Source organism: Lepeophtheirus salmonis, chromosome 1, assembly GCF_016086655.4.
Source record: "Lepeophtheirus salmonis chromosome 1, UVic_Lsal_1.4, whole genome shotgun sequence".
Classification (NCBI taxonomy): Eukaryota; Metazoa; Arthropoda; class Copepoda; order Siphonostomatoida; family Caligidae; genus Lepeophtheirus; species Lepeophtheirus salmonis.
In genome coordinates, this window is record NC_052131.2 from 26661501 (window position 1) to 26733589 (window position 72089).

General features: G+C 30.3%; 2 protein-coding genes and 2 long non-coding RNA genes across 8 annotated transcripts; 3 read left to right on the forward strand and 1 right to left on the reverse strand.

Annotated features, from left to right (window-relative positions):
* Nucleotides 1-4396: 4396 nt before the first annotated feature.
* LOC139907611 (uncharacterized) lies at nt 4397-5677 on the forward strand. Its single transcript, XR_011784326.1, has 2 exons — nt 4397-4717; nt 4787-5677. It is a non-coding gene; the product is annotated as an uncharacterized lncRNA (long non-coding RNA).
* Nucleotides 5678-11373: 5696 nt separating this feature from the next.
* LOC121121592 (inactive pancreatic lipase-related protein 1) lies at nt 11374-15339 on the forward strand. 2 transcript variants are annotated; one of them, XM_071890258.1, is made up of 7 exons: nt 11374-11653; nt 11711-11750; nt 11871-12153; nt 13900-14356; nt 14414-14656; nt 14727-14853; nt 14940-15339. In XM_071890258.1, the coding sequence occupies exons 1-7, from the start codon at nt 11476-11478 to the stop codon at nt 15196-15198; spliced, it is 1587 nt and encodes a 528-aa protein (XP_071746359.1). In that variant the 5' UTR covers nt 11374-11475; the 3' UTR covers nt 15199-15339. The 2 variants fall into 2 exon arrangements, with proteins under 2 accessions (XP_071746359.1, XP_040572497.1); XM_040716563.2 differs by having other exon boundaries at nt 11377-11653; nt 11711-11771.
* A 1792-nt stretch (nt 15340-17131) lies between these two features.
* On the forward strand, nt 17132-31546 carry LOC121121608 (phosphoenolpyruvate carboxykinase [GTP]). 4 transcript variants are annotated; one of them, XM_040716573.2, is made up of 7 exons: nt 17132-17212; nt 17274-17445; nt 28926-29332; nt 29394-29826; nt 30155-30734; nt 30808-31155; nt 31241-31546. In XM_040716573.2, exons 2-7 carry the CDS (start codon nt 17285-17287, stop codon nt 31337-31339), a joined length of 2028 nt encoding a protein of 675 aa, XP_040572507.1. In that variant the 5' UTR covers nt 17132-17212; nt 17274-17284; the 3' UTR covers nt 31340-31546. The 4 variants fall into 4 exon arrangements, with proteins under 4 accessions (XP_040572507.1, XP_040572514.1, XP_040572522.1 ...); XM_040716580.2 differs by having other exon boundaries at nt 17150-17207; XM_040716588.2 differs by lacking the exons at nt 17132-17212; nt 17274-17445 and adding an exon at nt 28321-28871.
* Nucleotides 31547-36992: 5446 nt separating this feature from the next.
* LOC121125949 (uncharacterized) lies at nt 36993-42651 on the reverse strand. Its single transcript, XR_005866788.2, has 2 exons — nt 37627-42651; nt 36993-37572 (listed from the first exon to the last, which is right to left on the reverse strand). It is a non-coding gene; the product is annotated as an uncharacterized lncRNA (long non-coding RNA).
* Between the last annotated feature and the right edge of the window lie 29438 nt (nt 42652-72089).

Sequence of the window (72089 nt, forward strand, 5' to 3'; positions counted from 1 at the left end):
TTTTCAAAAAAAAAAAATCTCAATTTTTTAAGGAAGGCCAAAATTTTTTTTTGCCCAAAAAAAACAAACTTTGTTTTCTAAGAAATAGTAATCTTATGTTGGAGTTGGGAAAAAGGGACGTTAGTCAGAAAATTTTAAAAAGGAAAAAAATTCTAGTGCCTCTAGCAGTCAAGATAATGTATCTAACTTCTATGGGTTTTTACTTGCAATGACTACTTTGAGTCTCAATTATCATGGACTAGCGGTAGTATCCGGTATTGCAGACAAACTTTGCTTAAAAATATAGAAATAACTCCCGAAGAAATTATCAGTCTTGCTCTCCGTTTTTCAAATTAAAACTCACGCATAGTTTCTCAATACTTAGATTTTCTCTCCTCAGGGATAAAAAAAAATAGTACCAACAGATTGAAGAAACAAATTGTATAGGGTTTGATGTCCCAGGGAGTAATTTATCTCATTGTTAAACTTCTTTTTAATATGAGTTGTACGAACGCCTTTAAAGGACTGACTTTTAACATAAAAATAAACTTTGCTTTACATAGATATTTAAATTTAGAAACAAAATGGGGGATAGATTAATTATATTGATAACTCAATTTAGAAATTATATTATTTGAGGTGCTGATAATAATACCAGCTCGTTTTTTGGCTAGAGCGAATATCCGCTTATACTTTGAAAATCTTCCAAGTAACTAATGATTTTTTTAGAAAAATATAAAACTGCTAAACTTATAAGCTCTTTAAGGATGCAATTTTGTAGGCGAAAACACTATTTAGCGATTAGAAAAGAAAAAAAAGGTTTGTGTGTGTGCTCTTTTTTATTTTTAGATAATGACTTAATAGGTTGTCGGGGCGTTAACATCTCCCTCTGAAAGAAGAAATATCGTTTATCTCTGGATGTAAACTGTTTTAAACATGCATGATCAAATAAAACTATATATATTTATACAAAAATTCCCTGCACTCATGCTAATTTAAATGTAGAGCTTCCCCATATTATAGAAGTAATGAATTTTCTACTTCCCACCGATAAAAAAACAACATTATCATAGAACAGAACGTAATTCAGAAAATAAAACATAGGATTTGGAGAAAGAAAATAAATTACTTCCCTTAAAAGTAGACCCTTCCTTATTTAAAAAAAAAAAAAAAACATTATTGCAAGGGAAATATTATAATTATATTTAAATTCATATATATTGATTTTAATATGGATTTTTAAATCAATTTACACAAAAGATAGATGATAATACTTCTTTTGGAGAATGATATTAACATACACTCAATTTATTATATGATGAGCTAAAAAGAAGAAAAAGCATACGCATTAACCAGTTTTCCCTTTTTAATCGCTATACTTAGTTTTTTCTTTACATGGATCCCTTCTTTAACCCAAAGTCTACTTCCCACCTTCTCCTTGTGCACTACGAAAATGTTGTCCCATGTAGGGGATATTTCTATATGCATGGGGTATAAAAAGAAATCATGTAGAAGGAAGATTGCTATGGTAGAATTCCATCAATCAAAACATTTTGATCCTTCGATGGGCATCCTTCATCATCGATGCACATACCGAATCGCTCAGAAAGACTTGCATTAGTAAAAACTATAAACCCAGTTATTCTTCATATGTAGGATTTAACGTTTTAATTTAATGAATGATACAGTCCAACATAAATTCTCTCTGGTGGTTAAAAATATCATTTATTAGTCAATTTTAGTACGTAGAACACAAAAATGATTTGCTGTCAAAAAAGAATTAGATGTTAATTGATTTGTTTATGGAATATTTAATAAATAAGCAATGTAGGATTGCAAAAAAAATGTTTCGAAATTAACTATAATTAAGTTGATTATATGACTAATTGCTATGAGTAATTAATATTTTAGAGGCAAAGAGATTAGTATCAATTTATAGAATAGTGTTCAATAATTATTCGGTTAGTAATATGAAGGGGAGATTGTATTAACCAGTTAATTCGTCTTAATGTAATTCAAATGAACACTTATTAGAATTTAATCTCTTCAATAAAACCAAATAGTGGCATTGTATATAACTAATTTGACTTATTACTTAGGTAGTACGTATTAGGTAGTAACTATGGACATTAAGGATAGGATATTACACAGGATACTAAATTATTTAGAGGTAAAGAATTTTTAAAGTTGTTATGTAGTTGGTGTATGTATTAAGGGAGCTTTACTTTAGGTAAGTTAGGAGTTAGTTAATTTATTGACATTGGGTTGAGCAGGGTTTAATTTACAAAGGTTATTATAACAAATACTTTTTATTTGTGATTAAAAAAAACATCAACAAAAAAATCATTAATTCAAAATTTGGTTTAGATACATACTGAGAGGATTGTTACCTAGCTGCCTGTCGATTTTTCACTGTTACTGATTATTTGGTAGTTTTACAAATTTTTGAGTTGTCTTCAAAGCATGCGTAACTGTGGGAGCATTATTACTGTACACAATACCTGTAATTTTGACGAACATAACTTTTTGTATCAATCCCAGGAGGCTACACAAAAAAAAAATTACCGTTCTTGGGTTTTAGCAATCTTCTAAGAAATGGATCAAAGTAAGGAAGGGGGGAGGGGGTAAATAGCTTAGGGCCTCTTAAAATATAGTTGAATACCCTCCGTCCTTGGATTGTTTCGGGGTAGTGTGGGATTGCTAAAAAGCACTACCAATTCATCCAATAGATCCAATAAACCACTCTAATACCAAAAAATAGTTTTAGCTCTCGGTTTTAAATTGAGAATGACATTTTTTCTATGTTTTTACGACATTTAAGTCTTTTTTTCTTATGGAGGTTACGTTACATGCAAATAACATTATTTTTATTTCAATAGTCATATTAATAATTGTCTTTTCTTTAATTTTGTAACGGGTAATTTTATCTGGGACAATTTTCAGCGCACGTTATAAATGATATAGGTGGAAGTTACTCCGATGTCGATCCTCGAATCTACTCCTATTCCAACAATATTTTACACTTATAACTCCAAAATAAATCCTTAGTATTCCTCTCTGTCTTTTTGATGAGACAACAAAGGAGTTATTACATTATACTTATATGTTCTCTCTTCAAGAATAAAAGAATAATCATGAAAGGTTTGGAAAATAAAGATAAACTTTTTTTAGATTACAACTACAAAAAGACTTTTCCAATATAATATTTTCCCCATCTCAGGATATTGTTGTTGTACACGAATTAGTATTTATAGGTTATATTTTGTACGAATGTTTTGAATAACTTTGATTACTTATTTGTTGGTTAAATATAGGTGAAATTGTTTATCTTTTTCATTCAAAGTGTTAATGATAAATAAAGAGAAATACTATTTTTGCAAAATTGTATAAACAAAGAGAAATAATGTTTCTTTTTAAGCCAAGATATTTCAGGTTTTGCAGGATTATAATGGTGGGAGCAGGCTGCTTGGGTTTCGAAATTCAAAATTTCAAAATTAACTATAATTAATTTGATTATTTGACTAATTGTAATGAGTAATTAACAATTTAGAGGCCAGGAGATTAGTTTTCATTTAAACATGTTTCATATACAATATACTTGATTGTTGACTTATTCATCTAATCAACTAATTGATATTTAATTTCAGAACATTTTTCATGCTAATTTGTATTCATTATTTATTGAAAAGGTCAAACGAAAATTTTAAACTAAACTGAAAAAAATCACTCAAACTCGACCCTTTTTTTTACAGCAATTCTTTTAAACCTGTAATAAAAAGTATTTTCTTTAGTTTTATCTTTATTATAGAGCGATTGAAAAAAATATTAGCTTCTTAAAAAGATGTCTAATTTTACTCTATTTTTGTATGATTAGACAATTTTTTAGGAATTATAATTAAAATAAATTCTAAATAATTGATTTTTCATATGCTGCAATGATTTAAGAATTATTTTAACTTTTTTTAAATCTATATAGTTCTTTCACGTCGAAATATGATTCTAAATTGAAACTATACTCTAAAAACTTGATTTTTACAAGGCTCTAAAGGCCAAACCTATGTCGTTTGAAGGTGTTAATAATCATTTTTGTATTCTATGGTTTAAATAACAATAATATATATGAGTTTCAGGTAGTGCCCCTAAGATTTGAAACTATGCCCCGGAAAAACGGGATCCTAGGAGATGAAAATTTGTAACTTTTCAAAAAAAAAAAATACATTTCATAGCTCACTTTTTTAAATAAACATGAGTCAAGGTAAATATAATCAGGTATGCTCTTCTGAAATGTTTTTGATTTGTTATTGAAAAGAGCACGTGATATCTGACATCATTGGATTTAAAATAATTGATAACAGGTGAACAATTTCAAAATATAACCAATATTTACATTATCATCATTTACTTTAAAAAAAAAATATTTCCCTTCAAAGAGTCAGGTTGACCAAAAATGAATTTAAAAGAAGTGAATGTAAAGCCTATAAATGTAAATTAAGTAAAATATTTTCACCAAGTCAATGTTCTAATGAATGAGAATGACCTAAAAAATTGACGGAGGCAGATATTCAGAGGTCTCTCATTCTGAGATGAATGACTGGAGGAAAAGCCTATAAATATCTTCAGAAGAAATTCTCCCTCCCATTGCCAGTGTTATCCACATTAAGGAAATGGATTTACAAATTTAAATATGGTCCTAGAATTCAATATAAACTTTTAGACATTTTAAATAAACAAATGGATGGTAAATATAGGAATACATTAATGTTATGGTTGATTATAATTAATAATTTCGGATTGTTTTCCTTTTTAGAGCTCTCTCAAATGGATGTCCAAGACGCTTCAAGCAGATATTATCAAAACAGAAGATTGATGGTTATACGCCTTCAATAGTAGGAAGCCTTTTGACTCCAAATTAAACTTGTGTGGATTTGATAATCATATGAAGGAACAGGAAGAGGCTCTTAAAATGATGAAAGACAATTAAATGTATCCGGGGAATTGGTAAAGGATAGAAGAAGTAGAAACCTCATCAATAGATAACTTTCTTGGTTGTTTAGTTACGGAAATAGAACCGGAAAATAAAGAAACAGAAATAAATTAGGAAGAATATGAAATTGCTTCATTTTTAGCTGCCGAGTTGGCTATAAATCCGGATATGGAATTCGCAGCACCTTCAAATTCTTCCTCCTCAGCCTATGACTGTAGACTTCAAGGATTGGGTTATATCAATGGATACTTGTCAAGGAACTTTTCTTAGAAATATACTGAAATCGGTTTCAAGACTAGATACATATGATACCGTGGATATCAGCATTATCCAAAGGAGGACTGACAAAACCTACAAATTCCTTCTTTACTCAGATAAAAATATTTAATGCAATCGTTAAAGTATATCATGGACAGGAAATATGGAGCCAACCTAATGTTATTGAGACTTTAATATCAATTCTTCAAAGTTCAGTTCCAGAGTTCTATCAAGATATTATTAGAAAGTTCGTTCGTACAAGAACATTTATAAGAATTAAGACCCTGAATATTAGTATAAGTTATTAAAAAATAATCAAATTTGTAGAAAATTAAAGAAATTATCCCATGATATTTTATTTTTTTCGTCATAATAAAAACCCTTTAATTCGTAAAATTCTGTATGACTCTCTTTGTTAGGAAATGATATTAATAAAACTACTTTAATTTAACTTGATCTTTTTTTTTTTTTTTTTCAAAAATTTGAATAACTAATATTCTCGAACAACTAAGTATAAATTTATTAAGGAGATAAAAACTCATAAATTGGCCAATTATCTATATAAACTTTGATAATCTAGGCTTGGAGATCCTCAGAACTCTCAATTATCTTCCGATGAAAAAATTACTCCTTATGCTGAGCAACGGTCTGACTCGTTAAAGCTATATAAATCCTTGTCGCCACCATCGTAAATTATGATAATTATTACATCTACAAATGGATATATAAACCATTACATCCCATAATTGTTGCAGAACGTCAACCTTCTAGTAGTATACTATAATTGATATTTTAAATCCAATGACGTCACAATCCTTGCCGCCCGTATTTCTAGTGGGTACGCTTGAAAAGTTCAGAAAAACATACCTGATTATTAAGGGTGATAATTTTGGTAAGAATAGAAAAGCGTGCGAGGAGAAAAGAAGAATTACTTATGGCATCATTGATTAAATAATATACATCTTCTTCTATCAATCATGAACGTTATCATTCCCGCCTTTATTATTCAATATTAATATAATATGAGATGGTGATAGTCGATAGAGAACTGAATAAAATCCCCAAAATGACGTCGCCTTCTGTCTGGATTTATGAAAATGGAGGCCCAGGAATTTGGAAAATGCTTACCGGATGAGAAACAGATGGTTTGTCGGATTTGTCGATATAAATGTGCCTTTAGTCCCCTGTCTAGAATTACACGCCACTCATTATCCTCATCTCATAACAAGAGTATGGATATTCATCTATAAAATCAATTTGACGATGAATACATCAAGTCAGACTTTAACTTTGATCTCACAACGATGCTTATTGCATGTAATATAACCTTATCCATTGCTAATCATCTACGTTCAAAAAATTTATGGAGAAATACACGGGTAAATTCTTGCCTTCCAGAGGAACCATCATTAAATTAATGGGGGATGTTGGTACTGATGTCATATATAGAAATACATATAAAAATGTTTTGAGTCATCCCCACGAAATGATAATCAAGTTATCAGTAAAAAGTATTTACGAATATCGAAATGGAACTCTGAATTTTGTACTATCTCACAGTAAGTATTCATTTTTTTTTTAAATCTAACCATAAAATATTATTCTATTTTAGCTAAACATATCAAGAATTATGATACACAACTCAGTAAAGGGCAAAAACAACTGCTTAAATGGTCACAACAACGGGGGTAGTAGCTTTGGATGGTTTGCAACTAGTTTGTCTGAGACTACTTACTTCGCTTTAAGACTTGGGTATGATAATTAGGTTTTCCAATACTACATAGTCAATAAATATTACTTTTTCATCACTAAATGCTTAGCTATGGTTGATGGGCTCCAAGAAATGGTGTTCAGAAAACTCATAAAAGGCAAAAACAACTGTTTAAATGGTCACAACAACGAGGGTAGTTACATTGAGTGTTGCATTATAATTAACAATTGTGTATATCCATCATGATAATAGTATGTTGTTATATAAGCATACCTAAATAACGGGGAAAAATCTTTTTTGATGCTCTTAATAGGGAGTAATATCGCCGGACATTACTACATAATTAGCTTTTGCTCTAAATCTTTACGATGAATTTATTTCTAAAATTTTTTTATTAGTATATTTATTGTCTAATTTTATGATTTTGACATTTACTTTATTATTAATAATTAGTTAGATCTCATCGGTAGAGATATATCTATCCTGTGCACAATTGTATATAGCAACTTCCACATGAAGAAGAGGGGTGATTATCTTTTTGATTAAACTCCACGTCTCGCTTGTGTATTGCAACCTAAAGTTATGACATATTTAACTGAATTCCGATGTTAAAACAAGAAAAAATTATCTGGATCAATCTATTATTTCAATATTCTGTATTTATAATTTATTATTATTAATAGTTATATGGTTTTAATTGTTTAATTTTGTATTTTTAACTTAAATGTTTAATGGTTTATTTTTTAATATGTAGATTATATCTAATTAAAGCCTTCTTTTTTAAACTTTGAGCTTCAAATATATTTCAAATACTCTACTTTGTCGTTTCATTAGCTATTATTCTGAGAATAAGGTTCATAATGAATTACAATTTCATGGAGTGTGACGTTTTCAAATCTACTGTAACGGATAAAAAACGTCGAAGTCAATTATACGTAGTATATCTTCATTAAACATTTTGCTAATAAATACATTCGTTATACCCTCAAAAATCATAATAAAGCAGGCAGATGATAATCACATCAGTATTTTAAACAATGATACCATATGTCTTTTTTTCCCCCTCCTCCTTGCACGCGTTTTTCTCTACAATATTATCAACTATACTGATTATATATACATGTTTTAATTCAATTCCATAATTCAACTCTTGTATGATTTAAAGCAGCTGAGTTTGCATATTATGAACTCAAAAAAGGTAATACATATTGATTACTTAGGTATTGGAGTTTATATTAATATATATCAAACAAGAGACTTTGTTTAGAATTTGTACCTTTTCATACTCAGTCATTGATAACATTATAAATTCAATATTGAATAATTAATCACTATTCTCTAAATTTTAAACAATAGTTAACATTGGACAACAGAAAAATTGCAGAAGGCTAGCTACCATTTGTTTTTCCTACTGTTTCATTTCCTTTCTTACAGTCGAGATTGTAGTGGACAAAAAAGCTATTTTTGTTAGACATGAAAAAAAACGATATTCGAGGTTTTGTGCCTATATATAATTATTCCGTAAAAGTTCGATATAAAATGAGATTTTAAGGAAAAATGGCAAGGGAAAATATAGCAACGGAAAAAATGTCAAGGATAAAATGGCAGCGTAAAAAAATTGCCAGTAAAAAACGGAAAATTATCTAAATGGAAAAAAGGGCAAGATCCTTTTAAACTGATTTAATATCTATCACCAATATAATATATAATAAGAGAAAAGAAAAATAAAGAAACACAACAGTGGTTGCAATGGAGAGAGTGCTAATCACTTAATTCTCCGTTGTTAATTATAATGTCTATAGAGATGATGGACTATTCATATTCGACAAGACTCTTGGATTGACGGGCAAGCATTTGCAAAATCCTAGGCAAGAGCAGCGATTTCCACTTTGTTAAGAAGAGGTGGTTGGCTGTGGAGCGACAACCCACTTAGAGGATTCGGGCAGATAGTTAAAGGTCGACTCGTTGGAGAGTGTGAGGAAAACTGTAAAGCTCAGTACAGTTGGAGCAATCTGAAATTGCAATAGAAGGATGGTCTTTGTCTCTTCATAACCCTCCTTTCTTGCCCAAAGAGAACTAAACCGATTGCATTACGTAGTTATCTAAAGGACTCGAATTCTCGAAGTTGTTTATCTAGGACTGTGAATTCATACTTCCAATATATCAAGCCAAGCATTATGAGAACCACAAAAAGTGACTTAAAGGTTCTTTCAACGAATTGTTAAGTGTATCTTTCTAGTATGATACAATGACATTGAATGTATAACTAAGTTAGTAATAAATAATCAAGGTCTTCAGTGATATTTATCTTAATATATATAAATATTATAACTCTATACATTCATTCATTTCAACTTAGAATGAGAATACAGCTACAACTGTATTAAGTTGTAAAACAAATATTAATGTCAACTCCTTTGTCTATGTTTAATTCCATCAATTTATTTATTTATTGAATAAATGTAAATTCATATTTTATGACGACAGAAACGGCTCTAAAAAATAAATTCGACACTCATGTCATTATCTAATTTGGTTAATTTAGGTACGTATAGATAGAGCCAACTCTACGGGAAGGTCTCAGGTCCTCAAAGGTTTCAGGTGCCTAATATTTCTCTTATCTATATTATATTTTAAAAGTTTGGCAATTGTGAAACTGTTGTGTCTAATTAACACAGGTTTACCTTTCAATTACAGATAAATCTAATCTTTTTTATTTCTTTTGATCGTGGTGGGTATTAGTCTACTTCTGGTGATCATACATACACTAACATTTTTTCAAAGGCCATTAAAAAGTTCGTTTTATGAATAAAATATATATCATCAAATTAGTAATTTCGATCGTTATTTTCGGCTTACGGATTTTTAAAAAATGAGTAACTTTCAAGTAATTTAGATCTTATTCCATAGGGAAAAATCATTTAAGTTACATCTATCAATTCGTGATAAAATAAATATGTTTACCTAGGATTATCACAGCAAGAATATCAAATATTAGTCATTATTTTAATGTTGAAGCATATCAAACACAATAAACACAAACAATTGGATAAATGAAGCAACACATTGTTAATTAAGAAGTGTTTTTCATATGCTTAGATCGATCTTCATTAATTAAAGACAGAAATACTTCCATGTTCTCTAAGAAATAGTACAAAAGGAGGGATCTGAGATACTTTATCCTCAACAAAAGATGCTTGAATTTCAAATTCTACGGGAACTGTGATTATGAGGGTTGCTGTTCACGGGATCACCCATTTCGAAATTTGTAGTCATCATCCCCTTGCACCAAGATATCGGACGGACACATCTCCACCTTATCTTGGATTTCGTAGCTATTTGTTTCGCACTCTCTAACGACTCGACCTTTGACTACCAGCACGAATCTTCTCAGTGGTTTATTGGTCCAGAGACAACCACCTCTTCTTCTGACACATCTTGGATCATAACGAAGTGGAAATCGCTGCTCTTGCCTAGTATTTAGCAAATGCTTTTCCGTCAATCCAAGAGTCTTGTCCAATATGAATAAACCATCATCTCTATTGATATTATAATTAACAACGGATAATTAAGTGATTAGCACTCCTTCCATTGGAAAAACTGTCGTGTTTGTTTATTTATTTTTTTTTTCTCTTATTATATATTATATTGGTGATAGATATTAAATCAGTTTGAAAGAATCTTGCCTTTTTTTCCATTTAGATAATTTTCCGTTTTTTACTGGCAATTTTTCCATCTGCCATTTTATCCTGACACCATAAAATGATGTTAAAATCTTAGTTTGTAAATATTGTATTACTTCCGAGTTATATTTCACCTTAAATAATATAAATGATATAAGATGGAGATTAGTAGTAAAACAGACCTACCTACCTGTAGCCATATACTCTCATGAAAAGAAAATATACTTATTTCTATTATACGATATTTTAAAAGCACTTCTCAGATGAAATACCTAAAAACTTATATTTGAAGTTTAAAAATCTCTGGAGATGAGACTATTATCATAAATTACGAAATAGTTCTTCATGTCCCGAAGTTATCTCAAATCTGTAACTATATATCTACCTATTTTAATATTGAATGAATACTTGGGAATCTGGCCTGATATGGAAAATCAAAAATAAAACACGTGATTTATAGGCCTATTCACTACCCTTATAATCTAGTAGTGTTGAAGCTTATGGATTTAATTATGGCTGATTCATGTATGTATCTGTGACGGGAGGAGGATTTGACATTTTTGAGATTTTTTCGACATTAAAGGAATTAGTGATCTATAACTAAAACCTTTTATGTTAAGCTGTTTATAAACAGTTTTCCACAAATTGTGGTGTTAGGTTAGATAATGAGATTATTCCTTGTTACTTTTCATATTTAAATTACAAATTTTCAATTATTTTTACATAGTTTAAACTTTTGCCTAAGTAGTATTACTTTGGGACAAATTGTTACTAATACATTATAATCAAAGATAACTATTCACAAAATTCTGACTACTACGTTTCATCTGAAGAATTAAGTATTTTTAATTTGTATATTTATGTTATTAAACTTGTTCTTGTTTGCAAGAAAAGACGATAACTACTTTATTAAGTGCAAATTAAATTTTTATCCATTAAATACAAAGGCAAAAGAATATTCAATGAGTCGAATATGTTCGTATTTATTTATATCATTCGTACTATTCGGAAATCCCTTGGTAACATTTCCTAAAAGAGGTAAGTTGTATGCTATAAGTAGATTGCTTGCAATTTGGTAGTCATCTTTCATTTCAGTCTTTCATCCAACTTATCTGCAAGACCATGAACTATCAATGTAATTGTCGTATTGATATGGGTATAGAAATAGTTTTTCAGTATAGAATGGGGCTAATAATTTTGATCTTCGTATTTACATTTGAGATAAATTAATACACTTTACTCTCCATGTTCTCAGATCAAGAGGCCTTAAATGTCATGGCTCCTTTGGATGCTTCATAGGAATGAACATTTTTGGAATTGACGAATTTCCAGTTAGTCCAGATGAAATCGATCTTCAAATAAAGTTATATACTCGTCAAAATCGAGATAAACCCAATATTTTTATGTATAATGACATTTCTAACCTCAATATCTCAAATTTCAATGAATCAAGAAACACTAAAATGATTGTACATGGATTTGGAGGATCCTGTGATAAACCCTGGGTTCGTTTAATGAAGGATGCATTTTTAAACAAGGTACTTGAAAGATTGAATTCTATATATAATATACATAATTCCATACCATGGAATACAATCACAAGGGATGGAACTGCCTACAAATACATTAGTTATCATAACAAACATAGCTACACGTACAAAATAAATCCTTTTTTCTTTTTTAATTTGGATATATTGTAGTCACCCCCCTCCACTCAAATTAAAGAAATTTTTACTTTTTAATTAAACATAATTTTCCAATTATTTTTCCACAAATTTAATTTCTCAAATTTTTTTCCAAGAAATCGACTTATTTGTGAAGCTGTGGATCTTTGAAATTTTTTCAAAAAAATTTAATTTTTTTTGAATAGCTGTGCCTTTTGAAATCAGAAAAAAAATTGAACATTTTAAAATTCGTTTATAAAAAATTAATTTTCCAAATTTTTAATTTTTGAATTGTTTGGAAAAAAATTATTTAAACCAAAAAAATTAAATTTTTTCAGAATAGCAATGGATGTTTTTTTTTAAATTTCAAAAAAAAAAAAAATCTTTGTGAATAACTTTTTTTTGTAAGAATTTAGTATGTGAAATTTAATTTTTGCAAACAGCTCTGATTTTTTTCTGATTACCTTTAAATTATTTAATTTTATTTCCAAAAAAATTAATTTGTGGTGAATAACAGTAGATTTTTGTAACTTTTTACCAAAAAGTTTAATATTGAAAATTTATTTTTTGGATTTTTAAATTGAACTAAAGACACAAGGACAGGCGATACGGGCAAATGGGAAATGGTCCATATGGCAATGAGGCAATGTTCTACTTTGTCCGTTGCTCCACCAAAAATTTACCAATTATTGCTCTTATCTTTTAACATCCTGAAGAAAAAAAAAATATTTGTAATGTGCCAATCAAATTTGATAAGTAGATAAGTTGTTTCTTATCAAAGTTTTTTGGCTTACAGCTATGCTAAACATGATCCCTCATTTCTGGAAAAAAAAATGTATCATGAATGCAGAGATCATTTTCCCAGCAATTATGTTTGCTTTGTTACAAAACTATGAGGAAATCCGCATTCTCGAATCATAATTATGTGTATGAAGTTTTCCGTCTCAATAAAGCTTATTATACATATGTAACATTTCGGATGAAGCAAAAAGGCCATTCACCTCTATTACATAATTTAAGGAATTCTGCATTGAAGTTTTCTTGGTATTTGAAGGATTAGCCCAAGGGTGTCCGCAGAATTATATACATTTTTTTTTTTTTTTTGAAAAACCATAACTATTCACCAAAAATTAGAAAGTTAAATTTTTAGAAAAAAATTTCAGAAATGAAACATCATATTATATTAAATTTTTGAAAAAAAAAATCGAATATTAAAAATTTTAAAAAATACCAAGCTATTCACAAAAAAATAAATTTGTTTTTGAATAAAAAAACTCAAAATTAAATTTTGAAAATAAAAAAACTAAGGAATTTTTGAAATTTTTGGGAAAAATAATTTTAAAATTCCCATTTACTCGCAAAAAATTAAATTTTAAATATAAAATATTGTAGAAAAACAATTCAAAAATCCATTTCCGTTACAAGAAATGGAATTCTTAGGAAGAAAATTTCAAAAATCATGTTATAGAAAAGATGAAGGGAAAGTTTTGACGACTAATGTATAACATGTTGGGGAAAAAAAATATTTTCTTCCCATTCTTCTCTTGTGTATTCCATGGTCCATATATAGAATTTAACATATAACTATAATATCAAAGTAAATTGATCTCTTGATTGAAGGAGCTAAATGTATTTTGCGCCGACTGGTCCAAGGGAGCAATTCATCCTTACTATTCCCAAGCAGCTGCTAACACTCAGATAGTAGGAAAAATGGTAACCTTCTTTTTAGAACTTCTGAATGAGGAATTTGGAAGCATAAATGAAAGACTCCATCTGATAGGATTTAGCCTTGGAGCACACATTTGTGGATTTGTGGGATCCGAGCTTCAGGGTTTAAGTCGGATAACAGGTCTAGATCCTGCTGGCCCCATCTTTACCAAATTAACCGCATCAAAAAAACTAGATAAGTCTGATGCGGATTTTGTTGACATCATTCATAGTAATGGAAAGCCTTTTACACGTGGAGGTTTGGGGGATATTGAGGCATCAGGCACCTTGGACTTTTATCCTAATGGAGGTCAGACACAGTTGGGGTGCCCTGGCTTCATAGTGGCCCAGTTGAGTAATATGTTTAAATGTAGGTTGGCATTTGACTTGATTTCCTAATATTCATTTAAGAACATCACCTTTGAAGGGTTCACGGGGAAGAAAAGGAAGGATAGGACTTGTAACCATCGGCGAGCTGTTGAGATTTTCATTGAAAGCATTGAAGAAAGCTGTGAAATGAAAGCATTTCCCTGCTCGGATTGGAAAAGTTTCTCGATAGGACAATGCTTTGATACAAAGCAAGCATTGTCTATCGGATTCCCTTCCCATTCATGGTCGAATCAAAGTGGGAATTATTATTTTGGAACACGAGGTACAAAACCATTCTGTGGTGAGTATTAAATGGAATTCATAGGTATGTAGGAAGTTAGGTACATTCAAGAATGAGTATTTTGTTTCAGGAAGACAATTGAGAATAACAATCGACTATGGCACGGAGTACGGATACAACTCATTGTATAAGGGATCTGTCACCATGATATTTGAGGATGTCGCATTGAATAATATAGATAACTTTAAAATCTTAAAGTAAGTTCATACCGAAATCAACACTTACAAAACGCTTATATTCTTCATTCACGTGCTAACACTCTTGAATTAATTTCTTATTCTAGACATTTCTACGCGCCAGGAAGAGATTCCCGAGTTATTACTATAGAAAAGGATTTCCCAATAGAAGATATATATTTAAGCTATAACCAAAATGGCTACGGCTTTTTTATCAACGTTATCAAGAGTCGAAAGTATCTAAGGATTAATAGTGTTGAAATAACGGATGATATCTCAGGAAGCACGAGTATTTGGGCATTAAATACCACAAATAATGTCATTGAGAGTGGAGCTGAAGAAAAATTATTTAGAATTCCAAAGTAAATTTTACTGTTTATGAAAAGTTAATGAAAATATGGGCATGATGGTGATCCAAGTTTAGTGTGTTTACACACTTATCAAAGAGTTCTTCTAAACTGTAATTTTGCTAAATGATACTTATTTAAAATATAATAGTAAATGTAAGATTCATGTCTTTTAGCTTGCTATGCCTCGTTCAGGGGAGCACGCAGTCTTTGGAGTTATCTTGCTAAAAAATTTACAATATTAAATTTTACGGCAAAAAAATTCAAAATCCATAGAGACTTGAGTCCAGGGCTCTGTAAGAAAATTTAGAGTCTCCAGAGGTGGGGTAAAGTCATTATACTCAAATCCAAGTCAAGTCCTCTAATATTTTCATCGAGTCTAGTTAAAGTATTCAGGAAATAAATGATAGATTAAAGAGTACTACTTTATGTTATAATGAAAAAATTGAAATGTTCCCACTCCTTATAGTCTTTACAATCCCATAAATACGATTGCAAATATTACCCAAAGCGACATGTTAAAGCAGCAATTTCATTATCAGTTAGAGTTGCATGTGCCTTATCTATTTATGTATATTGAACCCCCTTGTGTACGTATGTAGCATGGCTCACTTGGTAACAATCATTAAACTTGTTTGATGAATCGTTTCTCATTCTCCAAACAGCAATACTACAGGCTTTAATACATACATATCTCATAGCTATGTATGAGAGTTGTACATATATGTTACTGCAGTGATCTAAATAACTCTTTAGATATAATGCCAATGAGTGCTTTAAATCGATACACTTGCAACAGATTATAATATTCTTTTGGCCCACGATAATGTATACATACATACATTAATTTAATTGTTGTTGTTGCTTAGAGGTAACGCTCTGTCGTCCACGATAATAGTAATTACAGAGAGACGCACTGACATTACCCCTTATTTTAGAAAACTTTGTATTGCTCACACACATACTTGAAAATGATGTCATTCAATAGCTGAAATCTTTGATAAAGCTACAGTTTGCATCCTTTATTCCACCGCGAGATGAAGAAATAAGAACTACATTGCCGATGTATAATTAATTTCCTCTAACTCCATTTGACCATTTTGCAAACGCAAATCGATTTTGTTAGGCTCAAAACAATAAAAAAAAAAACATTGGGGATCAACTCAAGAAGGTGGGAAAGAGTATAAAGGATGTTTTGGTGTGAAAAGAAAGGTATGGATCTCTCGTAAGGGAGGATTTATATTAGATAAACGCTGAGAAACGGTGCAAAAGTGAATTAGCATTTTTAGATAAGGGTAGTCCAGGAAATTGTTTACCCTGCCCTTGATAAAGAAAATTATAAAGGAATGTTTAATGTTTGGCGTAAGAATAGTGCCCATCTTATATTTCTAAGATTATCATTCCAAGATCGCCATTTTTATTTTTGTGGTATAATTGAGGGGAAGGCTGTTGAAGTACAACTTTTTTCCCCTTTGCAGAATTCACCTTGAATATTCAGTTAAAATGGTGAATTCAGGGAGGTTGTGTGATTAGTTATAGAGTAAACGCGTATAGCGGACAAAATAAATTGTTGCAAATACCCCTAACTTTGTACGAAAATTCATCCTCTGCTCTCCATTTCCCTACTTGGTTTATAGCTTTCCTCCAAACTAAATAAATGGGTAATGATCGGAGGTTCAAACTTTGAATAATATTAGCTTATTAATCAAAATACTATTTATTATGATTAATTATATTGAGTTTTTCTTTAAAAATAAAAGAGGAAAAATTCAAGGCAGAACCTTGTAGTTCTGGATAATATTTATCTTCCCTCCAAACTAGTAGACATAGTAGTACAGCACTTGGATTTTCTTCTGTCTTTTGATGACTCCTTTTCCCCTTCATTATAAAAATAATAAAAAATCGCAGTCACAGAGTTTTTTTCTTTGTTGTTTTTATTTTCTGTTTTTGCATCTTCGACATTAGGCTTTAAATCATCAACGTGTTTAAATTAATATACTATTCATTGTTGACGATAACACGTTCAATGTAAGGTAAGAGGAACTCCTATACGAAGAAAAAAACATCAATTTACTCTTTTCATTATTTAAGCAGATCCCTTGATCATGTCTCCATATTCTATACGAATTGTACGGACTCTCTTAGTCTATCCAAAGAGAGTAGTGGTCCCAACCATTCCTATCCATCATCATTACTCATCCTTCAATATATCATTGAAGACCCTTCCACGTGTTAATGAATACATTCGCTTCTTTTCAACATCCGAGTAAGTTCCTAAGTCCCTTATAAATATTAACAAACTCGGACTCGAGTGCGAGTTACGTCGTATTATTTTCTGACTCTGGATTCAAGTTCTAAGACTTCTACCTAACTCGAACTCACTGTTCAAAGACCGCACACTCAACTAGAATATGTTTATTATAGAAAAAGTCGAATAACAGTAAATCTTTTTTTTATTTTTGTGTGTGGATGTGCTATTTTATGACGTTCATGCACCATGAACATACAGATTTACCTTGTATTTTTTGGTCACAGGGGGTTTTGCCTCAAATATTTTCGCCTCGCACTCTTTTGCCAACCTCGCTGTCATTTTTTTTTTTTTGCCGTCATACATGCTCGTCTCAAACATGTTTGATGTGCTACATACTTGCCTACCAGGCATTTTCGCCGTCAAAAGCTATGTAATATATCTTATAAAGTTAACAGTCTGACTCGTCAAATTAATCCAAAATTCACATCACTAGTATTAATTTTAAAACTATACACGTGAACATTCTGCATGGTGCTAAGCCACTCGGGGATGTCTTTGTAGGAAAGTATCTTCTAGTATCTTGAAATAGTGATGGAACAGTAAAAAAAAAAGAAATTTCAAGCTTATAAAGATACTTATTTATTTTATAGGTATTATGGAAGTCAATTCATTATTGCATACCCAAGCCCTGACTTCAATTTAGAACTAAAAATTATTTATTTATTTCTTAAAATAGCAATAACATGTCAATATTTATTGTACAAGATCTATTTTATCACTTTTGACGGCGAAAGTGTTGGACGGCAAGTATGTATCGCGGTAAAAATGTTCGAGGCAAGCATGTATGACGGCAAAAAAGCTTGACAGCGAGTGCGCAAGAGGTAAGTTCTATACCATCAGGGGTGTCACCAAGATTATATATATATACATTTATTTATTTTTTTCACCTTGGTACAACTATATTTTAACTTATTATTTTATAGAAACATTAGTTTTAATTTTTTCACATATTAATGACAATATTCTACAATATTACAGTAAAATCCTTTGGCAATAGTGTTCTTGTACATCTAAAGTTATATAAGAAAACTTGTACTCTTGCAGTTATGTAATTAATCTTGCCTTGATATGGGCCTACACAAAAATCAGAAAAACTTTTATGTACATGATACAACTTAAAATTGATATATTGATTTTTTTGTGGGGGGGAGGGGAGGAGAAGGAACTTGGTTTTTAGAATTTTTTGGGAAAAAAATTCCAAAAATTTGTAGATATTTACAGAAAATTAAACTCTTTAAAAAATTTAATTTTCAAAAACTCCATCTTTTGGAAAAAGAATTTAAAAGCTTACAGCTATTCACAAAAAATTAATTTTTGGGTAAAAATTTCATTTCAAAAATTTAATTTTTTGGAAAAAAATTCAAAAATTCAGTTATTTATAAAAAATTTTATGGAAATAAAAATTCAAAATTTTTATTTCCAATATTAAGCTCTTTACTTTGCTGCATAATTTGCCCAAATGCGGAAAAAAGTTTCTAATAAAATTTGAATGTTATTTAAATTCAATAAAATATTTTTTTAAATTTTCATATTAATACAATTCATATAAGATAGACGGCACAGGGGCTTTTATTACAATGCTCACCTGCGCCGAAGAAATAACATTGACCATTATCAATATTAATTCCCGCTAAGTTATTCTATACTGATGCTCCTTTTTCTAAAGAACAGGAATACAATTTCTTGTTGATCCCTATTCAAATACATATATATTGGGTATTTTATTATTTCTATGCAGAAATTTTGGCTCTCATATACATATGTATAGCTACACTTTTAATAAAATATTACTATACAATTTTATAATTAAGAATCAAATAAAATACTACATAGGACTTTGATATTATGAAAATATGTATGTATATATGGTACTTATTTTAAAAATTGTAGAGAAATACAAACTGACAAATAAATATGACAATAATGATCTAGGATTACTAAAAAAATATGTTGGATCAGTTGTAGGATTGATCGCCTTATCAGTCTTTTTTCCTCCGCCCCTTTAAGTCTTAAATTTTTTCTATCAGTCCGATCTTTTTTACCTTTCAAAGGTCTTAAGGAATTATACATCGGTCTTTCAGTTCTAGGGTCCTAGCTATCTTTTTATTTCCTTCACTCATAGCAAGTATAGAAGAATATATTAAGTAAACAAAAAATACTAATAGCTAGAACGTATAATAATACAAATCAAATCAAGTTACAAATCTCCTACAGGTCTCATTGAAAGAGGTTATGAACTATGGTGTAACTTTAGCGACTCAAATGACGTAGATAGTAGTAACTACATAAATTCAGCTGTTTTCGTTTCGACAATAGACCGATATGGACTGGTCCTAGGACTGACATAGTTTATTAGCACTGAACTGATAGAACTGCAGTCTTTTTAGTTTATTTAGACCGATCCAACACAACTTAAGAGATAAATAGCAGTGGTGTGATTGACTTTTTTGGCTAACCACCTGATGTTCTGGTTGTTTTTTTTCTTGTTGGATGAAAAGTTGTGTGATACAATAAAGATAACAAAGCGCGTAATAGATTGCAGTCCTATCAGTTGAAATAAAGTAGTTAGTAACTATGTCATTTAAGCAGTTGAAGTTTTATGATGACCACTTTCAAAGAGACGAAGTACCTCAAGTTTAATATAGGAGCTGTGGGTCTAGTAAGTATCATACGTTCTAGGCATCATTCATTATTTCTTTCGTTTTCATGTTCTTCAATCCTAGCTAAAAGGGAAGAAATTTCAAAGTTACCAATGAAAATAGCACTGAAGAATCGACTAATCGGTCCTTAGGACCGATAAATCGTGAAAGAGACCAAACAGATTAGAAAAAAGACTGTCGTTATCAAAGTAGTTTACATAAACTTTTTGATTTACATTCACGAGGATTTAGACCATTTTCATGTGCAACACTAAAACTCTAGCCCCCAAATACCATTCCTATCAAGGGTACAAGATTCGGCTCGATAATTTCCCTGAGGAGTCATACTTGACATGGACTCGTGAAAATTTTAAAATATTACTATATTAATCATTGTAAAAGTTCCTTTGATGGTATACTTCTTTTTTAGTATAAATATCTATTTTGAAATGAATAGACGCAATCCATTCATTAAAACTTGTTACACCTTGTATGACATCCAATAAAGTATGTAAATAAATAATAACGAATTATATTCACATTTAATCGCTCTGTACTTTTGTACATATTTTGCAATGTGTTGATAAACACATAAATAAGGGTAATTTGCCTCTTCCTATCTTATTCTTTGAATTTATTGGATCAATGAGTTCCTCCATCTACCAGGGGGTCCATTGAAATCTGAACACTTACTAATTCAATAATTAATAAAGGTTGAGTTGTTTGTAATTAATTCACACTCGTATTAAAGCATAAACAATTAGTTACAATGCAAACCAAACTTGAGCTCTCTAGCATAAGTGCAAGTCGAGAAAATGATACTTGAATATGATCAACGAATTTCCATTTGCGTACTCCCAGCAGTTGAGCGTCTCCAGGACCACAGTCTATGGCGACAGAAAGTCCGAAACGTTGGAAAGGAAGAAAGTCTCTGTCAAAAATGCCAACCTGGATTCGGAGTTATAGAAAATAGCCAAGGTCAATCCCCTCAAGTCCATGAGAGCCCATGCAAGAGATCTCGGGATTTCACACCAGACTGTCCAGAAAACTATCAAAAAGTGGGTGAAGAGATCCTTGTGAGACTGGAGGGGTAACTTTTTATGCCATCAATGAAAGAAACACATTTCCTCCGTTACAAGACTCTTTTGAATGAGTGCGGTGGAGTTTTTTTTTTTTGAGCTCTTATTTGACACTTTTGCCCCCTCTCCTATAGCCCTGATGCCAACCCCTCAACTACAGAATTTGGGTGCATGTCGAGGGGAAGGCCTGCAGTGTCCATCATCCAAATATGGAGGCCCTCAAAGTCCCTATCATCCAGCACTGGGACTCCATTACAGAGGAATACATCCTTAACAGGTTTATTTCCTTCTACCACTGCCGCTTGGAAGCCACCATTGCCAATTAGAGCTCAGACACACATCCATTTATAGCACTGGTTTTGTTGAAATTATATTGTTAATTTGTAAATATTTTTTTACTTTTTTGTTCAAGTTTAAAATTCGAATTGTTCAGATTTTAATGGACCACTCGGTTCAGCACAATGTGTTGTATATTTTAAGATGGGATGTGTGTATAGGAAAAAACTAAGAATAGTGATTACAACAGGAAAAAAGATTGACACGTGTGCTCTTTCTTCTTTTTTATTCATTATTTAATATTAATGAGTGTGTAAACACTTCCGTCTAAAAGAAAAATTATCCCCTATCTTTGCTATAAATTGATTTAAAAATGAATAAAAAAATTTATCTTTATAAATTTAGATATAATTACAATATTTTTCCTCCAATGATGCTATTTTAAATGAAGGAAGTGATCCTCTTCATAGCAATTATTGATTCTCTACTCACAAAATCATATAACAGGCAGCTGATATTTAAAAAAAGTGTGGATTTAGATGTACCATATATGTCGCTTACGCCTTCTACTCGCGCTCTAATAAAAAAATATCTTTATATATGCGTAAAGTTGATAATATTGTAGAGAAAAACGCGTGCAAGGAGAAGGGGAAAAAATACATATGGTATCATTGTTTAAAATAATGAAGTGATTATCATCTGCCTGCTTTATTATGATTTTTGAGGGTATAACGAAAGTATTTATTAGCAAAATGTTTAATGAAGATATTCTACGTATAATTGACTTTTTTTATCCGTTACAGTAGATTTTTTAAAACGTCACACTCCATGAAATTGTAATTTATTGTGAGCCTTATTCTCAGTATAATAGCTAATGAAACGACAAAGTAGAGTATTTCAAAATATATTTGAAGTTCCAAGTTTAAAAAAGAAGGCTTTAATTAAATATAATCTACATAATAAAAAATATAACATCATACATTTACATATGTTAAATATACAAAATTAAACAATTGGAATCATATAACTAATAACAATAAATTATATATACAGAATATTGAAATAATAGATTGATCCAAATAATATTTTCTTGTTCTGACACCGGAATCCAGTTAAATATGTCATAACTTTAGGTTGCAAAACACAAGCCAGACGTGGAGTTTAATCAAAAAGATAATCACCCCTCTTCTTCTTATTTTAGGGTTAGATTTAAAAAAAAATTGAATACTTACTGTTAGATAGTACAAAATTCAAAGTTCCATTTCAAAATTAGTAAACATTTTATACTTTTTACTGATAACTTGATCGTCATTTGGTGTGGATGACTCAAAACATTTTTATATGTATTTCTATAAATGACATCAGTACCAACATCCTCCATTAATTTAATGATGGTTCCTTGGGAAGGGATAGGTTTACCCGTGTATTTCTCCATAAATTTTTTGAACATAGATGATTAGCAATGGATAAGGTTATATTACATGCATTAAGCATCTTTGTGAGATCAGAGTTAAAGTCTGACTTGATGTATTCATCATTAACTTGATTTTTTAGATGAATATCCATGCTCTTGATATGAGATGAGGATAATGAGTGGCGTGTAATTCTAAATAGGAGACTAAAGGCACATTTATTTCGATAAATCCGACAAACCATCTGTTTCTCATCTGGTAAGTAATTCTCAAATTCCTGGGCTTCCATTTCCAGAAATCCAGACAGAAGGCGACGTTATTTTAGGCATTTTATTCATTTCTCTATCGACTATCAGCATCTAATATTATATTAATATTGAATAATAAAGGCGGGAATGATAACGTTCTTGATTGATAGAAAAAATGTATATTATTTAATCAATGATGCCTTAAGTATTTGTTCTCTTCTCCTCGCACACTTTTCTATCCTTACCAAAATTATCACCCTTATATATACCTTACTTACATACAAATCTAAGGAGTATTTGGTTGTCGTTTGTCAATTTTTCTTCTTCTTTTCCTCTCATTACTCATTAGGGTTCTGAAAGTTTATTGGTCCAACTTGAATAAGTTCTTGTTTAGCTGTGAACCATTCAAAAAATTACAATAAAATAAGGATTTCATGGTTGGGAAGAATTGTCTAGTTTTGGAGATTTTATTCCATTTCGTTTTTTGAGGAAAGGTTGCGATATCCACTAAAGTCAATGATGTGAAAAAATTAACATTTTTAAGCTTTTTCTTGTACAACTTAAGAAGAGGAATTAATTTTTACTTCGGTATATGTTCATTATAGCTATATCTATTTCAGGTACAGCCTTAGGCTACTGTAACCTTTGCTATCGTAGTTAAAATAGGAATGATCCACATTTTCTCGGATCTGGGTAGGTTCACATCTTTCAAATTAAAATTTGGGTACCCAAACAAGGGGCATCCGCAAGAAGAGGGTTGGAGGGGTCCTTCCCCCAGACCAAGGAACTTTTTATCCTTACTAGAATTATATATATATATATAATCCTGTGTATTCCCTTGTGTCCTTTAACGTCACATAGGCACTGTAGCTATTCATATGTTTATGCGCTTTAATATACATAATACTCCTTAAATGATTCTAACTAATATAATGTTTCTTTATTAATTATATTCAGATCATATTTTTTTTCACAACAAATGTAAAAGGTCGTGTTTCATCAAAATTTAAAATGTAACATCCTCGTATTAGTTTTAATTTTGTATCTCGTTACATTTAAAAATATTTACATACGTACAAAGGGAGAGTGGGTCTAGTTGGCAAACTTTTCCTTCTATTTTTGGCACAAAGCCTTGAAATAAGTGGCAAAACGAAGATTATGTGTTCAATATTTGTCCAAATATGTGGGTTTAGCGATAACTTTTTGTACGCTAGGGGTGTGGAGTCTACTTGAATATTACTCCATATGTTAGTTATGGACCATAACTAACAATCCAACATTCATTAGTTTACCCTTTTGAAACAAGGTGAATTCTACGAAGGGAAGAAAAAGAAGCAGTAATTCACGAGGGAAAATGACAGAAAATGAAAATGACAGAATCTTGCGGCCGGGAAGATATATATGTAAGACAAGAAATTTACTAAAACACTTTCAACACTTTGCTCTAAAGCTTTAGTTTGGGATATTACTCTGGATGTAAAAGTGATATTCAGAGCTGAGACCTTTTTTAAATTTAAACGTAAATTTCAAATATTAATTTTTTTGAAAATCCAATTAAAATATTAATTTTTTTCGAAAAAAAATTCAAAATATACAGTTGTTCACAAAAAATTAAATTTTTTCGAAAAAAAATTATAAATCAATCGCTACTAACAAATAATCTAATTCTATAAAAAAATAATTCACAAATCAATGGCTGTTCAACAAAAATTTTCATAAATTGAGCATCACATATTCAATCTTTTGGAAAAAAAAATTGAAAAAGGAAATTTCAAATATTAGAAAAAAAATAAAAAATCCACAGCTATTAACAAAAAAATTAAACTTTTTTACGCCTATTTTCACATAAAAAATTTTCATTCTTACCTAAATAAAATCCAGTAAATCCAGTAAAAATCCAGTATATAGAGGGGAGATCTACAGCCTCTCCATCCCATCCCCAGCGGACGCCCTTGCTAATAATAGAAAACAGCAATTTTGATCGGGATAATTGAATCAACATTTAATTTAATCAAAAATATATATAGTGTAACGATGTTATAACATATTTTTAATACATTTTATACATATATATATCATATATAATCAGAATAATTTATGTGTGTGTGATGCATGTCTCAGCTAGTAACAAAAAAGGAAGAAGAATTATTAAATACGAATTAAAAAAGGGAATTAGGAATAGAATGAGTGAGTTAATCTCAGTATGAATCTTCAATCTTCATTATATTTATGGTTCAAGAAGGAACATGGCAAGTTATCAATGGCAATGACAATAAAAAATTCATATGTTCAAACATTTGAGAAATTGTTTTATATTTACCAAAATCAGTATTTTCACATATTGCATTTTTAAGAGGCTCAAAATAAAGTGAAGGTTTGATTATATTCAAAGCAAATAGACAGAAGCAATAAAAAAATGTTGTATGCAAGGAGGTTTTACAAAAGAAATTTACTTATTATATAATTATACTTTATAGTAAAATGTTTTACTTTAAAATGTTAACATAAATAAGCTATTTTTCATTGGCTTTCTTTAAGATAGCGTGTTCGTACTAATATATATATATAATAAAACTAGCCAATAGAGGAATACATTTTTGATAGCCTCTATTAAAGGCCTTGCTTTTTGGCATCCAATAATTCACTATTTTCCTTATTAGTAATGAAAAAGGAGTTATCATTGTTATAAAACTTGTTCGGTTAGCCCCCAAAATGAACTTGAGAAACTCTGATTGACTCTGATGGTGTATAAAAAGTTAACCCTTTATATCTTTATTTGTACCCTTAGTCAAATTTGACGTTTATTGTTGTTGCCTGAAGATTTTAATCTATTACAGTTTTACAATGAACATTGAACTTACATAATTTAAGTTATAAGTATTATCTTAAAGATTAACTCGATTGTAATTTTTTTTAAATGCATGATAAAACAATTATGCATATGTTTAAATTAATTTACAATATTTTCCCTGCACGAATACCATTCAATACATTAAAAGTTATCTTTTATGGCAGTAATCCATTTTCTCCCTTCAAAATCTTAAAACAGGCAGCTGATGTAAACAAAAGTTTCAAATTAGTTATGTCATAAATATCGCTCCTGCCTTTTCATCACACACTACAAATATCCATTATTAATAATATAATTAGTGGGACTGTAAAACGTAAGTATTTTGGGTATGTAAATAAATAAAAAAAACGAAAATCAACATGGCAATTTGAAAAATGTTTAGGAAAGCAGCTTAGTGTCATAATGTTTCATAAAATTAGTTGCGTGCACTTGTAAGATGAAGGAAATAAACACCATTCCCAAAAAAGGTACTAGGCCTGAATTACTTCATTTTCGATACTCAATTCTACTCTGAGTCCGAGTAATCTATTTACTACGTGCTGCCTTCTTATTGAGAATAAAGTAAGTGTTTTAGTCTCAAATGAGTGTCGATAACGTAATGTAATTAATTAATTTGATAAAAGTAAAAATAAATGTGGAAAAATTGGAACTTTTTATTCATTTGCAATCTCAACTGTTAAAAGGGAAATTTAAAAAAAAAACAACACATATGGCAGCTACCATTTGTATTTTGCTTGTTGCCAATTATTATCTAGATGTTAATTGTTATATATACATGTGATATTTTCATTAAGATAAACATTAACGAATAAGTGTGAAATGATACGAATTATTTCATTAATCGTTAAACATTTCAATATGAGACTGAGTAAGTTAAAAATTGAATTTAGGGTGTTCAAAATTAGTTTCTTTTTTTATATATTATTTGGTGCATCAACATAAAAACAATCTTATACAATATTTAAGAAAAGGAGGAATGTCCATTTTTTTTTTTTTGCATCATACAAACCAATATTTCATAGAACTGTTATTCCGATCAATTACAGGATTTGTATAAAAATTTCTGGGATGAATTGAAACATCCAAAAATATTAAATATCATATAAAATCTTCATTTGATTACTGAGACTGTACTTTGCCCCCCTCCTATGGTTTCTTTTAAGTAAAATCATTCAAACTCGTACTAATTTAATTGTGAGGATTAATTTTTACTTCTTAAAGTGCAATATTCAGCGTCTTTAAAGGATAAATTTCAAAAGTTTGTTTTAGAAATTGACGACGATCATTCATTGAACAATAGATAAGTAATCAAGCCTCAATTTTGATAAAAGTAATTCTAACTGTCTTTTTGGTTAACATCAAAGTTTAAGTACATATTTATTTATCAATTAAAGATATTTGTTTGAGGCAATGATTTGTAAATAAGTTTAAGAATATCAATACTTGCAAATAAATCATTAATTATCGGAAGAATGTAGGAAAACTAAATAACGCAACTTCAACGTATCAAAAATGGCTCCCGGTGAATTGAGGCAAAAGTTTTCTTAAATTAATATTTTTTATAGGTTTTATATTTTAATGGGAAATGGTTACTGTAGAATTGAATTTCATGGTTGACATTTCCTACATTGTTTGTTGAGGCAAAATATAGATATTTATTATTATTATTTGGGATAATGAAGTCAAATGTTATCTTTCAAACAAAAATCCGGTTCTTTTATTTTTTAAATATATACAAGGACTACTATCATTGTTATTACTATATATATAAGCACTTTTTTTTACGTCATAAAAACATTCAAAGTGACCAATCCAAGGTAGTTTTTATGGAGGCTCGTCTCCATTTATCGTTTTCTTTATTTCTGTCACATGATGAAATAAAAGGTTGATGGTGGCGTAGAAATGGATGATACAGGTGGATGTGGGGAATTTCTTATATTATTATGTTTAAAAACAAAATGGTGAGAATCTCGATTGTACTTTTGCGTTTTAATTCATGTCACGAGTCCTGGAAAAAGTTAAGTAAAATTACTTTGAAAAGAGGACTGATAGTAATGAACTAAATCTTGTTTTTGCTTCTGTAAGGGAGAGGAATATACCTAAGTTCTTTTCTATATGTATATGATCTGATCCTAGAACGTAGTAGACCCTAAATTACTTATTTACTAAGACTATTGTTGATAAAATCTTATGACCGTCTCGAAAAAAAACCACCCAAAACAAACAAATATAATGTTATCTCTATGTAGAAGTTTATAAAAAACAAAAAAACTCGTTCATGCCTCTTGGACCAAGGACATATTCCTAGTGTATAGCTATTGATGAGGAGTACGAAATCCCTCCTTCTCTGAATTTGACTTGTCACATGCTTCTTAAGTCATGTGATGTTTCTGGTTTACGCTTTGTTTCGTAATTTTTACATTTCCCCTCTCAACCTCTCTTTTTTTTTAATATTAAATATGTTGTAAAATCTTGAAACAATTAATTAAATATTTGTAGAAGTGGGAATAGGGTATATTCAAAATTGTTATCAGTGTTATTTACAAAATCCCATTGTGTTTGAGCATGAAATTTGAATTTGGTCTCAGACGAGTCCGCGTTGGTTGTTGTTATTGTTTTTTGTTATTGTGTGTGTAAGGAGCAGCAAGTTTTTTTTGGGGGGGGGATCCGGAAAAAGCGGGTGTTTTTGTTATTTTTATTATTTTGTAAAAAAATATATAAATATATTAATGAGTCGAATGAAAACTTCAATCATTTCTTGGTTTGAAGTAATGTACTAACCCCTGTTCTAATTTGTTCTTGGTCTTTTCGTAACAAGAGTGAGTTAAACTTAATTATACCATGCCTATTGTCTCTGATTTATTGGTAACTCCATCGTAAGTAATAAGATAAATAATTAACTATAATTTATTCATTTTTTAAACTGACAGGGTTCCAACGGGTGGTAAAATATCACAAATGAAGGTCCAAATCCAGAATGGAGACTGGGGAAATCTTCCCTCCAACGTATCCGAATGGATAAAGGAAAAGGTGTCTCTTTGCACTCCAGACGCTATCCATATTATGGATGGTTCTGATCGGGAAGATCAAGCTCTCAAAAAACAATTGGTTGAGAGTGGTGTTATGGTGGCTCTTTCTAAATACGAGGACTGTTATTATACGCGCACAGATCCTGCAGATGTTGCACGAGTGGAGTCTAAAACATTCATTGCCACTGAAAATAAATTAGAAACCGTCCCTCCAGTGGCCCAGGGTGTCAAAGGAACACTGGGGAACTGGATTTCCCCTGCAGATCTGGATAAGAAAATCAGTACACTCTTTCCTGGATGTATGAAAGGTATTATTCATGTTCATCCTTGTTTGGAATTATCATATAAATGTATATCTAATTTTAATAGGACGCACAATGTATGTTATTCCATTCAGCATGGGCCCAGTGGGTGGTCCACTCTCTAAAATTGGTATCGAGTTGACGGATTCAGCATATGTGGCTGTGTCAATGAGAGTGATGACTCGCATTGGAACACCCGTGGTTGATGTTCTTAGGACAAAACCTTATGAATATGTCAAATGTTTACATTCAGTCGGTCAACCTCTTGCACCCGGTCAAAAGAGCGCAACATGGCCGTGCAATCCCGAAAATACCATCATTGCCCATAAACCTGCGTCATCAGAGATCCTTTCCTTTGGATCTGGTTATGGAGGAAATTCCTTACTTGGTAAAAAATGCTTTGCTCTTCGGATTGGATCCGCTTTAGCTGAAAAACAGGGTTGGTTTGCAGAGCACATGCTCATTACGGGCATTAAAATTCCTGGAAGTAACCGTCGAAAGTAAGTACCCATGTTTTGTCTTCATTTTCTTTATATTTCTTCCTTTATTGGTGTTGTTTTTGGTTTTTTTTTGGAGGGGGGTGGGGAGATGGTTAAGACGTAAATGAAGGTCCATTTACTTTTGATCATATGACTTGGAAAAACAAGTTTATATTTTTCTAGATACAATAAAAGGCTTCATATATTGTGTTTTTTTTTTTGTTTTTTTTAATTGACATATTACTACGATTTATTTTTGTATTTTGTTTGATATCCAATTTTGATTCAAACTTATTCTGAATAACTAACGAGGAGGTTAATGTCGTTTTTCTTGCTTTACATTATATAGGTACGTTTGTGCCGCTTTTCCATCAGCATGTGGCAAGACAAACTTGGCCATGTTGCAGCCCACTGTCCCTGGCTATGAAGTGACATGCGTTGGAGATGACATTGCATGGCTTCGTTTTGATGAGGAGGGTACATTGAGAGCTATTAACCCTGAGAATGGATTCTTTGGTGTGGCTCCTGGAACCTCCATGGACTCTAACCCAATGGCCATGAAATCAGTTCAACGCAATACTCTATTCACTAACGTAGCATTGACAGATGATGGAGGAGTTTGGTGGGAAGGGATGACCAAAGAACCCCCAGCACATCTCATTGATTGGAAGGGACAAGATTGGACCCCAGGGTGTGGTCGACCTGCAGCTCATCCCAACTCACGTTTTTGTGCCCCAGCTAAAAATTGTCCCATCATTGATCCTGACTGGGAATCTCCCAATGGTGTCCCAATAGAAGCAATTTTGTTTGGTGGAAGAAGACCTGAAGGTGTTCCTTTGGTAGTAGAATCATTTGACTGGAAACATGGTGTTTTCCTCGGAGCAGGTCTCAAATCCGAGACAACAGCTGCAGCAGAATATAAGGGCAAGGCAAGTTAATTAAATCCGGTGCTCTCTCTTGCTCTTTCAATTGTCATACTCTTCCCCTTTTTTTTTAATCTAGGCCATAATGCACGATCCCTTCTCAATGCGTCCCTTCTTTGGATATAATTTTGGAAATTATTTGAAGCATTGGCTATCATTTTACGATAAGCCAGGCAATAGACTCCCTCGCATCTACATGGTAAATTGGTTTAGGAAATCAAGTAAGAATGGAGGGTTCTTATGGCCAGGCTTTGGCGAGAATATACGAGTCTTGGACTGGATTATAAGACGTATCGATAACAAAGGTCAAGGAATCAGCTCACCTATTGGAGTTCTTCCAAATCCTAGTGATATTTGTTTAAGTGGTCTTAGCCCCATTGACATGGACGAATTATTTTCAATCCCCATTCCATTTTGGAAGGAAGAGGTAGATACTTCTATACTTATATCTATCCATCATGATTTATTATTTATAATTATCTTCTTTTTCTCCTGTTTTTTGTTATTATTAGGTCAAAGAACTAAAGCAATACTTTGCTGACCAAGTTGGAGCAAGCCTTCCAAATGAAATCAACCAACAGCTCTCTGATCTTGAAAACAGACTGAAATGAACTTCTTCTTCTCATATTATTATTATCCATCAATATTCTTAAACATCTAGTCTTTTTTCGTGTTTTTTTTATAAATGTTGTTTATTAAACTGCTTTCCCCACACATTCTTACTGTTAATCTCTCAATATTTGAGAGAAATTCGATTTTTTTAGTTTGAAAAATAAATACTGCATTTTCCTATCCCAATAAAAAATCAATCTACATTCGCTTACATTCAAACCTAAGAGTTTTTTCTTTAAATAATAATTTTGGTGTTACGTTTTAGTATATTATTAAACCTATATATTAATTACAATTTTGTTTCCAGACAATTATATTGTCTTTTTTTTCATATTTATTTCTTCAGAAGCATGTTTTAAGTATTCCCATTCATCAACAAAATTTACATCAATGAAGGAATGCAAACATTTTAATTTATGTGCATATGACTATCCATTCGTATACTCCATATTTTGTAACATTCTTTCATTGAAGTTATAGTCTAGTTTAGTAGTAGTTTCGTAAATCACTTATATATTTTAAATAAAAAGTCGGCTCCAATAATTCCATTTATTTTAAGTCATTTACAGTAAGCACCACCAGAGGTACAATAAAGCATTTAAACCCATGTGAGTCTCAAGTCTTCGTTTACAAGTCCAAGCTCATTAATTTTTCATCAAGTCCAGTTCGAGTCCTTGAATTTATTTTGATCTCATTTCAATCCCATAATTATTACATAGAAACCATAGTATTTCAGTTTTTGTATATATCAATATATACTAACTTTCGATACTTAATCGAGTCACGAGACCTAGTCATGTTGCAAGTCTTTGATACTGAGATCAAGTCGAGTAACAAGTACTCCAAATATGCAGTCCATTCCAGTGGCATGTAGTCTCGAGTCCAAGTCCCGCATTTCTTGTAGGTACTGAAAACTCCTTATCTACTTGTATTTAAATTTGATAATTACAGAGAGTGAATAATTTTCTGTGTTACCTATGAGATATTATTTTCATAAATAGCGGCAGGAAATGTTCATTCTTTTTCATCAAGCTACAGTGATTAACGCCTTATTATATATATATATTTACTTTAAATATTCCGTGACTAATTCCAAAGTTTTTTGCATCTTTACGATACTATAAGTAATATTTAAAGTCTAGAAGGAGCAGTCCACACAATAGTATTACATTGCACGGAAGACCAGGGCCCATTTTTCTTGAGCATCAATAAAGCTAAGCCCATAAAATTTACATCATAATTTATAATATAAAGCAAATTACTGTGGAAGATGAATCAATAATTTTTGGCAACTTTTGTCAAAGATATTTTTATAAAAACTAATTGTGAAGAGTACTAGTAATTTTTTGAAGGAATAACAATGTAATAATGAAGTTATGTATATTTTTTGTTTGCTGTAAACTATATCTATAGATGTAAAAAAAACATTGCCTTTTATCTATATGACAATATCCTATGAAGTATTCATTATTTTACTATCAGTTGATATAATTTTATCAAAATTATTTAGAAGAAATTTGAGATATTGCACCGTTAAGTAAAAGAGATCAATAGCAGCAATAATGTTGGAATTTATTTTTTTCTTATATAAAACTACGCTTTATGTCAAAGAGGCCACAGAGTTTGGATTTTTCATATATATAGACTAAAATACAAATCTTATTATTTATTAATCCATTATAAAAGTCTACCATTAGTATTAAATAATTCAACATCTTAAAAAGTATCTACATATATTTATCTATCAATCAAAAAGATTATTTTTTTTTAATAAAATAAATGAAATTTGATTTTTTAAATGTTACAAATGCAGTCAAGGTGACAAATTTTGAGGCGTAACATTTAAATGCAATTTATGAAAAAACTAATAAGTTATTGAATCTTTAAGTCAATGCAAAAATTAGTAAATATATCTATGTATGCTGTTTTAAAATTTGGTTCTTTAAGTTAAACTGTCTCTGAGTATTTGATGCAATAACAAAACTGATGTAACTCTACCCGGTCTTTCCAGATATATTATAATAATTTTTGTAAACGGAACAATTTAATTGAGTCACACAACTTTTTAGATATTTATTTGGGTTAAATTATATTAATATTATAGCAGCATGAACACGCTATCTTAAAGATAGCCAATAAAAGTTAAAAAGACTTAGATTATAAACTAAAACAATCGACTATAAACTTTAATTATATAATCGGTAAATTTCTATGATAAAATCCCCTTAAATAAAGCATTTTTTGCTGTTTTCTGTCTATTTAATGTAAATACAATCAAACCTGTACTCCCTTATGACACTCTTGAAAATGCAACATATAATTGACAATGAGAAAATACTGATTTTGGTAAATATAAAGCAATTTTTTCAAATGTTTGTACTTGTGGTTTATTTATTGAAATTGCCATTGCTAACTTAATTGGAAACTGTCTTTTATAAGTGAAAATGGAAACTCATCACCACCAGAACTAAGGGTGATTCTTGTGACAAATACAATGATTATATAAGATGTTCCTTCTTTACCCATAATAAAGATACATGCTATGACTAACTCACTAATCCTCTTCCTATTTCCTTCATATTTAATTTACTCTGTTAGTCCAATAATTCGTTTATTTTTTATTTTTTGATGCATTTTCGAATCGACAACCAATACCTTTAAAAAAATTAAGTCACGGGGAATTAATCTTGTTCCATGAACAAAAAATCAATTTATTAGAGCAAAAACAAACTTGCCGTCCAAAGACCAGGAATCTGGTCTCCTCAAAATAAAGCATAGCCTTAAGTACGAAACTCAGAATTCTGAACAACTTTTATTATACAAGTCTGTATCGATCTTCTTTTTTGAAATAAATGCACTCTTATCGTTGTTTTTCTATGTAGGACGTACATCACACACATAAATTATTTGAATACTATGTTGGATTATGTAGATTGTATCGTATGTTGAAAACAAATTGATTTATTGTATGATGTAGGTCATGTAACAATTTAGTACCGGAAATTCTCAGTAGCCTAGGTCTATACTTATTACAAATGCATTAAGTAGGTATTAGATATAATAATTTATCACTTTTTTAAGTTATAAAAAAAATAACTACCCTCCCAAATTAAGGATTTTTAGCTTTTTACTAGAAAATTAAATGTTAGAAATTCAATTTTTTTTTGCAAAAAAAAATTTTTAAATTTTTCCTTGTTATTTTTTTAAATAATTTAATTTTTCAATTTATTTTTTCAAAAAATTTAATTTTCTGTAAATAACTATGTATTTTTGAAATTTTCTACAAAAAATTTAAGTTATAAATTTAAGTTTTTTTAAATCTTAATTGGGATTTTGGAACTATTTCGTGAATAGTTGAGGATTTTGGAAAAAAATTCAAATATCAATTTGTATGTTTGATTTTTTTTTTAAATTTAATTTTTCAAATTTTTTTCAAAAAATATTTAATATTGGGATTTTTTTCAAAAAAAAATCCAAAAACCAAGCCCCCAAAAATAGCATACTGTGGATCCCTTCATTGCAAAAGGGTAGTATTTAAATATTATTTTAAATATTAAAGAATCGGCATATGAATTTTTTTTTTGGAATTGTCCCATCACAAAACTACATAGAGTTAGGAAAGACATATTTGTAGGGATACATTCAGAGCGGGATTTGGGCAGAAATAAATTTCTTTCCTTTTTTACAATTCGATTTTGGAAAATGATATTTTTGTTTTTTTAGAAAATAAAATCCAGGGTTCATTTCCAAATTACAAAAATATATATTTTAATTTTGTCTACTTTTTAATACATTTAAAAAAAAAAAGAATGTTTTATTTTATTACTTGAAAAACATTTAACCTTCTTATAAAATATAAAGCCTTATTACATGCTTATTCAATAAAATTGGTCTATATTTCATTAAATGACTCTTTTTGATAATATTTTGGTTCAAGGACAAATGACAAAAACATCCTTGCCGAAGGAAAATTTACCAAACGACATTTCGCTGAAGGACAATTTGCCAAATACATATTTAGCCAAAGTCGAGCTTTGCCGAACGGAAATTTCGCCGAAGGACCAGTTAAGAAATTTTCCCGAAAAATTTAATTTATTGCTATATAAAAGGCCGCGTATTTTCACATTTTAGAAAAGGAAAGAAATATATTTTTGTCCACCCATACTCAAACCCGCTCTGAATTTACCCCTTACAAATTTCCATTCTATGTAGTTTATTGAAAATTCTGCAAATATTTTAACGGAACAATATAAGCGAGTCACGCAACTTTTGAGATATTTTTTTTGTATTGAATTATATTAATAATAAATTCTGTAGAATGTATTGTATATACGAAACGAATTAAATTATTGTACAATGTAGGTAATGTAACAATCATTAAATTTAGTACCGGAAATTATCAGTGGCCTAGGCATATATATATAAAAGGATATATATTACAAAGGCATTAAGTAGGTCTTAAATTTAAACGATGTAGATTTTTGAAATTTATGGAGTTAATAGCATATTTGAAGGGCTCCTGGAAGCTTAAAAACGCTTTGAGGCAAAGTACTTCTACTGCACAAACTAAGGACAGGGCTGTATTTTTGGACACCAAAAGAGTTGTTTGATTCTTATACTAGAGTTATATCTATGGATCTATTGAAAAATTGACGTCACATATTCTATTGAATTTTATGTTTACATAGGCCGATGCAAAATCCTAAACTCAGCCTCATCTATTTACATTTATTTGAATATTTATATTCTAACGCAACCTTTCATTAAATTACAAGGTTATAATTCAAATTATAATAACAAGGGCGTTCGTAGGGGGTGGAATGAAGAGGCTGTATCCCTCCCCTCACCTTACCCTCCTCTATTAAGAATTTTTATTCTTTTTCATTGGACAAATAATTTATTTTTTTTCAAAAAATTTAATATTTGAAATTTAATTAAATTTGTCTTTAGAAGAAATTTAATCTTATAAATTTTTTGGAAAAAAATTTACTTTTCTGTGCATAGCTATAGATTTTTGATATTTCTCCCCCAAAAATTTACTATTTGAAATTTTTATTTAAAAAATTTTGTAGTTGAAATTTAATTTTTGAAATTCTTATTCGAAAAATTTTATAGTTGAAATTTAATTTTTGATATTTTTTTTCCCAAAAAATTAAATTTTTTTACGAATTATCCTGACGCCCATGGATAAATATATATAAATACAGTTGGCAATATCAATTTTAAATTATAATTTATAAAAAATTACATACGATAATACTTCGATATAGAATGACATCGCACATTACAAATGCTCTCTTATACCATGAGCTCCCAAAATATGATCATGATGTGACTGTGTCTTAATATAAATCCCAAATAAATTCATGAAATAGTGATGAACGAGATATCCAATTTAATAAAAACTAAATGAACACAACATTAATGGAAACCCACTTTTGAAATAAGTAAAATTTCCTATTGTCAATATAATGTTTCAATTATTTCTTATATAAATAATTGGAGACTTATGAATTTTACATCATGTACATATGTAGTAGGCGGACTCTTCATTAGACGATCATCTCCCATAGTATGTGTGAATTGAGTATCTTCCCAAAAATGAATCTAATAAAGCTTTACTCCAAACAAGTTGGAAAGAAGGAACACACATTCAAGAATAATTTATATACTTTATTTCTATTAATTTATTACGGAATATATGTATATGTATCCTTCATCGGAGATCATCTCTATTAACTTAATAAATCCCCAATTGAATGAAGATCTCTTCTATAACCTCCTCTTTGAGGTCCCATCAGTCTCTGCAGTCTGTAGTCCATGGCTGTTATTTGCCCTCTTTTCTGTCTGATAAAAAAATGAGCATTCCCTTTGCAGATCAGTGTAGAGCTGTCCCAACTTCCGATTTAATTCCATCAATTTATCCACCTCCGAAGCGTCCCCAATCAATTCTTTCATGAAGGATTTAAAGATGATGTTTGACACCGAATGAGAGGCGGTTCTCTTCTTAATAAAACCAAGGTCTTTTCCGAGAAAGAAAAAGCCAGTTCTTGGCCCCCAATAGAATGGAAAGAACCTTGTGAAGGATTTTGTTTCTTACGAGTAGGAGAGCGACAAGATCCCTACAATTCATTTTGGGCGTAAACGAGACAACCTCATTCCTCAACTTGATTGTCTAAACAAAATTTATCTTCCTCTAGAATCTCCTGGTGATTTTTAGAATGATACTATTCTAAAAATGAGAATGAACCATTAAATCATTCGATAGTGGGCAGCAATGCCATACAGTCCTTACAGGGGTCAGTTGAGTAGCAGAATTGCAAGACATTTCCTTCTCTTTAAATTCTAAGCTGTCAAAGCTAACCATTCTTGGAAGATTCTGGACATAATTTTAATTTTCACTCCAATACCACATCTCTAGATTAATATTTATTGATATAAAAATAGGTTCTACTTGGTTTCTAGCTAGTAACTACACTTGCCATTCTCTTGAAGATAAAAAAAATAACTAAATAGTACATCTAGCGGACAAAAAAGTAAGTTTTAACAAATACATTTATCTGCTATTGATCACATGGGCCCTCGTTTAGCTAATTAGTTTAAAGCTTTAACGCACATTAAGTTCAAAAAATTTCCTTCCTCTGACAGCTGTTTGCAGCTAATGTAACAAGACGTTAAGCTTTTTTCCTCGTAAGCATTTTTCAAATTGTCATGGTTTCTTTTCTTTTTTTTTCACACCAAAAATGCTTATAATTTATTATCCTAGTAATAACAGTTGTCAACAAGTCCGTTTGGATTCACAGTAATTTATATAATATGAGATTTTAGTAGAGAGTGAGAGAGATTCATAGTAGGGCTAGGATAAGAGTCCATGGAGAGCAAAGGATGTTCCTAGTTTGCTCCGGATATAAGTCATTTGTTAAAAACAGGACTTTACCGGTCAAGGTCAGACTAATTCAATAGATAAATGTATAAAGCTATTGAATGCGCCACTATGCATATTGTGTATATAAATATAAGCAAGTCAATGGATAATATGTAATCATGCAGACAATATACATATTAACGGTAGATATGGAATTGAATGGGGATGGGAGGTACCATTTTGTATGTTTCAATGTTGGTTAGACATTTATTAAAATACATAAGTATACCTTAATACAAAATCCAGGAATGGATAGACATTATAGTATGTACAAGATACGGGTGAATGAAAGAATTTCTTTCTTTATTCATTGCATGAAAGAGGCCCACGCCTTACTTGCTTATCACGCTAGTACAGAACACACTTAGATATGGATTTCGTATCTATAGGGTTGTAAATCTTAAGCATTTTCAGTATGAAAACCCCCCCGAAAAGTAACGTTATTACCCTGACAATTTGAAGATACTCTTTTATAGTGTACAGATTTTTTTGTGTCCTTCGAAATCCGGCTTAAAAAGGTAGCACTCTACACCTAATGAACTTAAAAAAATTTAATGTCAGTTTCAATTTGACAAAATTTTTAATGCGGTGTTATTCAACACAATCCAATAAATTAAATCAATCTAATATATTTGATCCCAAATTACAAACCCAATTTTTGAAGTATATTAGCTTACTATCTATACTTTCTAATGGTATCAAAATTCCTGGCCAATGTGGTAAAAGATTGAAAAAACATACGATAGTGTTCTGACAAGTTTCTGATCTTAACGTAAAGATGGCATCAATCGTAAATAAAAGCTAGTCACAACTATCTAGCATCTGTTGACAGTTACTACCCAAAATTTCAGCTATTTAGGACGAGCATGTGTTATCTAAAAGTCTTTTGAGTGAGTTGATGTGAGTATTTACGTGGAAAAAAATATGAATGTCTATTTTTCAAGATAGTCTCCATGTAACTCTACACTCTTCTCGCAGTGATGTTCCCATCTCTGTAACTTCGCTGAGAGAAGTGCGTAAAGCTATAATAAATAAAAGCTATATAAAGCTATAAAGAGACAGATGTGACTAGCTTTAATATACGAGAGACACCATCTTCACTTTGAGGTTGGAAACTTTTCAGACCTGTTCGTACAATAATTACAGTATATTTAGATAAATATAAGCAGTTTTGTAAAAGGAAATCAAAATTGAACGGCGTTCAATGAACAGAACGGATTTTTTTAACGGTGAATGCTAAAAATGAGATTTAAGCGTTCTGTTTAAATAGTACTTACAATAAATTTAAGAAATCAAAGCTTATATTTTTTAACTTATTTAAATATAATATGAAGGGCTGATAAAGCAAAGATGAACGAATGGGAGGCCTATTTTATAGCAGTGATTCAGGGGGGAGGGCTGAAGGGGCACTTTTTGAAGGCTCTTATCGAATATGAAAGTATGTATTACTCTACCTTAGCTCGAACATATGAACTTGACAAGCTCAATAATTCTGATTGATGGGGTAAAGACTCGTCATTTGACCGTGAATGTAAGCTTCGTCAAGAACAACATAGGGCTGAATAAATGGGCTATATATTATTCAAAAGAACAATAATTACAAAGTTGTTTCTTAGAATGGCCGACCTCTGCTCCCACCATTGTCTCGATCGAGGGACTGAAGGCTGTGCAGACCTTGACGACGTGGCCCTCAGATATGACAGCCCTTTAACTCTCGCGGAGGTATTTGGCGTGCCGACACTAGAATGGGGACAGCATAGTCCCTATTTTTGATATAGCCCCAGATACCGTGGTCGAGAGGATTCAAGTCGGTCGAGGAAAGAGGGCACAATTTGTGTTTCCAGAAACGGATAAATTCTTTTCAAGACATTTCTAGGTGGGCCTGGCCCTGTGCCCGAGGCAGAGTCCTGCTGGAATACATAGTTTGCCTCCGGATAGTTGGACTTTCCCCAAGGGAAGATCACATCCTTGGAAACGTCTGGGTACTTATTACCCTTGATTTTAAGGCTCATCGACCGTATAGGAAAGGTAACGGTCGTTCCCAGAGTTTTTCGACTAGTCCACGGTCCAGTTTTTCAGCAGACAGCAGACGGTAAAAGTCGTTTACAAAACTGGTGTCACTATATCACTATAACGACTATATCTTCTTAACTAACGATCATAATACAATAAAATGTTGATACGTACTATTTGAAGGTTAGTACTAACTGGAAATTATGTGGGTTTGTCAACAATGTAGCTAAATATGGGTCAGACCGTGACTTATTAAGTGCTGTATTATATAATTTGAAATATGTAACGTATTGTCCAGGAATCAATGTATTGAGTCGAAATGAGAATCTTAATTAAACTCTAATAGTAACAGGCTCCTCAGCATGGCAAAATCTTATTTTTTGTTAAATGTTTCCTTTTCCTTTGAAAGTCGAGGTTGCAATTGAACATAGAAGCCCATCACTAATTTAATATTGATTATGTACAGTGTGTCTAACCGAAATCTGAGCAAATGTTAGAAAACAATATTTGATCATATATCTTAGGAACAATAAAAGATAAAAATTTGAAATTTTGTTTAATAAATCATTATCTAATTATTCAACATGATTCCCATTGGCCACCTCAACAGGCACCAAACGGGTCCTAAAGCTAGAGCAAGTCTTTCTGATGTAGATATAATCCATTTCGTACCAAGCTGCAATGATGGAACCCTTAACATAGGGAAACATGGATGCAGGCCAAAAATCATATAAATTTGACTCAATCCAAACTTTTGACTTTAAGCCTTCAAATTAACCCAGATCCCTTTGAAAATCTGTCTCTAACTTCATAAAAAGTGGTACGGAGCAGTGGTACGGAACTGGTTGACAATGTTCCTGGGCATTGTTTCCGTGTGTAGCAAATATAGTTGTTTTGTTTTGTCTGTTTTATTATTTAAATAATGACAAAATACTCAAAAAGTTACTTGTAAATGTTCTTCATAAAAACATAAAAGCTCGGTAGAAATTTCAAACTTGCAACTCTAATCCTTACTCTCCATTTGAAACCTTTTAGGCTTTGTCTGATTTCGGTTACACACACTGTAGATTGCATAATTGTTCTTCACCTTTAACAGGGTCCTCTACTACTTTCTTCTCAGGAAATGAATCATTATAATCGTTCTTTTTTCATTTCAAAACTATTATTAATCATTAATTAAGGGTATTAAAAGATTTAGTAATTATTTACGTAATAAAAAGACGAAGAATGAGGAGATATCATTCTCTGTAGGCATGTGTACTCAGTACCCTGTATGACTATGAGTACTGTTTTAATGTATGTAAATATTATGTATATAGTAGACACAAGGGATTCGAAACATTTTGAAATTCATCCATACTACATAGATATGAATAAAGGATTGTGTTTGATTAATGATAAGGAAACGTGATTAAGCTCTTTTTTATTAGAGGAACGTAAGAAAACTCAGTATCCCCTCACCATGAAACACTTTAAAGAAAAACTAAGATCCAACGTATTTTCCTTTTGAGCTTTTTTAAAGCAGCTACCTTTATGTATTATGAACTTCAAAGAATGAAATTATGAACTACATATGGTAGGATTAATACCACGTCTTCATTTGTATTATATCACGCAACCTTTCTTTCAAAAACAAACTGAAACAAGGCTCCAAATTATCTGGTAGTTTATCAAACAAGTAAATCACACCAATGGCTATATATTTCTTAAGTACTCCTAATACAAAGAATATCCTTGAAAACTCATTAGAGTTGTACCTATTAATTGCCTTTTTTTTTAAGGTAAACCTATAATGAATTAAGGTTTAATTATCTTGTAAAGATAACGAGAGGCTTTTGCTTTCCTTGAGAACTAAGTAGTTATAATAATAGTACAATTAAAACACAGTTAGAATCACATGATTTAAAAGAGATTAAGGTATAAACAAAAAATTACATTTGTAAATATAAATACAAATAATATATAAATTTACTTATTATTATATATCGGGGTTTTCTCAGAAGAAGAGGACTTGAAGAGTAGTTTTCATTCAAGACCGTGGCCCTCAAAACTGTGGTATATTACTTCCCATATTTTTGCTCAGGAATTTAATGACCTTATTTATTAAAAGTAGTGATGGTACGGTTTAAAAAAAAACGATCCCAAGTAAAAACTACAATTTTGTGGCTTGTTTTTTGTTTTTCCTTTGAAAAAAATCCAAAGATTAAACTTTTTGGATTTTTTTTTTTCAAAAATCCACAACTTTTTACAAAAACAATCAAAAAATCCTCAGCCATTCACAGAAAATAAAATTATTTTGAAAAAAATTAAAAAAATCTATTTGCAAAAAATTACACTTTTTGATGAAATTTTTTCAAAATTCACTGCTGCTCACAAAAATGAAAATTTTGGGAAACAATTATAAATATAGAACTTTTTTGAAAGAAATTTCAAAAATCCATTTTTTTTTTTAAATTGAATTATTAAATTTTTTGGGGAAAAATTTCAAAAATACATAATTATTCACAGAAAAATATTAATCGTCCCATCACTAATTAAAAGTAAATTAATAGGGCATCATCAAATTTTAAACAACAAATCAACGGTCACAAGATGTACCTTATGTACTTAGTTATAATTTATAAACAAATGAGTTTACAAACTACTATAAGCAATATTAAACTCAAGGCGGTGCTGATATCCTTACCTTTATAATAAATCATTCATAACTTTAAAAAAACCGCTCATGTCCATTAAGGAACATTTTTAACAAATATTAGGTTGAGTCATAAATCATTTGAGAGCACTTTCCCCGAAACGATAGAAAAAAATTAGATCATCATCGCCCTGAAGTGTAAGAAAGGATCGTTTCTTTTATTTGGGTATTAAGTGTCAAGGTAATGTATTATTTAGTCATTTCATCGCTGCGCAAATGAAGAAACTTTGTTTTCGTAGCTTTGTCTACCTGAAAGATGGGAAAATCAGGCACCGAACCCGGAAACTCCCCTTCTCAGCAGACTGCTTTAAACTGGACTAGAGCCATGGAGTGTTCTGATTGACGTCAACTCTAGGCTGAGTTCTTGAAAAGTTGCAGCAGACGTTTGTGTACCAAAAGAAAACATTCATAGGATCATGGAAGACGATCTAGGGTACAAATGGCTCTTGAGTATCCGGCTATCCTAGAAGCTCTTAATATTTCCTCAACAGTAGAGGCATCTGGAGCGTTAGCCAACCCCCTGCAGCTCCAACCAAAACCAGAATTACTGTTTCGTATTCAAAAATATCAAATTTCTACTCCGCGAGGAGGATTCTGACGGTCCAGAAGAGGTTATGTCTGGCACGCAGTGGGCGATGAAGAAAGTAACCAACTTGAAAAGTTACCAGACTACTTAAACGACGTACTAGTATCCGAAGGAGACTAAGAAATATGATTGTACAGTTATTTTAGGGATTTTAAGGGAGGTTCCCAGATCGTAGGCATTGTGAAAAGTTTGAAAACCACAGATAAAGGGTTCATGAATTTGACAAATGACGATACTTTGTCAAATAGGTAAGCCGTATACAATACTATACAAAAGAACTCCATCTTCAGCGAAAACATTAATCCCTCATTGCTTACCTTCCTATGACGTCATATATGAAACGTTTTATGCGATTATATCAAAAAATTATTAAATAACATTCATAGTTATGTAAGACAGGGTTTATTTATGGTTTAATCTTATAAGTATATTCGAATAGGCATATTCGAAACGTGATTGGTTACATTAATGTTTTTATAAAAAATCGCTATAGATTGAAAGTTTTTGGATCTCAAACCAGAAGCTTACTATCACTATCTACACAACCTCTATGAATTCACCCTTTTAATTGAATTCACATGGTTAACACAAGGTTTCTAGAAAGGAACAGGCTCCATCCATCCTTTGTGTTTTTTAGAGTGCTCTGTTACATAATTTCGCCAACTCTTCCCGTTGAGAGGAGATAACCCACAACTCGAAGTCATTATAAAGTTTGCTGTAGCAGACTCAAAATGCCTTCTTCTTTACTCTGACTCCCTTCTCATTGCGTTTGATAACACCCCATCATTTTCATAAATATCATAAATAATTGCCTAAGTCATGAGGAAAAAGTGACGTTATCTGTTTAACCTCAAAAGAGACATCTTGCACATGATTTGGTCATTTTCCCTTGGTTTGAAAGATGATTTGTGTTTCAATCAGATTTGCACACGTTGGAAGGATTGTCTAAAGTTTTAAAAATAGAAGAGCACGAGAAAGTGTTTTTATTTTTTATTTTCGAATGTTGTTATAATTATTGTATCATTGACATTGTTGAGGAGAGGGCAAAGTATACAATAACTAAGTGTTCTCATGAAAAAAAGAGAGTAACACTGATGATTTGTGCTGGAGTAGAAATAAGAATTGACATCGGAGTACTTCTTTGCATACATAAGTCCTTACTTAATACAGTGTGAAAATTATGTTTATTTCCTTCCTCACCTTCTCATAGATGTCTGTAGCTTAGAGTGCATCAGACCCCCTACTCTAAAAAATATTCCCTTGGCGGTATGATACAAATGTTCTACCTATAGTAAAAACACACTGTGTGAAATATTTTTAAATTCGAATAAATTTTACTGTTGCAGGATTTAGCATTTTGAAATGAGAATATTTTAGTATATGGCTATATTACTCTGGCAAGCAAGCCTAAACATTCATTTTTTCATTTTCCAGAATTGTGTCATGTGTTTAATAATATTATTTCCTCGTAAATATGTTGTTTTAATTTTTTAAACATTATAGTTGAGAAAAGCATATAAATTCTGAAACTATGTAAATGTGAAAAATCAGTTGTATCGAGGGTGTTTGAGACAATTTCTTCTAACACAGGCCGTGTTACTGTTGCTTGTATTTGTATTCAAAAGTCCTTTGGACAGCTGTTACTCTGAGAAGCATGTCGTCATCCCATTGGTGAGGTGATGATGACTACGATATTATAAGACCGGAAATAGAAGCGTCGAAATCACCAAAAGTATCCATCTTCAAAATATTTCTTGACATTTTTGAAAGTGCCTCCGCAAAAAAAAGCTTACACTTGTTGATCTAAGTTCATTAATGAAATTAAGAATGGAGAAATGAAGCACTTCAGTGTGTCAAAAGTCTCTACACAACATCAGCGTTATGATTATAAGGAATAATCTGAACTATGAGTGTTATATTTTGATCCCTCAGCAACTAGGATTTTTGCCTCAAACTTCCTCATGCAGTGCACAAGGCCCGCTGGATGTTTGAAATTCCTGTTTTCAATCAAAATTGTTTTTTACAACACAATATTATTATTGTCAACTTAAATCAGTCCAAATATCAGGTTGAGAAGTTATAAATATTAGTCAATTTTGTATGTTTCTTTAAAGCTCATAGCGGAATTCATGTACCACAGCTGAGGATATTCATTGGAATGATTTGTGTCTGTACAAGAAATCCCACAAATATATGGTAATCAATCTAAGAGCGCAATATCTTCTCTATCTCGTTATCTGTGGTATTTAACCGCAGAAATGATACCACTTGCCCTCATCAGTGATTTAACTCTATCAAATGGAGTTACACTCTATGGCTAAGAGGCTTATAGTAATGAAAATGAGCTCGGTAACAGACAGGACATACATATATACCGCTTTGGTACAGGCTTTGGGAAATCAAGTTTTCCGATTGACATAACATAGCTTAGAGACTAATTTCTTCACCAAAAAAGTTACAGAGTGAAGAATTTTGTCGTCTTATATGTCTTCCAAATCAAAGATCAATTCCATAATGACTTTGCAGAAAGAGACGGAAAACTAATCTCAGACTTTAGTGGTGTTGTTAAATTAGAAAAAACATTTTCAAAATATTTTACATGTAGTATAAACAGATAGGACTACGCAAGATAAAGCTAATGTAATGGTGAGTAACTATGAGTAGCTGTGAAGATTATCACATTTACCTTTGATTTTTTTTTTTTTCGGAATTTGGCTATCACATAACGAAATTTCTTGTATTTTTTAATGAACATCCAAACCAATAATACTATTTGATGTCTTATATATTCTGCAAGAAAGTATAAATAGGAAATATATTTCTTATGATTTAAATTACTTTTATCTCATTTATTGAGTTAACAGACATAAATCTCGTAATATTCCCATTTTTTAATCTTGATGTTGGCCCGGTAAATGTTAACCAAAATTATGAAAGTTCTACAAGATTATTTTTTATCAAGTAAAAACGTTTTGCTATGCCACCATAACTAAATAAAAACATTTTTAAAATCATGGGAGGTTTGGTGGATCACAGTACCAATAAGTTTTGTATCCCACTGAAGTGATGCAATTTCTTTCACTTGTCTCTCTTAAGCAGTTAAAGCCATATTTTTCGATAGGTAACCATGTATTTCTTATTATCTAAACTTAATACAACAAATTTTTGATGAAATGCAGGTTAACAATAATATTATTAAACACACAATTCTGGAAAATGAGAAAAATGAATGTTTAGGCTTGCTTGCCAGAGTAATATAACCATATACTAAAATATTCTCATTTCAAAATGCTAAATGCTGCAACAGTAAAATTTATTCGAATTTAAAAATATTTTATACAGTGTGTTTTTACTATAGGTAGAACATTTGTATCATACCGCCAAAGCACCCTACTTTAGCTAATTAAATAAAATCGTAACAGTTAAGCTGTCTTCCTCTCACGCATTTTTAAAGTTGTCAAGTTAATTTTCTTTCTATTTTTCTCTCAAGAAATTTATCTATGGAAGTTGAAGTTGTCAAAGACATTGAAAGAAAATATAAAAAGACTGACTTGTTGGAAGCCATTTTAAACATACAATTTGGACTCAGGGGACAAGAAAATAATTATCAAAGTTTAATTTCTCAAGCATCTAGTTATAGAAATTACAATAGTTTTTATGTATAATGAACATTTTTGTTTCAGGTATCTGAAAGCACTGCCTACAGCCTAAATATACACATTTTGATAAAGTATATAGACGTCCGCAGTGGGTGGGCTGGATTAAATATCCCAAATATCCAAAACATTAAATTTTCAATTTTTTTCAATAAAAATTTAATTTGTTGTGAATAACTATGGACTTTTGAAATTTTTTTCAAAGAAAAAAATACTTTTTGTGAAGAAAAGTGGGCTTTGGAATTTTTTTTACAATAAACTTTTCTTTTTGAGAATAGCTGAAATTTTAATTTTCTTATAAGAATTTTTTTTCTCAAAAAATTTAATTTTTAAATTTTTTGGGAACAGCTGCAGACTTATTATAAAATTTAATATTAGAATTTTGTTTCTTCAAAAAAAAAAAAATTCTTATTAGTAGCTATGTATTAATTTTAAAAAATTGCAAAAAATTACATTTTTTGAGGGTAATGTTGATTTTTGAAATATTTTCCTACAATTTAATGTTTTGAATTTTTTTCAAAAAAAATTTAGTTATTTGTTTACAGTTGAGGACTTTTTGGAAAAAAATTCTAATCATAATGGGAGATTAATGTTTGAATTTTGTATTCCAAAAAATATAATTTATGGAATTTTTGTGAATTTTTGAAATTAAAAAAAAAATTATTTTTATTTATTTATTTTTAATTGATTCCCAAAAACAAGCCCCCAAAAAAAAAAATAGATAATCCTACCGATGCCCTAAAGTATCTATTGTTAGAAATCGTATTAGATCATACTATTACGTATCTTTGTGTATATATATATGCAAATAATATCTCTCCTGTAGGATGATCCCCTAGGGGACTATGAAGCCTTTTGACTGAAGGAAGGAGCTCCCTGGGATCAATACCCTTCCTTTTAATGTAAAGGATTAATAATTACATAATCCAGGGTTTATTACAGAATATTATATCATACTATGATTCTATGTATGGATCAGAGATTAACGCTATTCTGGTCTATTTCCTAGCTTCTACCTACATCATTAATTTCTCTTAAGTGCCCACTTCTTATTGAATCATCTCTTTCATTTTCTACATGAATAAACCAAATAATATTTATCCTAATGGAGTTTACACTCTAAATCTCTTGTCTCTAAATAAAAAGTGAATATTATTTATAAGGAAAGAAAACTCATTCGTAATTACTTCCACTTTTAATATATTTAAAATTAATTAGTCGTTAGAGAATAGTTAAAGTGTACATATGTAATCAGTGACAGTATGGCAGGGGGCGAGAAATTGAAAAATTTCTGCAATAAAAAAGAGAGATAAAAAGTAAAACCCAAATTTAAGTATTTTTTAAAGGCCCAAATTCATCTTTTATAAAAATACGCGGCATTGTTAAGAGTTATTAGGGGTTGATAAACAGACAAAAAGATAAACAAACTTTCCTTTAACAATAAACATAAATATGTACTGAGTACTTCTCTTTTTTTTTAAATATGACAAGCTGTGCTTTAGCTACAAACGCTCGTTGCTACACCTCATCTCATTCATCTTTATTATTTCTTAATATATGTACTCTGTTAATAACGGAAAGTAAAAATGAGAATTTCTTACGGAGTTATCTTTTTTAATAATAAAGCAAATTTTGTCTGTTTTTTGGCCCCTCATAACTCGGGGCACTACTGATATACTATAAATATTCAATATCAATATAGTCAATCAAGAAGTATTATATACTGAATAAAATTTCTTAGAATTATTTATATATTTTTTTAATATTTATATGTAAATTATTGAGACTCGGTCTAGTACCGATTTTTTTCTGATTACAAGTTTGTGGAATAAATACTCCGTTGTTCGATCCCATTTATTTTAACTGACGTCAAACACTTCTATTTAGCCGCCAAAATTACAAACAACGTCCTACCTACACATGCGTTAAAAATTTGTTGTTAAACACTATGTATGTTATATATAGGGATTTTAAAATTTATTGACACTCGTGATACTTCTGACAATTTTCACATCTCTAATCATATTTATTGAAGGCTTGGTACTCTTTAAAAAAATTATTAATAAACATCCAAAGTGTGAAGATGAGATCGGAAGAAACAACAGAAAAGGGTGAAAAATGAGATTAATACTAGATAATAAGGGAGCAGTAAAATGATGGATGATAAAAATCATCCATAAATTGGGCTCTATCCAAATTACTTATGTATATCTTTTGTTTTTTATACTCCCCCCACCTTGCTTTTCAAGGATTCATTATGAAAATTTAAACCAAAAGAAAATTCAAGGAGAACAATTATTTCGAACTTGAATGTCCTAAAAGAAATCATACTAGTCTGCTTTATTTTAATACTCTACAGAAATGTTTTGCAATAGATGAATCCGTGCTACTTAGAAGACCTTGAATATCCCCCATACTAAAGATATATTTTAAAAAGGAGGTTGTTTTATTTATAGTATAATATCTCGTTTATGAGTTGAAAATTGTATAAGGAAATTGTACAAGTTGAAAACCAAAAATAGATTAATCATTTTAAATGAAGAATTTAGGTCGGCGTTATCTCACAAAACGGATAAAAATTGACACTTTATTTTGTTGTCACCTCTCGATTTTTTGCTTCTTTTTCCCTTATCAGTGCTCTGACCAAAGAACGACACGTTTTCCTTCTCGTTCTTTATATATTATATAAAGAACTAGAAGGGCAACGTATTTGCCGAATGAAAGGAGAGAACAACCTAAAAGAAGAAATAAATATCTACCCTAATGCAGTAATAAAGCGTTGAAATTTATGTATTAAACTATTTGTAATTTCATTATATGTATTGAAATTGTGCTCCTTATAAAAAGCTTTAATTAATTATTGTTTACTAATCCATGATATTATTATTTAACGATTATGTAATAAGTACGGCCTTTAATTTATAATATTTTATTAGTATTTTTAATAAAATTATTATAATTATTGTCCTCGGAGGACAATGTGGGATTTAGAAGAATACCATTGATGTTTTAATTATTTTTATTTGTTCAATTAATACTCAAAGAGTCATACTAATATTTTGATATATTTTAACTATTGTTTTCAATCAAACAGCTTATAATTCGCTCGAATGGTACACATTTAGTAATTTATATATTTTTGTCTTATAGAGAGTATATTCAATAAGTTTGGAAATTACAACGACATTCATATATTATAATAGAAATCTATTAAAGTTAAGAAGTCACTTAGATTTGTGAAAGCACATAGTCCCTTACTCCTTCCCAATAACTATTTATATGTAATAACATTATATAATAATGTATTTTAGACCAAAATATGGAGAAAAAAATATAAATGAAGCATAATATCTTTGAGAGTTTAAAATAATCTTCTACTTGTTTTCCAAAGGCAAAATAGTCATACGAGTACTAAGGGGAAATTGGGAGTGAGGCTCGAAGTGTTCAAGATATATCATTGTCTATATTTGAGGTACAGCGCGAATTCAAACTTGAGTTTACTTCAAGAGTGTCAATGAAGGATTTCTTGGTGCAGAATTAGAAATTTCTTTTTTCCTCACTGTACATATTTTCCATTATTTTTTCTTTGTGTAACTCTTGAGTTCAATAATATAAGTATAGGATGATATGATACAAGATACAATAACTATTTATATGCAATAGAATATGCTTTGCAGACAAAACTATCGAGAAAAAAAAGAGATCTTTATGAGGTTATATTTATCTTCCACTTGTGTCTCTTTCACAAAAGAGACACAATTATTAAAAAAATCACTAATCGGGATGATGCTTAAAGTGTCCAGGTTATATAAGTATCGATATAGAACATAATTCTCAAACTCCACTTTATAAATTGAATTGATATCAATGTGATTGAGATGAATTATTTCTGTATTATATACATCAAGAACATTTATCAATGAAATAGTTTTCTTTGAGTAGGAGACGAAGTAGAGTTGACTTACGGAGAAAAAGACTCAAGAACTTCAATGAAGGAGCAGTGGATGCTGGATGAGAACTCTCTCTCTCTGTTCTTCACTGGATCTTCAGTCGATTATCCTACCGTTTTATGGAACCCGATAGTTGATAAATATAAAAAGTATACGATGATTCTATAGAAGATCTCGACGAATTTATGCTTTCTTGAGCGTAGATTGAATTATTCACGAGGCCATTTTGACATTTTTATCTTTTATATTTATAAAAAAAAATAATATTATATTACTTAATTAATAAGTTATAATTAATAATAACTGTGATAAACAAGAGACTGAGGTAGACATTTTTAATACATATAATCAGTTGTATACCTGGATTTCAGCTGTTTAACGCATAACAAAAAGAAGGCGATCAATTCATCAGAATTGCCCGTATTGCTCTTCTAGTTCTTTATACATATATTCTATGGCTTTCACACATCCTTAGAATGATTGTACTTTTCCTCAAAAAAAAAAAAAGTTGTCTCGTAGTTAGCCAAATACTACCAGCTCAAATGGCTATTTATCTCTAAATACTCTCATACTATAATTTTTTCTAAACAATTTTTAAAATGAATCCTATTTATATATATATATTTCATAATATTACATTTCTACATAGTATATTACACTATTGCTATGTAATAGTCAAAATTTCCTCACATAAATAATAATATGGTCAATTTATTAAAAAGATACAATGAGGAATAAATAAGAAATTGTACTACTTCTATTCTTTTGGAAACGGAGACTAAGTATATAAAATAACTTTTTACTTCTTTTATTTATCAAAAAGAATAAATTATGAAATAGCCATGACGTATCAAGTGAGACGAAGGCATCTGACAACAAAATAAATAGGTTATTTTTGTGTAAAAAAGGCAACGTCGTGACATGTCTGAAAATATTGATCATTTAGTCTTCGTTTCGCCACTATGTTTATAGGTAGAGATGAAAATTTAGTCTATAATGGGCATGTTTAAAAGAAAACACTGAAATCAACATACTAACCCTGCCAATTTGAAAAAATGTTTTAGAAGAGATGCGCTACAATCAGCTATTACAAAGGAGAAAGGGGGATAAGGTAATAAACAAGGACATTAGCAAGGATTACTCCAATGACGGACAACAGTTCTACTCTTAGTCTAGCAAGGACTTACAATTTTAACTCTGCAATAAATCATGAGTGATTTTTTATGAACACACATGAATAATCAATCAGGTTTTTAATATAATTGAATCTATTTAGGAAAGGAAGTTCTCAGGACTCAGGAATTAAATAATAAGAATAACTCCTAAGGAAAAAAAAATTCATTCTTCGGATTACCAATTCCAAAAAAATTAGACCATTAATAAAATTCACTCCATGTACATCACTATTTATAGCATTGGGTGGGGTAATGTTTATGGAGAGCAAATTTGTAAAAATAAAAATTGACAAAAAACAACGTTCTGAGAATAAATAATTTATTTTGATAATAGCAGAATATAAATGTTACGCACTTTAACATGCTGCTGATATTTGAAGAAACTACTAATAGCCCTCCCTCACAACTCCTCCCCCAACTGTACCTCAAACATATAGTAGATTATAAATGCAATAAGAATTGAGAACTACTAAACTCCGAAAAAACCTACACATTCGAGGTACAATTGTGGGTTTATTAAGGCTCTTAGTTGTTTCCTCAAGTATTGGCAGTAAGTTGCATCCCATGTTGGGACCCGGCGGTTCCCCATAAAACTCCCAACATTTGGGGTACAGAATGACAATTCATAAAGTCTATGCCCCGTTCCCTCATAAATTTATACGAATTTGTTTTAACCGAAATGTCCTTATACGATTTTGTTTTATACGAATTGTCCAATGTCAATTTACGAATAGGATATATGCGAATTGTCCATTTACGAATATGTTTTATACGACGTTATTGTGCACCAATTAAATTGTATAGCTGATATTGTGAAAATGTACTGTGTTCCCAGATGTGAGAGTCAAATTATAAACTATCCTTCTAAAAAAATAAAATTTCATGAATTTCCAAGCAAAACCACTTAAAGATATGGATTCGAAGAATACATCAATAAAATTGGGGAGCAGGAAATTTCAACAACTGATGGAATTTATCTTTGAGTGCATAATCCAAAACAGATCTCTGTTTTTCTATGACGTATCATGTTTTAAAAAAATTTGGGATTATAGAAATTATGGGCTATTCTCGTTTAGTGTCATTTTTCACAATTAAGATAATCCCTAAATTAAAAGTTTGATGAATAAAACTTATGTAAAAGTATTTTTTATAATTATAAAAGTGTTTTTATTGATTCTGTATCTTGTTCTTTTTTTCATTATTTTATAGCCTAAAAAAGATCTCTTTCGAGTTCAGAACATTTCTTTAGACCCTTATTAGTGATGATCAAACATCCTGTATCAAGCAAGGACAAACACAGGTGTTACACCATTTCAAATCCCAAACTGAGTCCAATGGGGCTTACACTTATAAGTCCCCAAGGTTCATCAGTGTTACTCTCCATAACTCAGGGGCACACACACACTCGTTGTTACACTTCATACTTAAATGGTCTCCCCTCAAAAATGAATAAATTATAAAAACTTTAAAAAATTAAATACAGCGTTCTGGTTCCCAAAAATAAAAACTTGAACACTAAAAATGCGTAAAATTTACAACCTTATATAATATATGTAAACTTCAATATATCTAATATGTATAGATTCCTGGGAAATCGTGCTGAATAAACTTAGCTTTTTTATCTCCAACAGCCAGGGGTGTCTGGAGGTTATGTAAATTAAACTTGTATTCCGTTTTGTCAGCCCCACTTAACAGGGGGTCATGGCTCTCCTACTCATTAAAATTAACAATTATCCTACAACACAAAAAAATAAATTATTTTTTTACTTAGAGTTATATTTATCTAACATTTGGCAATTAAACCATGCGGGTTCAGAATATGAACAAAATCATACAATAATTAAAATACAATTATTTTTTAAATCACACACTTCGGTACTGCACCGATTTTCACATATTCTCTTGGCATTACTTTTTTTGTAGGGAATGGTTGAACAAACAATATTATAACGATATTTGGATTGACTACTATTCCATTCCCGGAAATTTTGTATGATGTACAACAGAGGTGTCATGAGACCTGAAATTGAGTCATTAATTTGATAACCTGTCACTTCAATTGTCAAATTATGTTAAGAATGTTAAACCAAAAATATCTAAATATGTAGAAACGATACAAATACATATTTTAAAACATAGAAAATAGGTTGTTGAACAGGTTTAATTCTATGTACATTGTCAATATGTAAAGTTAACCAAGCAAGCCTCCATAAAAGTCAAAGTAACTTGTTTTACTCATACCACTTGGAATAAAGCACATCAAATGTGATTTTCGGGTTGATTTGAGAACATTCAAAGATATTAAACTTGACTCGGATTTGCAAATTACTGACATTGTCAGTAATCTAATCTACACGCATAACAAGACGTTACCTTTATTTCGCATATATCAAAACCTTTCCTCAAAAAAGCAACATACAAAATACGAAAAAATCAGTTGATAGTCAGACAATGTAATCCAACAATGAAAGTATTGTTGGGAATTGTTCCCAGCTAAGCAAGAGCTAATTGGTAATTCTAGAAATCAACGTTCAAAAAACTGATTAGAGGGGCAGGAGGCAGGTAGAAACATCAACAGCTGACAAGAATAGATAGTATTTTCTTACGTTCGTGAGGTGATCTGGGATGAGTAAAAAAAAACTTCCCATGAACCTTCTAATATCTATTATTTGCTAACTACAAAAATATAGTAAATATGGGGCATGAGCATTGTTTACATATATTTAGAGATGAGATTTGTGTAAGAGCGCGAGGAGAAGGGGGGAGCGAGACATATAGTATTACTGAATTATCAAGGCTAATAGATGTACAAGATTAGACCATCATGTAATGGGGCTTACTAGAATTTTCAGTTTGATGTATCGGACCGACTGCTGGGCAAGACACACAGATTTTGACAAAACACACAACCAATCATATTATATGACATCACTAATCAACACTCGTTATGGTATAACCTTGTATTTCTATTAACCTTGTGAATTAAGATTATTCTTAATATCAGCTACCCTTATATGATTTTGAGGGAGAAAATGAGTAAAAAGGAGAACCTTCGACATTTAAAATAGCATTCGTGCAAGGAAAATTTATTATTATATTTAAAGTCATATATGTTTTTTTAATCATGCATTTTTAAATTAATTTACACCAAGGATAGATGATAATTTTTCTTTTCGAGAGAGATATTAAGAAACACTATATAATGAGCTAAAATGAAGAAAGAGCCGATATATTAAACGTTTTTCCTTTTTTTAATCGCTATACTTAGTTTTTTCTTGACACGGATCATTTATTTACTTAAATTTGTATGTAAACAAAGCGACAGAGAGTGGCATCATTTTGTGGCAAAATAATACAACTCCCTGAATGATAATATTATTTGTAATAAAATACCATATCACGTCGTTACCTTGATTGTATCACGCAACTTTTCCTCTAAAAATAATTATAAAAAAGGCCGAAAATCATTTACTAGCTAGGCAAATAAGTCAATCATCAACATAGTCCCAGACTATAATTACTATAATCTACCACTTTTAAAATGAATTATATATATTTCATTATATTAAAATCCTATATAGCATTCTATTCGATACTTTATTATAATTATATTGCTCAGTAATATTTTATTAAAAGCGTGGCATTGCATTTGTATATGATAGCCAAAAAAAATTAAGATGGCCGATTTATATATATGACTAGGGATCAACAGGAAATTATATTCCTGTCCATTTGCAAATAAAGCATTAGAGTTGTATAACTCGTTACTGGACTTGATATCTTTCCAAGGGGAAAAAGATATAAACCCTTATGTGGTCTTTCATTTTTATATACACGCGATGCCTTACGGGTCAAAATGACACGCTCTTAAATATTTACTATAAAATATTATTTATTAAATATATTTATTTTCACTTCAAGATCTATTATATTTTTTAAGATGATATTAACAATATTTCAGCAAATTTTTTATTCAAATATTCATTAATTATATATGAACAATTACTAAAAAAGCCAAACATAATAAATAAAATGTGTCCTATATTTCTTTAATCTATAAACAAAGACTATGAAGAAAAAAATACAAATTGAAAATATACAACAAAACTATAAACTGCTTGAACATGTTGGACAATAAATAACAAATCTTAGTTATTATTTAACAAATGTATTTTTTTTTTACATTTTGAACTTGAAAAGCTTGTTTTTACAGTCGTTTTTGAAGATGCAAAATTGATATTATTGAGTATGTCTGGGAGTGTTTCAATGGCATTGCAGCTTCAAAACATCCTGACTACTCTCTGCGTCCCAAAGACTAGGAGTAGCTTCATCACAGAATCAATAGGCACCTGTCAATGTCAATAATCCAATGTAATCTTTAAGATCAGTGTTACCAAGGATAATTCAATTCTTGCTATATCTTGTAAAATCTTCCAAATTAGTCATTTTCAATATGATGCGTTCAATATTTGGAGTGATGAATATGCAAAACGTTGAAAGGATGTCCTTCGAATGGGCTATGGCATATCTTGTGGTCCAAGAGTCAATATTATGAGTATAATTCCTACCCTCGTTTCTATATTTTGCCAATGAGAACGATTGAATTTCATCATTTTACATTCAGAAAAAAAGGACTTCTTGAGGATGAGTCAAGTATTCATGGACATCATCTTCATCTGAAACATCCTCTTCCAACTCCGGAATTTGGCATTCTTCTTTTTACAAGTTACATTTGTGTAGGGTTCATGTATGTACATATCACGTTTCAAATATATTTGTCGCTCTAAATCTACTGATTCTAAACTAAAAGTACACAATTCTCGATCCAAAATAATCATATTTGGTATTTACAAGAATATGCCTCAATATTCATCGGGGAGATTTTCTATATATGTATATGATTATTTCTAATATAAAATATCCTCTAGCCTTATCTGTCATCATTCTACACGAGTCATTTTCAGCAAAAGGAGATAATCCAAAATGATTTATTTTTACTGTTTCTATTCTCGAGGTCTTTTTAGAAAAAGTCAAGGAATTTCAAGTCTGAAAAATATGAATAAGAGGTATTTTTCGTAGGTTAAAGTTGAAACGGATCATTTTGACTCGTAAGACAAAACAACGGTTAATGAGAAGTCGGGAGCAAGAGATATAGTACAACTGGATCAAGACCCTTGTTAATATTGGCAACAGGGAGTTACACGATATTGGGGTGTATGAGGGAGAGAAAATGCATTATTCCTATAAAGAAAACATTTAAAATAGTATTAGTGGCGGAAAAATATTGTAATTATATATAAATTCATATGTACTTATTTTATTATGCATTTTTATACACAATTTACACCAAACATATGTCCCTTACTTGAGAGGAAGAAGTTAAAACCACGACAACCTATCAAATAATGAACTTAAATGAAGAAAAAGTACAGGCAGCAACCGTTTTGTTTTTCTTTTCTAATCGCAAAATGTAGTTTATTCTTTACAGAGATCCCTTTTTTAATTATAATTGTCCCACAAAAAGTGAAAGTGGGGGGTCAAAATTTAGAATGTGGGTTTTTTTTCTTCGCTTTTTTTCAAATGGATGATGGTGTTCATAGAAACGACTGAGAGATTGACATTTGAGAGCTACAACTCTATAAAAAGATTCTTTTTTTTTATTAAATATATCTTTTTATGAGTCGGTGAATGCCATTAAGTGTTCATGTATACATACATCAAATGTTCCCATTTGTTTCAGGAATTTAAAAACCCATTTATGTCTCGTATATTGGAGTCTCACTACAACAAATATAGCCACTCAAAAACTATGAAAGTATATCCTATTTATGATACATTACCTAACAGATTGCATCATAAGCATAAGTGACGACAACTTGTGGCCCTAGAGTTGATAAACATTTACACTTCATCAAATGGCTTTAAACATAAGATCTTGTAAGGAATTCAACATGATTCCAACAGTGGTATTTGAGTACAATCTAATTAATTGTTACTAAAAATATTTTACAATTACTAAATGGCAGTTGGATAGAATGGACTCACTAACAGAGTTATCTTAATGGAGTATTTCCACGTGATGTCACCATTGTTTATGTCGGCCATTTTGGGGCCCTAAATATCCAATTTTTAAAGCAATGAAACCCCATTTTCATTAATTTTATAAAAATAGTGAACTAGTATTGGATCTTAAAATGAGATCAATAAGTAATAATACTTAAATCTTATTGTTTATTAAAAATTTATCCATCTCATCCCTAGTGTTATTATATATCTGACACTAAAATGTATTAAAAATATACTACTACATCGTTATACAATCATATTTTTGGTAAAATTTAACTATTACTGTGGAAAGAATAATATATTTTTCACTAATTATTTTGATGGGACGATTTTAAAACAATCCCAATGTCGATTCCGAAGCAATTCTAGTAAAAATTACTGATCCCGGTTCTAATTATTAAAAATTGGAAAAATTTAATTCAATTTCAAAATTCAATTTTAAACTTTCTTGTAAAAAAAAAATCTTTAATTTTTGAGGGGGTTATTTTTTTAATAACCTAGGAAAGAAATTAATAGTTCAATACCACTAATAAATAATAAAAATCGGAATTGCAAATTAAAATTAATTATCCCGGTGCCCATCCTGATTCTCCGATTCCTGATTCCGATTAATCGTCCCATCACTAATGATTATCCTATTTTTCTCGTCCTTAATCGCTCAAAAAAGATAAATACTTCTACGAATTTAGATATTTCATAGTGATTTTGAGTAAATATTACATTGATTATATTCAAATATCACTGCTTTTTATTGGTAGCAAGCCTTATAGAATGCAAGTATTAAGTCTTTTTTATTCATAGATTATAATCAAGATTTTTCGTAAATTTGTACATTCTACGTAGTAAAAATATCAAGTTTGAGGCCCCAATATGGCGTTTTCTTCCATTATAATGCAATGTATGACGTCAGTGAAAATGCACTATAAATCATTGACGTCATATATTACATCATAATTGAAGGACACGCATCATTGAGGGTCAAAGTGAATATTTCACTACATTAAGATAAGACTGCTTACTGACAATATTAAAGGATGATAATAGAATTAAATCTAATGAAATGGCTAGGATTATAGAAATATTTTTTGTTACAGATAGATTCGGAACGAGAAACCGTAAGACCATTCAGGAAAATATATTATCCTTGCGATAATGTATTAATTAATTTATTATCTAAATACGGGTTACCAACCCAATGCACTTAGGCACCCATTCTCCCCTTAGCTTTTTCTTAGTCACCTGCTAGACTTGTTCTAAAAATATTGTATGCTTTTGATTTCTTAATTCGTTTATACATATTTTTTGAGCTTGTAGACCTCAAGCCTTTTGGGAATCATAAAGTAGCCCCGCAGCTTTAAAAAGCTTGGTAACCCCTATGTCAATATGAATTTATAATGACGTAATAATATATTATTACGTCATATTAGGATCTTAAATATAATAAAGTCAGATAGTAAAGGTTAAGTTCTTTTATTTGTTAATTCCATTTTGACATTCAAATACAAAGTTGTGCCCATTTTCCAAAAAAAAAAATTAATAAAAAAAGATTTTTTTTTTACTTAAACAATTTGATTGTTTAGAGACTCAAGATGCCTGATTTCAGCAATGCCAACGCTACATGCATGACAACGCTCTATATACAAATTGTTATGTAAAAGTTATTATTTTGTTATTTAACGCCCATGTGATATCCCGCCTCCAAAAGAATTTCTTTTTGTTTTTTTATTCCATGGATACTTCAATGCATGATTCACAATATCATACACCTTGAAAAAGTTACAAATAATTATTAGTAATATAAATGAAGAGAGAGAATTCAAAATAGTATTAAATCATATACCTTATCTTATTTTCTAAATATTTTTGCATGTAATATTTTGTACCTGAAATTTTTTGAGTCGTTTTTGCATTAAAAACGTGCCGTTTAAATATTTATTAAGTTTGATTTTATTTAAAATTGCAAAATGTTATAATATGTATAAGTCTGTTTTTTGTGTTATTAGACATGGAATCGACAATATTGGAACAGATATTTCTAAAATTTAGCAAGTGTATATGAAAAAATAACACAGAATAAACATCATTATCTTTGAACTATAATTGTGGGTCAACAAAAATCTATATCATAAAAATTTTCAAAAAAATATTATCTAGCTAACCTTCCTGACCTCGAATGAGCATCTTCTAAAAGTTAAAATATATTAGACAACATCATAACTCCAAATGATACCTAATTATAATAACTATACAGTAACTCTGGTGGAACAAAAAAAGTTTCTGTGCACCGAAACATTTTTCAGCTATTGCTACTTGATTTACATCTTTACACCCTGTGTCTCTTTTTCTGTCTTTTTTCTTCCAAGTTCATTTTTTTCCTCTGTTCCCATCCATTCAGTCCCAGGTACTCTCTACTAGTAAGAGATAAATAAATCATCCCAATGTATGATTTGACAGAAATGTTTTTATCGTAAATTACAAAAACAGTTTTCAATCAAAAGTCATAATTTCAGCATATTTAAGATTGGGTTAGATTCCAACAATTGAAAGAGTAGACAAAAATTAATAATTGACATTGAGGATAAATACACGTTTCCTGCATGCCACTACGCAATATTTTTGATTTGTTTTAATATAATATGCTAAATATATCCAAATATCGATCCTTGATTTTAAAAAAGAGCATAGGAAGTTTTAAAATACAAGAGATTGAATTTAATATGTAGGTATTACGTGTTGCTCAGAGTTAAGATTCATATATAATTTCTTAAGAAAAAGTATTACGACACAACTCCCCACTTATTTTTCCTCTTGAATTCAAGTATACACGTAGCTACAGGCAAGTCTACTATATATAGTTATAACTAAGTTACCTATGTATATAAATATGTAGATTGGCAGGCAAAAACAAGAGAAATATAAGGTTTACAAGTTTACATTGAATCATACACGCGTGACTATTACTCATAACAATCTTTATCTACTCTCTCAACCTTTCCTTTTCTACAAAGAGCACAAAATCAGTTGGTAGCAGTGCTGTAATCGCTGGAAAGACAGAGGAGGGGCATGGCCCCTATAAGTAGTAGTATTTGTTGGCTTTATTACTGGTGAGTCATCCATAGTATTCGAATCAGGCTTCCAAATAATAAACTCGTCATTACGGTACTGGCTAGTAATTATTTCATTCTCCCCAACTATTGGCATATTCCTCATTTCTTTAATATGAAGTAGTAGATACTCCAAAGTGCAGTCTATGTTTAGGGTGCATGGAAACTATCAAATTTTGAATTTTCTCTCAGTTGAGAACTGCCGAATTGAGGACGCCTCAGTTTTCCGGAAGTGCAAACTGTATCCACTGGTACTGCGGCGGATGTTCGTTGGTCAACATAACTAATAATAATACTTAACAATCCTTTAAAACATGGTACGGTCATTTAAAGGGAGTCAAAAGGCACTTGATGCCCTAAGGGATGGAAGTCTCGATGGTTCCTTTTATTGATAATTTGAGATGAAGAATCATCAATAAAGAGGCATATAACAGCATCAAGGAGGAGATAAAGAATAAATATTGACGTCTTCTGAGAGATGGTTCAAATACAACTTACTTGGAGGTTGGTGACAAATTCTTCAAGGACCAGAGGAGTATCTGTCCGTTTCGAAATGTAGCGAGCGAGAATACAGACACTCTTTTCTGGAACAGTGGGGTTTTAAGGGAGTCTTATGAGTGGATATCACTTGACCTGCTCAAGAATTTTTGAGTAATGACTAATAGGGATGAATTTTTTGGAAACTAATGTGGGAGCAAGGAAAGCAAGGGGCTCCAACATTATTGCACAAAGTCAACAAAGAATATATACAAAAAGAACAAAGAAAGACTCCAACATAAACATAGACATAAACCCTTTATCCATATTAATAAAGCAAGTTTGTCTGTATGCAAAACGAGTATCCGAGTGCTCTGTTGTACCATAACATATTTTGATCAAAGAAATAACAATGAAGTCGCTTTAATAAAATATTGCAAGCATCTGCATATAGCATCGGTCGTATATACAGAGTAATACTCCCTGATATAAGTCATATAAATATATTTGTATGAGAAATAATAATGTAGTCGTAGTAATGAAATATTGCAGGTATATAACAAGAGCCCTGTTTCTGTTTATTTTTGTAATTAGTCCCTTATGCTTATCATAATTCATGTGCACTCTCAGTATTTGTTAAGATTTGAATTAAATATAAACGCTGACATGTTCAAATGAATTTTGTTTGTTTCCTCTTATTAGTGAGTGCTCTAAAGATTCATGTTCTCATCAGTAAACTCTAATTATTATTCCATTCTTAAGGAAAAAATGCGTCATAAGAATTAATATTTAAGTATTGAGTAGTTTTGTGGGAGTGACACAGAGGATTTATTCGGGAGCTATATTATACAAGAAAAATTTGTCTTTTAGTCGACGCCTAATTACTTCGGGCAATGCCGGGTACTATCGGTAGTAAAATTAACTGAAAAAAAACTGTTCTGTTCAGAAAAGAAACTTTTGCAAAGTTATTTTATTGTTTTTTTTCTCTTTATTTCTCTTATTTGTTTCATTGTGTTTAACCAGAAAAATTGTATATTTCGATGCCCCAGCTTTTTTTCCTTACTATTAAAAATATGTGTTGTGTGGTGTGCTAAGCTTTTTACTTTGAAGTATGTATAGATGTTTGTATTAGTAGTAAATAAAGTTACCCAATCTGGCCGAGAAAAAAAAATGAAGTGGTTGAGTATAAGGCATAACAAAAAAAAACATTAACATCCGCAAGATGTCGCTTAAGTATCGTAATAAACAAATAAGTAAACAAACTACTAATAAACAATATTTAACGCAAGATGGCGCCACTATTCTCTGATATGTAAACAAACTACAAATAAGTAAGCAACGCTCATGACTCATGTCCCATTAGTTAGAGTATTTAGCATGAGCTAACTCAAATTCAACTAATCAACTTTCAGTAGAGTGATCAATTACTCTCTTTTCTCCGGCCATATACTTTTTATTTCCTTTCCCGGAGCGGGAAAGAACATACAACACATGTTGAAAATGAACTTAAACTCATTTTTAAATATAATTGAATACGCATCTAAATTATCTTCTATTTTATAAAATAGAAGCGTTTGTAACTGTTGTATTTTAAGGGGCGTTCGCGGAATTATATATTTTTGAATTTTTTTTTCAAAAAATTCAATAATTCATATTAACCTATTCATAAAAAATTAAATTTTTTTGAAAAAAAATTCAAAATATATAGTTTATACCCAAAAAGTTAAATTAATTCTTAGTAAAAAGCAAAATTCCTTAATATGAGGGGGCGGTCTACAGCCCCTCTAGCCCGGCCACTGTGGACACCGAACATAAATCAAGAAAATAAGACAATCCAAATTAATTTTTATAATTAATACATACTGTAGTATGTCGTCAATCTTTTTTTCATATATTAGTTTAAACATTTCGTATCCCGTAATATTTTAAGAATGCAAGACTATTCATTTTGCAGGGTCACGCCCTTTTTACCCCTGGGTCGGGTCACTTCCTTGTATTTTAGTTATTGTATTTAAGTGCAACCATATAATATCCTCTTTTTCAACTATAACTCGTCTGGAGTCACCTCTCTTTATATTCTTTTTACACGTTGGATTACGACGAAACTAAATATTAATATATTGATTATATCTTTAGGTAAGAACAACAGACATAAAGCCAAATTTTTAATCGACATATTTAGACAAATTTTTGGCTTTGTATTCAAATTTATGGGATGATATGAGATACTCAAGCGTATTAGCTGTAGTTTAAAACCTTCATTTGAGCTACAAGACTGTATTTGACCCAGAATGAATAATAAATAGATGATAATGATTCTTTGAAAAATACAAATGTGATCTAGATCCCATTTTGAGAAACATCATTCTAGCTTGTTTTTGTGTTGACGGGCCACATATTTAATCAGTTAGTTAGAACAAACAGAACGGATCATCTTCCTTTGACAAAAAATAATTAAATAAATAATTGAAAAAAAGGAATGGAATTCTTGGGATCTTTTTAAATATAAATCAAAATAAGGAATTAGTATTACCTACGCTATGAAAAAAGAAGATATATACCACTCCGACGAAAAAAGAAAACCGTAGAATTCTTTGTGTCATATTAATTGAGTAGCAGTATATTATTTAGTTGGAGCTCTCATTTCAATTTTCAGATTATTTTTATCTTTTCACAATTTTTTCTGATTATGTATGAATATACACTTTATAATTAATTAATTATTTAGGCACAAACTACACATCAATCAATCATTTGATTGTTAAATTATCTACTAACTTTTAACAAATTATGTTTATATATCTACCAGCCTAAGAGCCTGCGAAGGAAGATTTCACCACATAATGTCACAAGGTTTGAATCCCTGAAATTACTTGTCACCTAGAACTTTTAAGTTTTTTATTTTTTGTCATCCTGATCCCGGCCCCCGTTGGGCATGGCCTTCATACCCCACTGCAAATAGCCTCCTTAAGGTTTCTTTATTACATAAGATACATGGACAAAACTTGCAACAATGTATATTATTATGTCAGGACATCATGAAAAAAAAACCAAGACTGATAAAAAAATTCAATCGGAAAAGTGAGATCAAAGTCGCCCCAAAAAACGTGGAATTTACGGTTTATTTCACCCCATAAAATATATTGACAAAATTTGCACCAATACCCCCATACTCCCCCCATTACTATGTCAGGACATCCTATAAAACCAAGACTAATAACAAATTTCTGTACAGGAAGATTAAGTTAGACTCCCAAAAAGTATCATTCTCCCCCCTCCCTTCTGAATTAAAACAATATGTTGATAATACTTTATGAGGGCATTATAACACTCCCAATCAGTATAAACCTGATGTATGCAAAAAAAATATTCAATGTTCAAGGTGACATATGTAATTTCAGGGATTTCAACCTTTTTTACCTTATGGCGAGAAATCTTTCGTAGCAGACTCTCAGATTATAAGAGGTTATGGATAATATGCATATCTCATTATTTATGAGTAGATATACCTAATTTTGATTATTCACATGACGGCATTGTATAGAATATGCAACTTGTGTAAAAAATTTCAATTTCTTTGTCTTAAATTCCCCATTAATCATTTTACTTAACAACTAGACTTTAATGCCATCATTTTAATTTGATATATTTCAAACTAATTGATTATAATGTATTCATCAAGGCCTTCTTTCATTAACACAAAAATCAAAAACTGTATTTTCTTGTCAGTTGTCAATGTTTCTCCTTCTTTTCCCCAAATGAGTGTAATTAAGAACGTTGATTGGTTGAGTTAGAGTTATCTCTTGTTAGTAAGTTGCAAACAACTTCTAACAATGGAGTATGAGCGTAGTAAACAAAGTACCAGAGAAAGGCGTCGTCTTGGGGCAAAATAATGCAATAATATTATTTTTTATTGTACCCGGCATTGCCCAGAGTTTTCAGGCGTTGAATAACGTACAAACTTTGTTTTTATAGTATAGTCATCATCTTCCCGTCTGATGTGAGCACCCGCCCGAAACATCATGGCCTTTGCTGGAAACTTGTTTCTTTAGATTAAAGGCGCATCCTCCACCTCTAAGGTCATCCACACATCATTCACGATGTTTCTGGCCTGATCTTCTGCCCATATCTTATTTATCGTAGAAAGGCAGACAGTGGAACCATGGTATTTGAGCCAGGTTATTGTATTTACCCCCTATCCAATCAGGACTTCTTGGAGGCACACGGCCCTGGTCCTCACTCAGTGCAACCCGCAAATAGATCAATAATATTTTATAATAATTAGTTAAAAAAATGGTCATGATAGGGCTGGAAAAAAATTGCCCCTCTTTATCATGGAGGTTGTTCATCCCTCATATATAAGCTATAATACTTCTCATCACAATGTATTATGAATAAATGATAAGGATCTAAAGAAGAGTGGCGTTTTTAATCTTTTTTAAGCCTAAAAACAGAAATATATCTAGATCAAAACAAGATTCAGAATCAAATAAAAGCATTTTTTAATCATAAAAAACACATTTATATAAATTTAATTAATCCTCCTTTTAATTCGGAGATTTTTTAAATGGATGACTCTGAACGAGTATAGTCCTGAATAATTATAATCCAAGATATTTCAGAATTCAAATGACTGAGAGAAAAACTGAGATCAGTTTTGGGTTCTGTGCTCATAGATAAATTCCATTACTGTCTTAAATTCATTTGAACAAAATTTCCAGACCTATTTGTTCCTCTATGTAATCAGTAATTAAAAAAAAAAAAATAGTCAAACCACTCAAAAATATTCTATTATTTCATGATCCTCCTTATCATAAGTGTCTACTCTAAATTCTTCATTTAAAATATCTTCATCTCATTTTTTGGTTTCAACTTGTACACAGCATTCAGATACAACCATTCTAAAGTAATCAACATTAATAATACCTATTCCTCTATATGTAGATTATGAAATATTACTTAATTATTGATTATATGATGAATTAATTACTTTTATGACCATGAATAATTAAATAATAATAACAGTTATAATGAAATAAATGCCAAGTAGAAGAGCTTTGATCAGGGGCGTCCATAGGAATATATTTTAAAAGGGACATGGTTTTAAAAATTTAATTTCTAACATATAGAAAGAAAATTACAAATATTAATGTTTTTCATACAAAATTCCAAAATCCAAAACTATTAACAGAAAATATATTTTTTTTCGAAAAAAAAAGTATCAAAAATTCCCAGCTACTCAAAAAAAAATTTACCAAAGAAATTTCAAAAATCCACAACTATTAACAAAAATTAAATTGTTGGCAAAATACTTTCAAAAATCCAAAGTTGTTAACAAAAATTTAAATTTTTTGAAAAAAATTTCATAAATCTCCTGCTGTTCTCAAAGATTTCAAAAATTAAACTTAAAATATATGAATTTTATGGAAGAAAATTCAAGTAACAAATTTTTTAAAGTGAAATTTCAAAAACCTATTGAAATTAAAAATTAAACTATTGAATTTTTGGAAAAAAAATGCAAATTTCAAATTTTTTTCAAAAAATTTCAAAAATCCAATAGCTATTCACAAAAAATTTATTTCTTGGAAAAAAATCCATAGCTATATTCAGAAAAATATTTTTTTTGAAAAAAAAAAAACTTAAACAATTAAAGCTACTCACAAAAATTAAAATCTTTTGAAAAAAAAATTTCAAATATTTAATTTTGTGAAAGAAATCTACAATTACTCACAAACAAAAAAATTTATTGGAAAATTCAAGGGTACTAGCAGAAAATGAAACTTTTTGAACAAAAATTTTAAAAATTTAAATTAAAAATTTTTTTGAAAAAAATTTCAAATATTCTTCTGCTGACGTACCTATTTTCAGTATCCACAAAATTGGTTTTTTCAACTCTAATTAGCACTTATTTGATCCTGAACCTTCTTAGTACTAAAAATGAAGCGGTCTAATATTGGAATAGGTGGGAGGATTGTAGAGGTTAGAGAGGCCAAAATTTAAAGAAGACCGAAGACCAGTATTTTTTTTAATACTTTTTTTCTTGTTATTTAGAAATAGAAAACTTTAATCAAGATACTTGGTCTTAATAACACGGAAAAGAACGCGACTTTGGCGGGCTTAAATAAGCAAACATCATTGTTTGGAAAATGCCTTCTGTACTCATGAAAAATTTTATTACAGATAAGAGGGAAATTAATAAGCAGAAAAACTTTGATAAGAAAGATTACTCTACGGATTAAAGAAAAATATCAAAGTCGAATGTCACATTATAAATATTCATTAGTATATAGTCTAATATTATTTATTTAATAAAATCTTTTTTATTTATGTTATTTTCCCAGTTTTTTTCCTTTGCTTATACTTGTTTATTTGCTAAAACAAGTAATTATCAATCCGATTATTGATCTAATTTTTGGAAAAGTGTTCAAAAAGTCCAAATTTTGAAACTATATCAATCATTATTCAGTGCACGTAGCTACATTTGTTATGACGACTAATATATTCATTTATTTTTTCGTTTCCATTCTTTGTTAGTGTAGCATATGTATTCTATCTATGTCACATACTTGAATGAACATAGCAATACGTGTAGTAAACAAATGAAATAATCATTGTCAATTGTTTCTGAAAATGAAGCAACTTGATCAAACTTGATAACTTGACAGTTATTGCGTCTCTTCTAAAACACTTGCATATAATATGCTACTTCAAAATAACATAAATTAATTATAAGATCAACATCTTAAACAATACCTTACTTAGATGATGTTATGATGAGGATGTCTGACGCGTTGTCAAAGAACTTGCTTTGAATAGAGTGTACGTTAAATTGCTGCACTCTTCAAATTATCCATAATGTAACGGTAATCTATATATATATTTGTATTGTACCCATCCATACTTATGCATTGTATGGATAGTGCATTAGCAGAAGCGTCCACAGGATTATATTTTGGTGGTGACTATAATACTACTATTGCTCTTAAAACGGTACTATACTAAATCAGTATTGAAACCGGTACTTGCAGAGCCATTAAATTATAAAAAAGAATGGGGAATCAGTAGAGTACAAACCCTCCGCCTAAAATCAAATTGAGTTAGCTATCTCAATTTTTTTACAAAGTTACGGTCGATTTTGCATTTTTACGTTTTATGTACTTTAAACATTGCCTTTTAATGGCCTCTTACTGCAACCACATATCATCCTCATACCAAGTTTGATCAAATTCGATCTGTTACTTTTGCCATAATCCTCGTGACTAACAAATAAAACAGAGGCAAAAACATGTACTCCGTTGCAATGGTAAGATATTTTCCAACCAATGCCTTAACTACGCTAGACAATTGTATTTTATCCATTTTGGTCTCGTATCCACACAGGACCAACCTTCTATTTTACCTTAAGCGAAGCATTTTAAAAACGGCTTCTAGAGGGTAAGAAACTGAAGAATAAAATAACTGGTACAATTTGTACTTGAGGATGATTTAATTATGTTAAAAAGTCTATATTAATAAAGCAAAGTTTGTCTGTTTGTTTGTTTGTTTGGAGAATTTATGTTCATATACATAATAAATGTGACTTTAGATTAAGTTTAGCAACGAGTCTGCGTAACAAACTAAATAAGAAAAGTTTTTAATATAAATTTAGAGTTGTAGATACTAAAAACTTTTTAGAATGAGTCTTTTTGTTGTTGGATACGTGAACAATGTTCTTTTTTTAAATTTTCTTAAGCTGTTATTATTATTATTTCATTCTTGAGGAGAGAACAACCAAGTATTGAATATCTACGTATATGAGTGTACTTTTGAGGAATTTTTCCTATTTACTAAAAACAAAATTGGTCACGATGAAAAAAGATTTCGTGAAAATAGAGGTCAAAATTTATTTTCTTGAAAAAATAAGTCAAATTATGTAGCAGAGCAAAAATTTTTGTAGTTATTAACCCAAAAAAAAATATTTTTTGAGTCAATAACTATGGATTATTAAAAAAAAGTTAATATAGGTTATTTTTTTCCAAAACTTTTAATTTTCAATGAAGTGCTATGGGTTTTTTATTTTCCAAAAATTTAATATTTGAAATTTAATTCTAATTTAAAAGCTATGGATTTTTGAAATTTTTTTTCCAAATAAATTAATTTTTGAAATTTTTAGGAATGGATATGGAATTTAAATTTTTGTACTTTAAAAAAAAAAAATCAAACCTCCCCCCCCAAAAAAAAAAAAAATACACGCTGCGGACCCCCCTGTGGTGCTACCACTAATAATTAATATGATTTCCATGATGTATAGAAACATCAATTGCCATTACAGGCTCATATTTTTTATATTTCTCCCTCGTGCAGACGCAAAACTTGTTTAAACCGAATAAAAGTAATACAGTATCGTTCCAGAAAATGTTATGTGAACAAGGCCTAATTTAGATGCAATATAACTCCGTTTATTTTAAATATATAACAGGACTCATAAGTTTTAAATTTATTCTGTGTGACATATTTACATGGTTTCTTCATTATTATAACGTCATTCAAATGGACTCTCCAGTTATAAATAATTTATGAGAAATAAATTAAGAAACACATGGAATTCACAAATATTTATTGACTTCTTTTTTTTCCTTGTTCTATCCTGTTTGATCATGATCCAGTTGTTTAGCGTGAATTTTATAATTTATTGGGACACATGGGTTGAAAATAATAGGGTACTTGTATTTTCTTGTTGATATTTTCCCATTTTTTGATAATTACTCATACATACGTCTTTGAAACTTAGAAATAAAGTACAGTATTATAGAGATTGATCAAAATTGAATAATTTGATAAAGTATAATCGTATTAAATTGCATTTTTGTATCATTGGTTAATATGGTTTTGGCAAAAAAAAAAAATCTTAAGAAAATATTGAGTATATCCCACAAACATTCACATAAACAAATATTATTGAAAATATATTCGAAAAGCCTCTGAGCCTTTGTTGAGACAATTTCCTTTGTTGCAAAAGCATGGGGGCATTGTTTGCTCTGGATGTAGAAAAAAGTTTCCCCAAATAAAAATATAATGACGACGGGAATCTCGGAATTCGACGCAGGAAATTAAGCTTTATCATTCACTGCAAGTAAAACTTATTCTACTAACGATGAAGTGTTAGAGAAGAGCACTGAAATAGAAACTTTAAAGTGTTCATTGTCTGCACTTGGTGAAAGTCCAATAGATCTACGAAAAACTGCCGGATCTAAAAACTATGCAAACTCAAAACGGAACAGAATAAAGAAATGTGTAAAAAAAAAGACTAGACTTGATTCCTGGCCCCAGAGTGATAGTTGAATTAACTATTAACTATTATGCATGGCAATCTGGCTGTAGATGTAGTAGCGAAGTAGGCGCGGTTTATTCTAGAAGCAATGTATAAGGTTTTCTTGGAAATACAATCAGCGTATATCATGCTTTGAAACGGTGATAAATGTGTGTTTGCCACTAAAAATAAATTTTGCTAAAAAAAATGGTTAGACATAATATTTTATTTAAATATACTAATTGCAATTTAGCTCTCGAGTTCTTATTAGGTATAATATATGAAAATCAATTTCTGCTATACAAAAAAACAATGTTTTCGATTCATTGCCATAATTTGAAATATGCAAAACTATTTGAAGGCGAATTTCTCAAAGGATAATAATGCTAAAAACGAAAACGAATTGAATTAGACCCGATGTTATTCAATAAATTGGGGATCTCATCTATCTGAAAGGATTTCCCAAATTGTGTAAAAGAGTTGGCTTTTGTTCTAATTAGTGATACTGAAGAAAATATCGATTTTTTTTTTTTTTTTAATTCCATTTTGGAACGCTGTAACACACAAAAGCCTTCACCAAACACTAAATTGTATTTGAGCTTTATTTAAGTATACACATACATAAAGCTTTATTTATGCTATGTATTTATCGTGCTATATGGCAGACTAAAGACAATTAGTGAAAAACACTCATACTTTTTAATTAACCTTATATTAAATGAAAAATTATATAGAATTACCATTGTAGATTCTCTGGTACAATCATGACTGAGATAGAAAAGAGACAATATTTTTAAATTTTTTATCTTCCTT

Coding starts and splice junctions, on each gene's coding strand:
- LOC121121592 (XM_071890258.1), top strand. CDS start 11,476: ATGTTATTAAACTTGTTCTTGTTTGCAAGAAAAGACGATAACTACTTT. Junction 14,357..14,413: donor GTTGAGTAATATGTTTAAAT/GTAGGTTGGCAT, acceptor TCACCTTTGAAG/GGTTCACGGGGAAGAAAAGG. Junction 14,854..14,939: donor GATAACTTTAAAATCTTAAA/GTAAGTTCATAC, acceptor TTCTTATTCTAG/ACATTTCTACGCGCCAGGAA.
- LOC121121608 (XM_040716573.2), top strand. CDS start 17,285: ATGTCTCCATATTCTATACGAATTGTACGGACTCTCTTAGTCTATCCA. Junction 17,446..28,925: donor CGCTTCTTTTCAACATCCGA/GTAAGTTCCTAA, acceptor TTAAACTGACAG/GGTTCCAACGGGTGGTAAAA. Junction 30,735..30,807: donor CAGCAGAATATAAGGGCAAG/GCAAGTTAATTA, acceptor TTTTTAATCTAG/GCCATAATGCACGATCCCTT.